We start from the raw sequence: 64,670 nt of genomic DNA, 5'->3' as shown, positions 1-64,670 counted from the left end.
AATCTGGCAAGATTCTTCACTCGGAATTTAGAGTTTGCCATTAAAATGTTCAAAGAGGCATAGTATCAAGGCAATGAGGTTTTTGTTTTTTTTTTTTAAGATTTTATTTATTTGTTTGACAGAGCACGCACAAGCAGGTAGAGCAGCAGAGAAGGAGAAATAGGTTCCCCGCTGTAGGCAGATTCCAGGACCCTGCAATCATGACCTGAGCTAAAGGCAGATGCCTAACCACCTTAATCAACTGAGCCACCCAGGTGCCCTAGCAATGAGAGTTTTACAAGTTGGGCTTGGTTGGGGAGAGTCCTTATCAGTAACGTGGCTGTACAAAGGGTGTGGGGAGATAATGACAGCTGGTGGCAGGGGAACCACCTAAATGAAGGCCCTATTGGGGAGATGGGTGTCTCCAGGTCATTAGAAAACAGGCAGGAGGTGTATGGCACACACAGTAGATTGTTCATTAGTGATTCACCTTGGAGCCTGATCTGCAAGGGAGACAGAATGGATTTAGGGCTGCTGGGGGATAAGGATGTGAGAGGTAAGAATATGGATAAAAAAGAATCAGAACACAATCTCATGGAACAAGCCTGGCCTGAAAAGGCATTGAAAGGAGACCTGAGGCCTGGACAGAATGAAGGATGTCAAATATTTCTAGGAGAGGGAGTTGGGGAGAACTGAACTATTCCTTAATGCCAGCAAGAGCTGCTGACTTGACCCAAAATCCAGATCAGTATTAGTTTTACCTTTTATTTTTTTCAAAATAGGCTCCACCCAACGTGGAGCCCAACACAGGGCTTAAACTCAAGACTCTGGGATCAGGAGATCAGGACCTGAGCTAAGATCAAAAGCCTAATGCTTAACTGAACGAACTACGCAGGGCCCACCCCTGGATCGGTATTAGGAACCCAGATAACTGCTACTGCTACTACTAAGGGCAGCGGTGTGGTGCCTGTACAACCAGAAAAAGGGAGAAATATCCCAGACTCTGCCTCTGACATGAAATCATTGTGAGAAGCATATTGTCATCGCCTGATCAATCTTGTATCTTACTGGTGATCTTGGGCTGTGAAACTTAAAAAGACAAAACGAGCTGAGCAATGGGTGGCCCTTTGGGCTGAGCTGAATTCTGGTATGGGATTCATTTGCTGCTCCAGAGAGAGAACTTGAGCATCGACAGGAGACAAACCTGGGGTTCTCACAGGAGGCTGTTGGTCCAGACATCTAAGAGCTGTTGAGATTAATTTAGAAAGAGATGAAGAACAAGAGGGAAAGGTGACATTTGGATGAGCAGAATTTAATATAATATGGCAAAGCAGGACCTCAGAGGGCCAGAGCACAGAGCCATTGCCCACAGAATTTTTCAATGTTTTCTTCGATATATCTTCCAATCTCGAGAAAGAGCAGGGCCACAGATCCCTGAATCTGTGTCACGGGCAACTGCAGTCTGTGGAAATGCAGGCCATCAGCACTGTGCGAATTACAAACATGCCAGAGTGGGTTTCACATGGGATGCACAGGTGCTTGGTGGATCGCACATGTGTCAGACCTCTCTGCAGGCTCCAGTCACTCAAGGCCTGGTGAGCACCTGCACAGCTTTATTCTAGTCCATAGGCTATTTGATAATTTTGAAAATTAATAAAGAGAAATCTTACTAAAATGGAGTCTGGAAATCAGAAAGGGGAACTCTTGTGCCTACTGCTCCTTGGAACCTTTTGCAGATCCAACAGGAAGAGACCTACCTTCCCTTCCCAACAGGAAAAAGAGGGTACCTTACTATGCTTTACTGCCCCAGCAGGAGAAAGGAAGATGCTCTCTACCCCTCACCCTCCAACAACCCAGCCAATGAGTGACAGTCCCAACTCAGCCAATGAAAAGCCATGATTCTTTAACTCCTAGTTTACTCCAATGGACTTTGTGTTTATAATAACCCTTTCCCAGCCCCCACCCCAGCTCTCCTCTAGGTCCTCAGCTTTGTTCTCCAGACTCACCTATGGTTTTGCCACAACCTCTTTGTCCTGAATAGCAGTTCTGTGCTATTCCTGAATAAACCCATTTCACTGGTACAATAATTGAGGGTTTTTTCTTTCTTTCTTTTTAACATTTTTCTGCTTTTCATTTTTTTATTGAAACATGTTGATGCATGTTATATTAGTTTCAAGTGTACAACATAGTGATTCAACAATTCTGTTATGCTGTGCTCATCACAAGTGTAGTTACCATCTGTCACCATATGCTGCTATTACAATACCAGTGACTATACTCCCTATGTTATACCTTTCATCCCCTGACTTATTCCTTCTTTAACTAGAGGCCTTACTTGCCATTCCCCTTTATCCACTTTCTCCATCCCTTCATCCTCCAATAACTGACATTTTTATTTCAAGGTTAACAATATCCAGTCATGCTTTGTTGAGATGGATCCATATTTTCTTCATTTTACTCCTAGGTGAAGAATCAGATGCTCCACTTGCTTCTTCCTTCCTTGTAGGTCAACTTGGCCAAAATTTTAGCTGAGGGATAGAGAAATGCTTCTAGACAATCCCTTAAAAGGGACAAAATGGAGCAGGACAGAGATGAAATCTGATTAAGGGATAACTGGTATTGCTTAACAAACCTTCCAACTCACTGAGCAAAGAGCCCATAATCCACAGCAGGGTGCCTGTTTTAGTTGGTGGGTGTGAACCCATAGGAAGTAGAAAGTTGGGTCAGGGATGAAATGTGTGCTGGTTTGCTCATTTATATAACAACAAATACTAGGCGGCTTATCAACCTTAGCCAAATAAACAGAAGCTTATTAACAATTTTTAATATACTAGGTTCTGTGCTAGGTACCAGGGGTACCTAGGATATAAAGTAATATGGTTGCCTCCTCTCTGGTCCTTGGAAGATCATAAGTGCCTCAGGAATGAATTAATGAGGCTGAAACATGGGATGTGACTCTGAGCCACCATAGGCTGGCCCCCCCACTTGAAGTTACCCCTCAAGCATTTCCATTTCCTGAGAGTGTGCTATGGCAACTCCTAGAAACACAACCTACACAGCAGGCCCAGTGGATTAAAAGAGAGTCTGGGATATTATCTCCCCTATTCCAGAACTTCTAATGTGGGGTAAGAGCTATGGCTTATTGAGCATAACTTCATTTAATCATAAGATCATTCCTTTTGAGTATACGTGATGTGATTTATAATAAATAAATAAATATCCAGAAATAAATATCCCAGAAATAAATATACGGGATGCCTGGGTGGCTCAGTGGTTGAATGTCTGCCTTCAGCTCAGGACATGATCCTGGGGTCTGGGATCAAGTTCTGCATCAGGCTTCTTGCAGGGAGTCGGCTTCTCCTTCTGCCTATGTCTCTGCCTCTCTATCTCTCTCTCTCTCTGTCATGAATAAATAAAATCTAAAAGAAAGAAGAAAGAGAAAAAAGAAAAAAGAAAAGAAAAAAAAGAAATATCCATGTTGTTCTCTCTGGTACAGAGCTCCTGAAACTTGATATATCTCAAGTGATGAAAGGGGGGTGGGGAGTGCCTTTTGTTATGTTAATGAGGTGACTGACTTCTGGAAAACACCTAAAGATGAAGCCTGGTTGCCAGTAAAGTCAACCATGTGGTTAGAAGGTTAGAACTTTCAATTTCATCCCTGACCTCTAGGGAAGAGAATGGGACTAGAGATTGATTCATTTACAAATAACCAATGATTTAATCATTCATGCATCTGTATGAAACTTCCATAAAAACTCAAAAAGGGAGAATTCAGAAAGCTTCCTGGTTGGTGAACATGTGGAGATTTGAGGATTGGTGTGCTCCTTAAGGGCTTGGAAGCTCTGTGTCCTTCCCCCATACCCTACCTTATACAGTTCTTCCATCTGGCTGTTCCTAAGTTATAGCCTTTTATAATAAACCAGTAAGCTAGTGAGTAAACTAGCTTCCTGAGTTCTCTGGGCCTCTTGCAAATAAAGCAAACTCAAGGAGGGGGTCTTGGGAACCTCTGATTCATAGTTAGCCAGTCAGAAGCACACGTGACAACCTGGACTTGAGATTGACATCTGAAATGGCAGCCTTGTGGGACCAGGCCCTTAACCTGTAGGATCTGATTCTATCTTCAGAGATAGCTTCAGAATTGAGTTGAATTACAGGACACCTAGCTAGCTTCACAGAAATGCTTGGTGGGAAGAAAAAAACCCCAAAAGTACCATTGTATTTGAAGTCCAGAATCTGAGTATTTCCACTATACTGATGAAGAATGAGACTCCAAGGACAAGGCTCCATTAGATAATTTTGCTATCCAAGTTCAATATGCCCCCTCTGGATGATCATAATATTAAATGTTCTCTCAGATACCAAGTCAATGAGTATAGTGTGTCTCAGGAGCTCAAAAACTGAGTATTCACCTTGGATGACAATGATCTCAACTGGAAGATAACTTTCCAGTTCATTCTTCAGCTGCATTCAGCACCATAAAGTATTTTTTCCTTATTCATTGCTGCATGGAGATTAGGTATAGAATATATTCAATAATTCACCATTGATTTCATTCTCTGAGAATGAGGAAAATCAAGTATTGGAAACTGCTGAATTCTGTTAACGAAGCTGGATGCTTCTTGACAGAACTCGGTTTATCATGATAAAAGAAGTGATTGGTCATGTAAGTGAAAAATTAGGCCAGTCTATAATAAAAATTACATTGCTGAGTTTTTCCAAGTTGAATATTCTACATGGAATATGTAACGTGCTGAATTGTGTCCCCTCAAAATTTGTGGTTCAGAGCTCTAACCCTACCTCTGAATGTACCTATTTTTGGAGATAGGGCCTTTAAAGAGGAAATTAATGTAAAATGATGTCATATATGTGGGCCTAATCCAATATAACTGGTGCTTTTATAAGAAGAAGAGAATAGGGCAGCCCCAGTGGCGCAGCAGGTTAGCACCGCCTGCAGCCTGGGGTGTGATCCTGGAGACGGGGGGATTGAGTCCCATGTCAGGCTCCCAGCATGGAGCCTGCTTCTCCCTCTGCCTGTGTCTCTGCCTCTCTCTCTGAATAAATAAGTAAAATAATATTTTAAAGAAAAAGAAGAAGAGAATAGGACCCAGACACCCTCAGATGAAAGACCACATTTGGACACAACCATCTGCAAGCCGAGGAGAGCGTCCTCAGGAGAGACCAACTCTGCTGACAGCTTGATCTTGGACTTCTGGAATTCAGAACTGCACAAAAAGAATTTCCTGTTGTTTAGTTCATCCAGTCTGTGATACTTTGTTATATCAGCCCTGGCAAACTAAGACATGATGTTTGCTGAAATGATTCCAATCATTTCAAAAACTCTAGTGGGCACTTTTCCCCTTGACCACCAGCTTAATTTAGCAGGGCAAAAAAACAGTTCATTGAATAGAATTTGTTTTCTACAACAAAGCACTGATGAGGTAGGTGGTGAATAATAATAGTAACAATATAGTAGTGATAATAATAATTGAGTACCAAACATAGCAAACATAGCTGTATTAGTAGTCTATTGCTACAAAATAAAGTATCCCAGAACTTAAGTAGCTTAAAACAACAATAAATATTTCTTATTTCACAGTTGCTGTGGCTTAGCTAGCTGTTTCTGTCTTAGAGTCTCTCATGAGGGTAAACTCAAAATATTGACTTATTCATCTGAAGACTTGAGGGCTGGAGAATTTTCTTCCAAGATGGCTCTTTTCCCTGGTTGTTGGCAGGAGACTTCAAATTCCTCACCTAGTAGACCTCTCCAAAGGTTCTGCTTGAGTGCCCTCATGACATGATAGCTGCCTGGCTTCTACCAAAGCAGGTGATGCGAGAAAGCAAAACAGAATGTCTCTTATTACCTAGTCTCAGAAATCACACACCATCATTCCACGATACCCTGTTGGTGCCCAGCTCATAGTGTCACTCTACAAGGGTGTGAATATTGGGACAGGGCTCCTTGAAGGTCGTCTTGAAAGTTGGCTCTCATAATAGCACAAAATCTTCTACTGAGGTGATGAATGTTTAACTAATTGTGATAATCATTTCTCAAAATAGACATGTATCAAATCATTATGTTGGGCACCTGAAATTTATACAATGTTATATGTCAGTTACATCTTAATAAAATTGGGAAAAATTAAAATTATGAAAAAAATTACAAAAAAACAAAACCCCAACCCTCTGTGCCCCAAAACTTGACATCATGTCTGACAGATCACAGGCACTTGAGAATTTGTTTTTTGTTTTTTAATTTTTTTTATTGGAGTTCAATTTGCCAACATATAGCATATCACCCAGTGCTCATCCCGTCAAGTGCCCCCAAGAATTTGTTGAAAGAAAGATGTACTGGAGGAATGCCTAGCTTTAAAGCTTGGGTACTATTTCTAGTGTGATCATGAGCAAATTTATTAACATTTCCATTTTAAAAAGTCTCTATATGGGTATGATAATAATACTTTCTTGGGATTTGGATTAAATGAAATAAAACGCATAGAGCTCCAATAACAATGTCTAGCTCATAGCCAGTGCTAAATAAATACTAATTGCTATTATTGATATTATCATCCCCAATGATGTCTCCTGCTCCTGGTGAGGTTTTTAGTAAGTCAGTCATTTTTGAGGGTTATATGTGGGAACTTATGGCATTAAGAGCCATCTTTGGAAGAGCCTTGGAACAGAAACTGTTCTAATAGAAACATACAAACAGCAAATACAGATATGTCCAAATAGCATCCTCTAATATTTATATGTAAGTTGCTTTGACTTTTGAGTTTGAGGCACTCAAGCCTTTGTTTTAACAAAGCACCTCATGCCTCCTTTTGTAACATCAAATAAATACCACAAACTCCTCAGAAGAGAAGGTGCACTCCTATTTGCTTCTGAATATTTGAAATTAAATGACAATAATCATCAAGCTCCCTGATGGATTTCTCCCTATCCAAGTTGAAATCATTTGGTAAAGTTATATTAATAAGACACAATTTCAATGCAAGGTATGCAAATTTATTAATATAGAACATCAGGGGAAGCAGGGATGTATGCTTCTAGAGGCAGAGAATATGCTTTGAAACACACATGAGAAATTTTTTTTTTTTTAAGATTTTATTTATTTATTCATGTGAGACACAGAGAGAGGCAGAGACACAGGCAGAGGTAGAAGCAGGCTCCATGCAGGGAGCCTGATGTGGAACTTGATCTGGAAACTCCAGGATCACCACCTGAGGCTGAGGCAGATGTTCAACTGCTGAGTCACCCAGGTGCCCCGACACATGAGAAATTCTTAACAGCAGTTTATTTTGGACTTGTAATTGAAAAGTAATTCTTAAGGCACATTATCCCTGAAGACATTGTTATAAGAAAAGTTATAAGAAAAGAAAGTTATAAGAAAAGAAAGTTATAAGAAAAGTAATTCTTAAGGCACATTATCCCTGAAGACATTGTTATAAACATGCTTTTATGCCACTAATATCCCCCCACATGTTTTGTTTTGTTTTTAAATTAATAAAAATGTGTACAACACAAAGTTATTTGTTCAAAGGCTGACTGAAATCCACCAAAGAGTCACATCCAATTTCAGGATTTCAGCCTTTGCTTTAACTTGGAGATTTTCTCCTTGGCATGATTTATCTGTAAGTTGGAGTTTTTGCCTTAATCCACCTGGTAAAGACAGCTGCTTCTCTGTAAACCTTGCAGTGCTAAGACTTTTAACGAATTCACTTGAATTCTAATGAATTCAGAGCACATTACTAGGACCAGTTATAGGCTCTCTTCCTTGGGGGTACCCATTAGAGTTGGGGGCTCCCTCTACCTCCCTCTTTCCTGTGACTGAAGGAGCGGGGGCTGACAGGGGCCACTGTGATTTATCATCTAGGAATGCTCTGGAAATTAATATCTCCCTACTGTTTTTGTAAGCAGGTGATATAAGCCATGATTTATTAAATTTTTTAGTGTGTCCCATTTCTGTGCATTTTGATCCCCTGTGCCTTATCGTTGCATATATGCTGGGAAACCATCCCTCTGTGATTTCTTACTCCAGGGATAAGACAAAATGAACTGAGAGCAAAAGCAGCAGGAAGCCAAAAGCACTGCTATTGGTTACAAAAGCCAAGTCTCTTCACATAAAGCTTTCCAAGGAAAAGGGGAGAGGAAAAAGCTTATGCGAACATTGGGAGAGTCAAGTCCTCCCCTGGAGATGGAGAAAGATAACAGAAGCTGACCATGCTGTTTGGCTCTTGTGAACAGTGGTGCCTCCCTGGGCCATGTCCAGGAGACCACTTTCTACATAGCTTTGGTCTGAATGTAAGGAAGCCCCTCATTCCTGTGGACTTTGCCTTCTAGGTACAAAGTCCATAGACTGTCTGAGAGGCCCAGCCCTCCCTGGTGGTGAATAATCAAAATGACTATGTATCACCCTCACTATCATGACCTTGGGTCCCACCCACAGACAACATTGAGGTCAAAGATCTGCCTTCTGGGTTGTCTGGATGGCTCAGTGGTTGGGCGTCTGCCTTTGGCTCAGAGTGTGACCCCTAGTCCCAGGATGGAGTCCCACATCGGGCTCTTTACATGGATCCTGCTTCTCCTCCCTCTGCCTATGTCTCTGCCTCTCTCTGTGTGTCTCTCATGAATAAATAAATAAAATCTTAAAAAAAAAATCTGCCTCCTTTGATCATAAGCTGGGCTCCTTTGACCACGGAACTACTTATGGAAGGAAAGGTGGGAACAGGCAATTTCCTGAGTCCTGCATGCTCCCCAGAAGTAGCCTGATGTTGGCTGGTGATAGGCAGCCCCTATGGTCACAGGCTTTGATGAAATCAAAACCAGACATTCCTTTTCCTGACTCCAGGGAATCTTTGTGCCCAAGGCTCATTTCATGGAGGCTCCTGGAGGTGGAGAGAACTGAGGAATAGCATACTCCCTCTGTCTGGCCCTGTCTCTACTCACATTCCTTTATTGGCTACAGGCCCGCATTCCTTCTGATAAGTTGGTCTTCTGTCAACCGAGTCTGCAGAAGTCATCCTGTCTTTCTCCATGGAAACTGCTTTGGATAAGTTATCACTTCCTTCGGCAGACTCTCCTAGTGTACACAGAGAAGGTTGGATTTAAGCTCTTTCCTTATTCATAGCTTAACATTTTAAATTTCTTTTGTATGTCAGGTGACTAGATTTCAGATCATTCTGCTATATGGCTTATAGTTTGTTTTTCTTCCTTTTCTTTGCTACAGTAGATGGCTAGAACACAGATATATACCCTTACATCGTGGAGTAGGATCAACAGAATCAACTAGGGCATCAGTACATTTTAAATGCTCTTTCATCTGAGCATCTTGGTGGCACAGTGATTGAGCATCTGTCTTTGGTTCAGGTTATGATCCCAGAGTCCTGGGATGAGGTCCTCCATTGGGCTCCTTGCAGGGAGCCTGCTTCTCCCTCTGCCTATGTCTCTGCCTCTTTCTGTGTGTCTTTCATGAATAAATAAAAATAAAATCTTAGAAAAATCTTTAAAAAGAGAAATAAAACTTCCTCATCCTTGCTTTTCAGTATTTGGTCTGTTTGGTCTGCAGCTGAGAGGCATGGGCATCATCTGAAAGCTTGTTAGAAATTCATATTCTCAGGCTGCACCCAGAACTACTGTACAAGAATCTACACTTTCACAAGACCTGTAGGTGATTCCTTAGATTCACTGTCATGTAAGAAGCACAGCCCAGGGGATTCAAAAGTGCTTCTAAAACTGAGAGGTTTGGATACAGATCTCTGGGCTTTGCTTACATATCCCAACATTCCTGAATATTGCAGGACATCCAGAAGACCCTGAAAAGGAGATGACAGTCCTTCCTGGAGACTCTGAAGGGGAGAGGAGGAGCCCCAGATCAAGCTCCAACTTCAGATTATCTATCGGGTCCACCCAAAAACATGTTTGTCCTGAAATAGATGCTCAGTGTGTTGGATCAATAAAGAAAAAAGAGATTCCTGACCCTCAACACACTCTTGGGCTTCCCTTGAAGGAGTGGGTGTATAAATATTTTAATTATGCTGGAGAGATCAAGGCTGCCCAATGTATTCTCACTTAAGAATCAAAAAAGGCAAAAAAAAAAAAAAAAAAAAAAGAATCAAAAGAGGCAAACCTTGAACATGCAGATTCTCAGACTCCTCCCCTGGCCATCTGAGTCTCCCTGGTGTGGGAGGCAGCCCTGAGATCTGTTTGACAGTGACCCAGGTAATTCTGAGGTCTGGGACATCTCTTAGAGACATGGATCTAAACCTGTAAGTATCAATTTTTTTTTCTTTTCCTCTAAACTATTTTCACAAATCTATATTCATCACCAAACATTTTTAAGTAGACATCTAAAATTTTTTCATCATAAGGATGAGATTTCTAGCCTAAAATAAAAATGGACATTTTAAGTAAGTAAAACTGTTAATATCACTCTTTTCAATACATCCAAAAGAATGTAAATAACAGGGGCACCTGGATGGCTCAGTGATTGAGTATCTGCCTTTGGCTCAGGTTGTGATCCTGGGGTCCTGGGATTGAGTCCCAGTTAGGCTCCCTGCTCAGTGGGGGCCTGCTTCTCCCTTTGCCTATGCCTCTGCCTCTCTCTCTATCTCTCATAAATAAATAAATTCTAAAAAGAATGTAAATAATATAGGGTTTCAATATGCACCATCATCCATTCTAAAAATATGAGAATGAGCTCTCAGTAATGGATAAAACATTTACACTGCTTTTTTTTTATTTTTTATTTTTCCCTCATTTGATCTTCCCTTCTAGTCTACTTCCCCCACAGGATTTTATAGAACATGATCTATTTTATGCTTGGAAGTCTTTTATTGTTTGCCCTCTCATATTCTATAGGCTCTCCTATTTCTCATATTTATAAATTGATACTGAAATTTAAGATATAATTTCCCAAAGGCCTAAGACCCAAAAAAATGTTTTAAGATCCAAATTTTTTGATTGATTTATCATCATAATGATTAATAATATAATATTGACAAAACCAGGTAAATATAAGTTTTTCCAGGTAACTTTCCGACATAATAAAATCTTACCGGAAAAAATAGCTCTTATTTCTACTGTTAAAATAAAAGAAAATGGGCAGCCTGGGTGACTCAGTGGTTAAGTGTCTGCCTTCAGCCCAGGGCGGGATCCCGGAGGCCGGGGATCAGGTCCCACATCGGGCTCCCTGCATGGAGCCTGCTTCTCCCTCTGCCTGTGTCTCTGCCTCTCTCTCACTCTGTGTCTCATGAAAAAATAAATAAAATCTTTAAGAAAAAAAAGAGAAAAATCTCAAGATAATTTAGTTATAACCACTTAAATTTCATTACAGTTTTGCAGCAGAGGGAAAGGTTTCAAGCAAGCCAAATCAAAGATTCACTCTTGTTAGGAACATTTTGTAGGAAAATAGAATAGTTAGTCATCACGATCGTTAACACCAAATCTAAAAGGAAAAAGTTAGATGTCAATAACTTCGCTGGCAGTCATCTCAGGGAAAGGATGACTAATTTTCAAAACTAAATTTTGGTCCTATTAAAGTTTATCAGATAACTGCCCAAGCATTTGGTCAGGAATGCTCACTTCTTCCCAGGAGGTTGTCAAGGACATTATGCAGAGAAGAAGTGGGGCAATTTCTTTCGCTGGGGACCAGGAGTTCTCAATCTAGGCACTACTGACATTTTGAGCTAGATAATTCTTTGTGGTGGGGGTAGTGGTGGCAAGCCTCTCATTCTGTGTATTGTAGGATGTTTTAACAATATCCTTGATTTCTATCCACTAGATACCAATAGTGACAATCAAAATACCATGACAGTCAAAAAATATTTCCAGGGGTGCCTGGGTGGCTCAGCCAGGCAGTCATCTGACTGTGGATTTCAGCTCAGGTCATGATTTCAGGATCATGAGATCGAGTCCCATGTTGGGCTCTGTGAGTAGTGGAGAGTCTGCTTAAGATTCTCTCTCCTTGAAAAAATAAGTGGGAAATATCAGAAAGGGAGACAGAACATGAAAAACTCCTAACTCTGAGAAACGAACTAGGGGTGGTGGAAGGGGAGGTGGGTAGGGGGTGGGGGTGACTGGGTGATGGGCACTGAGGGGGGCACTTGAGGGGATGAGCACTGGGTGTTATTCTATATGTTGGCAAATTGAACACCAATAAAAAATAAATTTATATATATAAAAAAAAGATTATCTCTCCTTTCCCCCTGCCCTTCCCCCCAAGTGCATGCTCTCTTTCTTAAATAAATAAAATCTTAAAAACAAGGGGCACCTGGAGAGCTGTGGTTGTGTCTGCCTTCAGCTCAAGTCATGATCCTAAAATCCTAGGATCAAGTTTCGCGTCAGGCTCCCTGCTAGGAGCCTGCTTCTCCCTCTGCCTGTGTCTCTGCCTTTCTCTGTATCTTATGAATAAATAAATAAAAGCTTAAAAACAAAACAAAACATCTCCAGATACTATCAAATGCCCCTTAAGAAGCAAAATTCCCCTTGCTGAAAATCACAACTCTAGAATGAGATAGGCTTCGACAGGGATTCTACCTTTAGTTTTTCTGGATGGAAATGTTGAAAAATATATAATAAATAAGTCCATGAGAACAGAAGGGTTTTTTTTGTTTGTTTGTTTTTTTCAGAAGGGGTTTTCTTATAGCAGCTTCACTTACTCCTTTGAATATCTTCTGGGTTTTATGCCCTAAATCAAAAGGATTATTATGTAGTCATTAGTGGTGGCATTCCTGTTGTTACCTCTATTTCAAATTATCACACTGATTCGCACCCATGGAGGTAGGTTTTTACACCCTGGCCCATGCACGCGAAAATGATTCTGAAAAAGTGAAGGGAAAGCCTTTCTCCTGTTAGAAGGAAGTGGGAAACAGAACTCCCAAAGCCACTGGTGCTTTCTCAGGTGGAGGGCACATGGCGGTTGAGAATTTGTAAAGGGACTTTCTTAAATTTTAATCTAATTAGCCAGCAGCGGGATTGGGCAAGTGTGTTTCTAAAAGTTCCCCGGGCAATTCTAAAGTGTAACAGGATGAAAATCACAGGCTTAAACCTCCAGAAATAGATTAAATTAAATTCCAGAAATATATTAAAATAAATTCCAGAAAATATATTAAATATTAAATTATTTAATATTAAATAAATATATTAAATTCCAGAAATATATTAAAATATCACTTTTAGGGGTTGAGATGGGAGATGGGATTTGGACTGATTCTGAGCTTGAGCTACTGCTAAAATCACTGGAAGGATCTCTATGGAAGAGTTCAGGATTCTATTATTCCATCATTCCACCTTATATGGTACCACCGACTGTATTACAAACCAGTGAATTATAAAGTTAACATGTCATGGAGCACCAGGCTGGTTCAGTTGCGGGGGAACATGACTCTTGATTTCAGGCTTGTAGCTTTGAGCCCCACGTTGGGTGTAGAGATTAGTAAAAAATAAAATCTTTAAAAAAAATTAAATTAAATTAAATTAAATTAAATTAAATTAAATTAAATTAAATTAACGTATCTTTAAATTTGCAGTTCCTGACTGATAATTCACAGGCCAAATAACCACACAGATGTGCTTTCTTTGGCTTCATCAAATTTTACAACTTTAAAAATGACTTTCCCACGTTTTAGAAATAAGGACACAACATAAAACTTTAAAATTTCAATGCTATGCTTGGAAAACAGATTGGCAACCACTAGCATTGCCACCAGGCAGAAATCATATAAAACTGAATACCTTCTAATTCTTTAGAATGGCTGAATCTGTTTCTCAATCCATCCACGTACATTTATTCAACAAATATTCTTGAATGTCTGCTGTAGTCCAGGTCTTTTTTTTTTAATTTTTATTTATTTATGATAATCACACACACACACAGAGAGAGAGAGAGGCAGAGACATAGGCAGAGGGAGAAGCAGGCTCCATGCACCGGGAGCCCGATGTGGGATTTGATCCCGGGTCTCCAGGATCACCCCCTGGGCCAAAGGCAGGCGCTAAACCACTGCACCACCCAGGGATCCCTGTAGTCCAGGTCTTTGATATATGTCAGTGAAGAAAACAGACAAAAAGTCACTCTCTATATGGGAATGAAATTCCAGCAAGAAAAATAAAATAAAATAAAATAAATAATAAAAAAATTACAGCAAGGGAGGCAGGCAATAAGCATTACAAATTAGTAATCACATAGTCTATTAGAAGAGGGTGAAAGCCATGGAAAAATGCATAGGACATATAGCAAGGCAAGGGATCAGGGGATTCTAGGTGGGGGGAAGTGGGCATTTTAAATACAGTGGTCAGGGTGGGCTCCATTGATAAACAGCTCTGCCACAAACCGTTGGATATGGGACAGGAGCCAAGAGGATGTCTGTATGAAAAATATTCCAGGGACGCCTGGGTGGCTCAGTGGTTGAGCATCTGCCTTCTGCTCAGGGCATGATCCCGGGGGCCTGGGATGGAGTCTTGCATCAGGCTCCTGCAGGGAGCTTGCTTCTCCCTCTGCCTATGTCTCTGCCTCTCTCTCTCTGTCTCTCATGAATAAATAAAATCTTTAAAAATAATTCCAGAAGTAAGGAATAAGTGCAGAGGTCCTAGTACAAGAAGGGCTGGAACAGAGTGGCATAGCACAAAGTACTAGGAACCCACGGGGGTCCAGGAGGACTTTCTCACCATTAGGACTTTCTACTGCGGAAACCTGTTACTTCATTTAGCCCTGCTTTCCTACAGGAAGGGCCCAAAGGCAGTTATTCCATAGGCAAGATTAAGGATCCTTTGTTACATATCACCTGGAGTTTCATTTGTCATATTTACACAGAACGACATTTTATTTATTTACTTATTTATTTATCCAGCTTTATTGACATATAATTCTTTTTTTTCCCCCCAAAGGTTTTATTTATTTATTCAGAGAGACAGAGAGAGAGAGAGAGAGAGACAGAGACATAGACATAGGAAGAGGGCTACCCTAGGAGAGTAGAACTCAATCCCAGGACCCTGGGATCACGACCTGAGCCAAAGGCAGATGCTCAAACACTGAGCCACCCAGGTGCCCCTATTGACATATAATTCTGTGTACGTTTAAGGTGTCCAATATGTTGGCTTGGTTAGAGAGGTATTTTTTTTTTTAAGAGAGGTATTTTTAGAGTCATATCAGGTTATGGCACTTTATTTTATTTTTTTAAGTTTATTATTTTTTTAACTTATTTGAGAGAGAGAGAGAGAGAGAGAGAGAGGCAGAGACACAGGCAGAGGGAGAAGCAGGCTCCATGCGGGGAGCCAGACGTGGCACTCGACCCTGGAACTCCAGGATCATACTCTGAGCCGAAGGCAGACACCCAACCACTGAGCCACCCAGGTGTCCCATGGGTTATGGCACTTTAGAACATTTTAATTAGCAAACTGGATTTCTGTTCTCATACTGTGACTTGGATGCAATGGAAATAGTGGAAATACAGATATTTTTTGCCTGTTAGGGGTACTTGAAGCCCTCCCTTCTCCCAAGAATCCATAAATAAAGAGAGCTGTAAGGTCAGAGAGAGAGATACCCTGAGATTCAGTTTATTTTTTTTTCTTTTTTAAATTTTTTTATGATAGTCACAGAGAGAGAGAGAGAGAGGCAGAGACACAGGCAGAGGGAGAAGAAGGCTCCATGCACCGGGAGCCCGACGTGGGACTCGATCCCGGGTCTCCAGGATCGCACCCTGGGCCAAAGGCAGGCGCCAAACCACTGCGCCACCCAGGGATCCCCTGAGATTCAGTTTAGAAGGTGCTGAGGGATGGGAGAGTGAAGGAGGGGAAAGGGAGAGGGTTAAAGCTGACTCAGCTAACTAATACATGACTTTGACCCTTGAAAATGGATTCAGAAAAGAGTAGGCTGATGTGTAGAAAGAGCTCTTGGTATTAGAGTGAGATTCCCCTGGGAATCCCCTGGGAGCGGACTTTTCCAGTTCACACCACCTTGACAAGTGGGAAGTGAGACCAGCCCCATTGCTGTCTGTGAGGACAGGGAGAGGACAGGTTTTTGTCCTCTGCAGCTGGGGTGAGAAAGTCCTAGCACCTGAAAGAAGATCTGTGCCCTTTTAGGTCCCTTACTTTAGCTTGAGCTCTGTTGGAACATCTGTGTGGACCTCCTTCTCTTACCCCTGCTGATCTCTGACAGCTCAAGATGCAGCAGAATTGGAGATACTGTGTGTTATACTATGTTGGCAAATCAAACTCCAATAAAAAAAAAAATACAAAAAAAAAAAAAAGAATTGGAGATAGGGTGGTGGGGCTCTGGAGGACAGAAAGAGGAAGGGGCACTCCCAGCATTGGTCCCAACCTGGCAGGCCACCCCAGAGCCAGGGCCTGAAGCCCCACCCACATTCTTTTCTTGGTGGGGGTGATTTGCATGGCAGGTTTCGGGCCTTCACTCTGGTCAACAGCCCAAAATCCAGTCAGGATAAACTCTTGGGAAAACTCAACCAGAGTTCCATTTGGGTATAATAGATCAGGTTATAATGGTCTTATAAAAGGGATGGGATCCCATGATGAGACCTCACTCAGAAAGGCATTTGGAGAGTAAGGTATGCACTCCATCGGAGCAGGACATGCCACAGCTGAACATGAGAGACATTTCTGTGGAAAGCAGAAACAAGGATGCTCCAGCCTTGCCCTTCCTTACAGCCAGAATGGGAAATATTGAGACCCACTGAATCATCTGGAACACTCCAGAAACTGGTAAGCTAATAAATTTGGTATCTTCCATTTTTGCTTCTCTTAAACCGTGGGTGAACAAACTTTTTCTGTAAAATAGTAAATATTTTAGGCTTTAGGAGACATGCAGCCTCTGTTTCAGGGCTCGACTCTGCCATAGTAGGGTCAAAGCAGCCACTGACTGCAGCCTTAAACCAGTGATCATTGATGTATCCCAATAAAACTTTATTTGTGTACGCTGAAATTTGAAAGTCATAATTTTCACATGTCTCAAAATATTCTTTTGGCTCTTCCCAGCCCATTTAAAAAAAATATATATAATATATACATAATAAGTGTAAAAAAAATTTTTATGTGAAAACAAAACTTAAAAATGTAACAAGCATTTTAACTCACTAGCTGTGCAAAAATAGGAGCGGGCCAATCCCTGTCTTAAACCATTTGAGAAAATGCAGCTAGCATCCCATTAGTGAATCACAAAATAAATTTAATGGGCTGCAATCAGCTTATGGGAAAAAACCAAGAATTTTTTCATTGAATCTAAGATACCATCGACTGTAAGACATATTATTTTTGCTATCACAATACAACACAAAGAATATATGCTGCCAAACAATGAAATGTTACTGATGTGATGCAGTCTTATTTCAGAAATGGAAACATGTAAACACTAACCTTTTCTTTGCTTTTAATACTGTTACTTAGCATAGATAAAATTTGTTAACAGGATAGAAGATTGCCTATTCATTGTAGGGAGGGTGTTCTTTCAGGAAACTTTTGTTTCAATTACACATACTCACCCCTACACACTGACTGGAATGTCTCCCTTGTATGATAATGTTAAATCATTTGGATTTCATTAAATGCTTGGAGATCCTGGAATTCCTGGGTTTGGGTCTGCCATTCACATAAATGATCACACTGATGATCAATAGCCACTATTTGTGTAGCAAAGATTTAACATTGACAATATGCTAGACATTGCTCTAGGAACCTAGGATACAGCAGTAAAGGAAACACAAGTCCTTTTCCTCCCTCATTTTACAATCTCGTGGGTGGAGATAGAAAAAAGCAAGATATGTTTATACAGAGTTAACCCTCAAGCATAACAGGGGTTAGGAGCACTGACCCCCTGTGAGGTAGAAAATCTGTATAATCTTTTGACTCCCCCAAAACCTAACTACTATTAGCCTACTGTTGACTGGATGCCTTTCTGATAATATAAACTGTCAACTCACACATATTTTGTATGTTTCATGTATTGTATATAGTACTCTTATAATACCGTAAGCTAGAAAAAAGAAAACATTATTAAGAAAATCATAAGGAGGGGCACCTGGCTAACTTGAGTCCATTGAGCATGCGACTCTTGATCTCGGGGTTATGAGTTCAAGCCACATTTTGGGTGTGTAGATTACTTAAAAATAATTAAAAAAAAAAAAAGAAAGAAAGAAAATTGTGAAAGAAAATACATTTATAGCACTGTACCATATTTACTGAAAAAAATTCTCATCGAAGTAGACCTCAGCAGTTCAAACCCATGTTGTTCAGGGTCAACCATATCGGTTATTAGGCAGGTGATAAATACTAAGTTGAAAAATAGCATTGGGGGTGAGTAGGGCATGTAAGTTGGGGGAGGTGGTGATTTTTGATAGCATGGTTAGTGAAGCCTTGCTGAGAAGCTGTGGGCCTGAAGCAGGCCAGGAGCCAAGATGGAGATAATCTGAGGAAAAGCATTCAAGGCAGGGGGAGCAACAAAAGTCCTGAGGAAGTGCAAGGTCTGGTGCCTTCCAGACTCACGGTATAGCTGCAGTGGAGGGAAGGAGAGGCAAAAAAAGATAAGGACTGTTGAGTATGCGCCAAAGGCCTGGAGTTTTTTAAACATTTTATGTTCATTGGCCTTTTTTCTGAGTGAGTTGGGAAGCCTTTCGAGTTCCATAAGCAAAGTACTGCCTGCGAGCTCTTTTACATATTTTAACAGGAGCACTGGGCACAACATGGATCAGAGATATGACAAAAGAGGTATGAGGTTGGAAACTTCTGTGGTGATCCAAGGAGAGAACATGGTGTCTTGGATCAGGGAGAGGGCAGCAGAGGTAGAAGAGAGTGGTCAGGTTCTGGATATTTTTAGAAAACAGCAGGCAGGGTTTGCTAATTGATTGGCTGTGAGGTATGGGGGAAAGACTGGCAAAAGATGTCCCCAAAGTTTGTGAACTGAGTGACTAGGAGTGCTTACTCAGAAAAGCAACACTGAAGGAGGAGCAAAGGTTTTTTGTTTTTGTTTGTTTATTTGTTTTTAGGGGACTGAAAAAAGCTCAGTTTTGGTAAGATTGGCTAGAAATCTTAGATATCCTAGAGGGTAAACCTGAGAGTAAGAGGAGGCTAGTGAGATGCCGAGGGTGCTAAAATGCGGGAGGCAGGTGCTCTGAGATGCTGAACCTTTGCCTCTGTAACTCTTGCCCTTAAATCTTGTGCCCTAATCCCTCACTTGCCTTACCCTAGTCATGGCCCTGCAAGAGGGCATGCTGAGCTTGCAATTGCTAGAGACCTGGGAGGCTGGAGAGGTAACTCTAGGACTATCTTGTCACCTACATAGTTGGAGCCTGCTTCCTCAGGTAGAAGATAAGAATGCTCATAGTTATCTCAGCATTTCAGAGGAGGATTAAGTAAGGCAATGATTTTGGTTTTTGAAATAAATACTAAAAACGTGGTTTTACTTATACGGTAATTTACGAAAAGAAAGAAGGGAAGAAGAAGTTGAAGGGACCTCTTCAAGCAAAAAGCAGTTGTAAAATGGTAGGTCTTTTTTTGTCATGTGAGAAAAAATAAGTGCCAGAACCACCAAAGAAGGACAGAGGAGAATCGAAACATGGGAATAAGGATAATGAAGATGCTGAGCTCATCTTAGTAAGAGTGAAACATGTAAATGAAGATGCAAAAATTCTCTTTATCGGAGTGATTTCAAATTCAAAACCAGTCATTTTGGACATTTTGAAGAGTAACCCTGGAATGATCTTCCAGGAGAAAGAAAGGCTACTTGAGTCAAGATCCCGCTTGTTCATTGCAGCGTGCAAACCATGTAATCCATGTGGCACTCACAGTGGCCACCTCAATCTGAATGGAGAGTTAATAGTCCTATGATTTTTGAGCTTTTGTTTCATCCGGATTATAAAACGAGCTCACCACAAATCACGCCTCACAATCCCTCAGATTTGCTCTCTCCATATCTTTGTGTCTACTTGGAGTTCTACTTTTGTAGGAGGCAAGGGTGGAAGTCCTCACAATTCAAAGCAATTATACCGTTTCCAGTATAAACAGTGGAAATCCCAAAAGACCTAAATTCAGTGATGGAATCCCAGGAGGACATTCCTCACTGTGGCCCTTTCAGATTTTTCTTCTACAGTGAGCATGAGCACAACCTCAAAAGGTGTCCCATCTTCATTAAACCATGTTCAGAATGGAGCATTATTTTCTTGGGCTTATGCAACTGACAGGACACATTTCAATCTTATGGATCTAGACACAAAATAGCTTGGAAATCCTGGAAAAACCAGACTTTTCGAGTCTGGCAAGTCAAAACCAGGCTGGATCCCAAGAAAGAAAATCTGATCATGTTACTTCGTGACTTTTACTATGGGCAACATGAAGGAGACAGTCAGCCAAAACAGAAGACTCATACAACCTTTAAATGCCTCAGCTGCTTGAAAGTTCTGAAGAATGTCAAGTTTCTGAGCCATGTGAGGAGCCATTTGGTACTTGAGAAGCAGAGGGGTGACAGCTGGGAAAACCACACCACCTGCCAGCACTGCCATCGACAGTTTCCCACTCCCTTCCAGCTTCAATGTCACATTGAAAGTGTACACACTACCCAGGAGCCCTCCGCTGTCTTTAAAATTTGCGAATTGTCATTCAAAACAGACCAGGTTCTCTTACAGCACATGAAGGACAATCATAAGCCTGGTGAAATGCCCTATGTGTGCCAGGTTTGCAATTACAGATCGTCAGCCTTTGCTGATGTGGAAATGCATTTCAGAACATGCCATGAAAACACTAAGAATTTGCTCTGTCCATCCTGTTTCAATATTTTCAGAGCTGTCATATTCTATGTGAATCATTGTTGGAGGCACTGGAACAAGAGTCTTTTAGGGTTCCAAATGCCAGCTACAGTTTTTGACTTCAAAGGAGAAAACAGAGCATCAAACTAAGAAGCATCAAACTTTTGGAAAAGCCAGAGCAATTGGAAGGGTTTCCTCTTGAAACAGAGGTTGTGATTCAAACTTCAGTTCAACCAGGATCAAGAAGTGCAGCATCCATTATTCTCAGCAACGTCCACCTGTTCTTCTCACTAGTAATATCTAAAAAGAGGATTGCCATGAGCTCTAGTTATTCCAGATGTTACCACAGCTAGCATTATAGTGAAAATTATGTTCTACTCACCTCCAGGAACTCTTTCAGATAGAATTGAGGCTAGGCCATCTATACATCATGGCTGTGGATAATAGTCACTGATAGATTTTATGGTGACAATTCTTCAGGTCCGTACTATCAAGAGGTAGCATAGAAGCCTTCTTTATGCTTCTTCCCAAACTCTCTCCCCAAAGTAACCACTATTCTGACCTCTACTACGAGAGATTCAGGTTTTGTTTTTTTGGGGGGTTTTTTTTTTTCAGTTTTTAAGCTTTAAGTAACTGAGATCACACAATAGATTTTGTCTTTGTTTTTCTTTAAAGAAGTGGGATGCAATGAGAAAGAATGTGTTCTTTTTCATTGCTGAGTAGAATCCCACTGAATGAATATGGTAGAGTTTTATATGCCCATTTTGCTCCCAATAGACCTTGAGGCTGATTCTTTTGCTATTTGGAATAAAGCTGACACAAGTCTGTGCATGTCTTTTGGTAAGACATATGTAGTCATTTCCCTAGGATATATGTGTACTTATGAGAAGTTCCGGAGCTACACTGATTTAACGTTTTAGTGCAGATTCTCCTAAACACTTTATCACAGTGATTGAAATACTTTACACTGGCACCAACAACACTGAGAATTCCAATGCTACAGATACAATGCTTGGTACTGTCAGTCCTTTCTATTAGTGCTGTTCTCCTGAAGTTGAGGTGGTACCACATTGTTTTCATCTTCATTTCCCTGATGATTAATGATCTGGAGAATTTTTTAATATGTTTTTTGGTCACTTGAATACCATCTTCTTCTTTTTTTTTATTTTACCATCTTGTTTTATTAAGTGCCTATTCAAGTCTTGCAGCCTTATTTATTTATTTATTTATTTATTTATTTATTTATTATTTTAGAGAGAGGGAGAGAGAGCAGGAGAGAGAAGGAGAGAGAATCTCAAGCAGACAGCAATGAGCATGGAGCCTGACTCAGGGCTCGATCCCAGGACCCTGAGATCATGACCTGAACCAAAACCAAGAGTCAGATGCCCAACCAGCTGTGCCACCCCAGTGTCCCAAATATATATTTAAACTAGACTGTCAATTAGGAAGGTATGAGGGAACTGCTAGGGTTCTGGAAATATCCCATGGCTTTATCTGGATGGTGGTTTCCTAGGTGTATATATATGAATTAGGGTTGGTACTTCACAGTGCATCATATTTAAGAAATTATTATCTACCAAGGACATAAATATATTCCTCCTTTGTTTTCTTCTAGAAGCTTTATTGTTTAGTTTTGTTGCATTTAGGTCCAAGATCCATCTCAAATCTATTTATTTTTTGTTGTTTATTGTGTGACAAGTCCGAGTATCCAGGTTTGTTTTTTCATATGCATATTCAAATCAACCAGCACCATTTACTAAAAAGACCACTCTTTTCCCACTGTATTTCAGAGGAACCTTTGTGTAAGTCTAGCAGGAGACTGTAATGTATTTCTGGACTCCATTCCGTTCCATTTTTTCAATTCTCTATCCTTATGGTAACACCACACTGTCTTAAACATTGTACTTCTGCCTAAGCTTATGTGATGATTAATTTTATGTGTCAACTTTACTGAGATAAGGGATGCCCAGGTAGCTAGTAAAACATTATTTCTGGGGGTGTCTGTGAGGGTGTTTTTGGAAGAGATTAGTATTTAAATCAACAGACTGAGTAAGCAAGATAAACCCTCAGCAACGTGGGTGAGCATTATCTAATTCAATCCATTAAGAGCCCTAAGAGAACAAAAGTGAAGGGAGAGAAATTTTCCCCTTTTTGGGGAAAAAGGGGATATGAGACATCCCATCTCTCCTGCCTTTGGACATCATAACTCCTGGTTCTAAGGCCTTCAGACTCAGACTGAATTATACCACTAGCATTCCTGATTCTCTAGCTTGCAGACAGCATAATGATCAGACTTCTGGGTCTCCATAATTGCATAAACCCCTTTTCTTTTTGTCTTTATCCTACTGGTTCTGTCTTTCTGGAGAATGATGACTAATACAGATATCTGGGAGTTTAAGTTCTCCAGTGTTGTTGTTCAAAGCTGTCTTGGCTGTTCAAGTGCTTTGTTGAATTGAAGTGGTTATAATGGACATCCTTGTCTTGTTCTCAGACTCATGCAATAGCTCATCATTAATTATGGTGTTAGCTCTAGGGTTTTTTGTAACTGCCCACTGACTTTGGGGGAATCGAGCTAGAAATCAAAACCAGAAAGATAATTGAGAAAAAAAACCCCAAAGCTCAGAAATTAAGCAATATATTTAAACAGGGCTAGGACCAGAGCAGAGGAAGCCAGGAGCCTAAAGTACAAAGTGCCATTCCTGCACTTCTACAAACCTCTTGAATGTGTGCTCTATGCTCACCCTAGTTCTGGTTCTGCTTCTAAATAACTCAGAGTAAAAAATAAAAAATAAAAAAATAAACAACTCAGAGTTCCTGTAAGAAGATGATGTGGAAAAGGAAAATAATTGCAACTGAATTATATTGAAACAGCAAAATTTATAAGATGGAGGTAAAGCAGTTGTTAGAAGAAATTAATATTTAAACTGCATATATTTGAAAAGAAGAAGGGGTAGGGTGGGCAGTGGGTGAAGGGGATCCAGAGGTTCAAACTTCTAGTTATAAAATAAGTCATAAGGAGGTAATGTACAGCATGGTGACTATAGTTAATAATTCCATATTGTTCGAAATGTTGCTCAGAGGGAGACAGAACATGAGAGACTCCTAGCTCTGGGAAACGAACTGGGGGTGGTGGAAGGGGAGGTGGGTGGGGGGTGGAGGTGACTGGGTGATGGGCACTGAGGGGGGCACTTGATGGGATGAACACTGGGTGTTATTCTATATGTTGGCAAATTGAACACCAATAAAAAATAAATTTATAAAAAAAATGTTGCTCAGAGAGTAAATCTTAAAAGTTCTCATCACAAGAAAAGGAATTTGTATCCATGTTTGGTGATGGATGGATTTTCACTAGGCTTATTGTGATCATTTCACAATATAAACAAATATTGGATCACTATGTTGTACTCCTGAAACTAATATAATGTTGTATGTCAATTGTACCTCAACGAAGAAGAGGAGGGAAAAGAAAAAAGGTTGGAAAAATAATGATCTAAATCAGTGCTGTTGATAGAAGTTTCTGCAGTGATTGAAATGTTCTATATCTGTTGTGTACAATATGCTACATGTGACTACTGAGCCATTGAAATGTAGCTAGTATGACTTAGGTGCTGAATTTTTAATTTTATTTAATTTTGATTAATTTAAAATTAAATTTATTTATTTTTTTTTAAATTAAATTTAAAGGTAAGGTAAACAAATCTTCCTTACAAATGAAGTCCAGATAATTTCAGTTCTCTCAATAATTTGTGTATTTCATAGGCATTCTCCTCTCAATGAGACTAGATGTGTTTTCCTGAGGGTAGGCTGGATTTAGTGACTTGCTTCCAAAGAGTAGACTATGGAAAGGAGAGAAAAGTAACTTTACAGTAGAGAGGTTAGTGGTAAATCATAGTGATAACATGTATCCCCCCCTGGAAGTGATGAGGACATATCACCTCTGTGGTATAATTTAAAACCCTACATCCCCAGTGTAACCATGAGGAAAACATCCAACCCATATTGAGAAATATTCTGCAAAATATCTGACCCTTAAGGACTCCTTAAAATTGTCAAGGTCATGATGAGTAGACTAAGGAGACACTATGACTAAGGTCCATGCAGTATCCTGCATGTGAATCTGGAATAGAAAAAGGACATTAGTAGAAAAACTAGTGAAATTTGAATAAAGTCTGGAGCATAGTTAATAGTAACTTAATGAAGGATGATGGAGTAATTTTGAGGCCTAAAGGAGAGGATTTCCCAAATACACATTTTAGACATCGAAAATACTTCCTCTGTATCAACATCCTCTTAATTTTGACTATGGTATATTTGACTGAACAGAAATCCTCAAATGCAAAGGATCAATACTATTTAGACTGTGTGATCTGACCATAATGCAACAAGACAAGAAATTCATAAAGGAACAGCTTTTTAAGATCCTAAAGATTTGTAAATAAATACCATATAACTCTTTTTTTTTTTTCCATATAACTCTTGTATTAAAAAGAGAATCACTAGGGAATTTAAGACATCCTTGGAGGGGCATCTCAGTGGCTCAGTTAGTTAGGCATCTGCCTTCTGCTCAGGTTGTGATCTTGGGGTCCTGGAATCAATCCCTGCATCAGGCACCCTGCAGCAGGGAGTCCTCAGAGGGAGACAGTCCCCCTCTCCCTCTGACCCTCTCCCCTACTCATGCTTTCTCTCTCTCTCAAATAAACAAATAAAAACATTTTTTTTAAAGGATAAAAAAAGACATACTTGGAATTAAATGACAATGAACATATTAATGAAGCAAAAATTGTAGGATATAGTTAAACTGGTACTTAAGTAAATGAAGGTAACTTTATAGCATTACATACAAATGAAATAACAGAGCTTACAAACAGAATACCTAGGCATTTGTCTCAAAAAATTGTAAAGAGGATATCTTTGTATGGTGACAAATGGTAAGTAGACTTATGGTGATAGCTATGTATAGAATGTCAAATTGCTACAATGTACAACTGAACTAATATAACCTTGTATCCCAACTACATTACAATTTAAAAAGACTTAAAAATATTGTAAAGAGGAACAATAGAACCTACAGAGATAACAAGAAAGTAGATCTAGTGACGAAAATAGTGTTATATATTAAAAAACCCAAAATCTGCCTTTGTTTTTTTTTTAAACTTAATTTATTTTTTCATGAGAGGCACAGAGAGTGAGGCAGAGACACAGGCAGAGGGAGAAGCAGGCTCCATACAGGGAGCCCAATGTGGGACTTGATCTTGGGTCTCCAGGATCACGCTCTGGGCCAAAGGCAGACGCTTAACTGCTAAGCATCCTAGGGATCCCAAGTCTTTTCTTTCTTTCTTTCTTTCTTTCTTTTTAATTTCTTTTTTTTTTTTTTTTTAATTTTTTTTATTTTTTTATTTATTTATGATAGGCACACAGTGAGAGAGACAGGCAGAGACACAGGCAGAGGAAGAAGCAGGCTCCGTGCACCAGGAGCCCGACGTGGGATTCCATCCCGGGTCTCCAGGATCACGCCCTGGGCCAAAGGCAGGCGCTAAACCACTGCGCCACCCAGGGATCCCTCTTTTTAATTTCAACACATTACTAAACTAGACAGACTTCTATCAGAAATGGCAATTTAAAAAAAATCTGTAAAAGGCCAGATAGTAAATATTTTAGGCTTTTGAATATGATTTCTGACAACGAATCAACTGCTGTTTTAACGGGAAAGCAACCATAGATAAATATCTAAAGGAATGGGTATATCTGTGTTCCAATAAAACTTTATGGACACTGAAATTTGAATTTTATCTATTTTTCAGGTGTTGCAAAATCATATTCCCCTTGTGTTTTGTTTTCCCAGACAGGAACAGATATAAAGTTCCTTCTTAGGTCGCTGCAAGCCATACAAAAATAGGTGCCAGTCTATTTTTGTATAGCTTGACCAGATGCAACGTCAAGAGCATGGGCGTCAAGACCCAGTTGCATGGTCAAGTTACCTCAAACACGAGGAGCGCTTTTATGACAAACGGATGACACCTGAGGATTATGAGAGCTAAACGCTAGGTGGGCAGAAGCACCCCACGACGGATGGATTGGGGGCCCTCCCTTGTCCTTGGAGCCCGGTCAGCTCTGCGACCTTGACCTCCCAAGACTCTCCTTCCCCGGGACTTGGTGCTGCCCCTGCCCTCACGCCCTCAGCCTGACCCCGCCCCCAGCGATCGCCTCCAGGGGCGCCAGAGCGCGCGCAGGCGCCGCCCGGCCTCTCCGCCAATCAGATCGCGGCGCCCTGAGCCGCGCCGGCCTCGGCCCGCACCTGGCAGCCAATCACAGGTCGCAGCGGGCGCGCGTGCGGAGGCGGCGGCGTCAGCGGTGCCTGGGGCCTGAGGAGGCGTCGTCCCCTCAGGCTTCGCCTGGGGAGCGCGTCGGGGCGGTGCGCCGCCGGCAGCTCCGGGACCGCTTCGGGGACGCGGCGGACCCGGGCTGGTAAGGGGGGGCGTGGCGCGGCCCCCGGGATCCCGGCGGGGAGGGGGAGGGGGGAGGGGGAGGGCGGCCGCGGCCGCGGCCGCAGCCCAGCCGGCCGCCGCGCTCCGGGTCTGGCCGCGCGGGAGCGGCCTGTGCCTGTTGCCGCGGCCTCCGAAGGGCCCCTCCACGCTCACCCCTGCGTCCGCCTCGGCGGGGGCCTTTCGGGCAGCCTCCCCTCCCCCACCGGCGGCGGGCCGCCCCCTCCCCCAGGCCCGGGCCCGGCCGGCGCCTCCCGCAGGAGAGGCCTGCCCGGGCCCCTCCCGCTCTGCCCGCCCCCGGCCTGCGGGGTCTCCGGTGGGATTCACGTCGTTTCATCCTGGCCGTTCTGGACGCGCTCCCGACGCCGGCGGGCCCAGACCCTTTAAGGACGTTCAAGTATCTGTAAATTCATTATTGCTCCCTCTCCTGCCTCCCGAAGCGCCCCGCACCTCTTCCTTGTTCGCTGTATTTCTGCCGGGACACTGTTTGAGACCCTCCCGCCCTAAGGAGGTCCCCCGCAACCCCCCCCCCCCCCGCCCCCCGACGGCCAGGACACCAGGGTGGTTTCCAAGGCTTTGGATTGGGGGCCGTTGGCAGGCGTAGTGTTTTCTTTGCTAAGATGTGGGGGAGGGGAGTGGGGGAGGAACAGGTGCCCGGGAGAGGATCCGGTTCTCTTCCCTGGTTCCTCGCGCGAGGTGCTTGATCAACATCCAGAAGGCGATCTCAGGTGGGCAGTGGAATAGAAAACATGCCTGCAACGTGCAAGTGACCCACATCCTCCTCTCTGCTTGCCTCAAGGATGTGACCTTCTCCTGCCTGGAGTAGCTCAAACTCTTAGAAGTTTCAGTGCACACCTGAGGTAAGATGAGAGATCTTTATTTATTTATCTTTTTTTTTTTTTTTTTGAAGATTTTATTTATTCATGAGAGACACACAGAGCGCGCGAGAGAGGCACAAGCAGGGTCCACGCAGGGAGCCTGACGTGGGACTGGATCCCAGGTCTCCAGGATCTCTACCTGAGCTGAAGGCAGACACTCAACCACTGGGCCACCCAGGTGCCCGGGAGAGATCTTTATAAGGACGAAGATTGTATCTTTTTTCCCTTATTTTCTCCTGTGTTAAAAGACTACTGGGCAGCCTGGGTGGCTCAGCAGTTTAGTGCCTGCCTTTGGCCCAGGGCGTGATCCTGGAGTCTTGGGATCGAGTCCCACACTGAGCTTCCTGCGTGGAGCCTGCTTCTCCCTCTGCCTGTGTCTCTGCCTTTCTTGCTCTCTGTGTGTGTCTCTCATGAATAAATAAATAAAATCTTTAAAAAAAAAAAAAAGACTACTGTTTAGACAGTGTTTCCTGAGTGTGTCTGACCTGAGTATGTCTGGTAAATGCAAGCCAATTCTGGAGCTCTGTTTATTGCTCCCTTAAAAACAAGGAGGGCAGCATTCTTTCACCTGTTCTCTCGAAAGGAAAAAGAAAGTAAGAGGGTCATACGTTTTAAGCTGCATGAAACTGACTTCTTGTACAATGGTGTGAGGCCAAGATGGGCTGATACACATACCAGAGGTTTCAGCTCATGTGTTAAAGTGGTTAAATCAGGGTAAATGTGTGTTGATTAAGAGTGATTACACGAGGTTAGTTTGCACATTTGTATAACCCTTTCCTTAAGGGCTTTACTTGGTGAAGTGATTGAATATGGGTGGACGAGGCCACATGAAATCATTTCATGCCAGTTGGCAAACAATAAGTAAGTTGTATGCCCAGTAACTTGTGTATATAGCTCAGTGAGACCCATTATATAGTTATCTATTGCTGTGGGACACGTCTCAAACTTAATGACCTAAGGAATGTTTGTCTCAACATTTGTCATGCTCTAGGATCTAGGACTGGCTTAGCTGGTGATTCTGGCTCAGGGTGTCTTAGGAGGTCATACTGAAGGTCTTGACTGGGTTGGCAGTCTCGGAGGACTTTTTTGTTGGATGACCAGTGTCCAAGCTTGCTCACTTGACTGTCAGTTCTTCACTCTGTGGGCCTCTCCATGGGGCTGCGCCTGTCATGGCAACTGGCTTCCCTTAGATAGAGTGATTCAGGAGATTCAAGAGCGAGTTTGCCCCCAAGATGAAGTGCAGTCTTTTTCAGAAGTTCGATACCATCCCATCTGTATTTGCTTAGTCACATAGGCTAACCCTGTGATAGTGTGGGAGAGGACTAACACAAGAGTGTGAATACCAGGAGGTAAGATTTATTTGGGGCCATCTTGGAGGCTGGCTACCACACCCGTTACGCACCATTCCAACTCTTCTCCAGATTGTTCTGTTATTATGAATGAATTATTTGGCTCCAGGCTAAGGGGAAAAACCTCCCCTTATGTACTAAATCCAAGCAGTTTTTGTTTATTTAGGAATACTCTTCCAGCAAGTCTCTTCTTTGTCCTGGATTAAGTTTTTGGTTTCTCTGGATGATTATCATCAGCAAACAGACTGTAATGTCACCTCTCATTAAAAAAATCCATCTTTTAATTGCATATCCACCTTCTGCTTATTTTATTTCATATTTGCTTTTCATTATAGGAAAACTCCAGAGTTGTGCTTATTTGCTTCCTCCAGTTCTCCCATGCTCCTTTAAGTCCACTCTTGTCAAGATCATCAATGAATTCTACAGTGCTTAATCCAGTAATCAATTGTTAGTTATTAATTATGTGATCTATTGGCAGCATTTATCAGAGTCATTCATTTCCTCTTCCCTGAAAATAATTTTTCATTTGGATTACAACATGTTTCTTTTTCTCAATTTCCTTTTACTGCCCCCACCCCCACCCCCCACCCCTACCTCCACCCCAGTTGGCTCTAAGTAAGTGTTCCCTTTTCATATCCTTTCCTGGTTTCTTCTTATGTCCCTGACCTCTAACTGATGGAATGCCCCAGGGCTTGGATATCAACCCTCTTTCCCTAGATGACCTCATCTAGTCTTGTGTTTTATGTAACATTACATGCCAAAGACTCCAAAATTTGTGTACTTAGCCTAGGTCTTTCTCTGAGCTCTGGTCTCATATTTACCTGCTCAGTATTACCTCTTGTAGGTGTCATCCTCTTCATATCCCAGATCCAATCTATCAACAAATCTTGTGAACATTTAACCTTAAAGGTTTGATCAGGAATTTGACCCTTTCTCAGTATCCCTGTCTTGTACTACTATCATCTCCTGTCTGTATTATTTCAGTGTTCTCTTAACTTGCCTTCCTGCTCCCAAGTATTACCCTCTAAAGTCTAATTTCTTCATATAGCAAGCCAGAGTGATCCTTTTGAAATGAAAGATCGAATCACTCCTCACTCAAAACCTCCCAGTGACCCATTACACTCAGAGTAAAAACCAAAGAACTTAGAATGGCCTACATTAACATACTACAATGAACTCATTCTTTGATCTCATCTCCAGTTTCTCTCCCTTTCCATTGGCTTGCCTATGTTAGCCTCTTGAGCAGTCCTTAAATTTGGTAAGCAGGCTCCTCGCAGAGCCTTTGTGTTTACCCTTCCTTCTGCTGGCGAATTCTTCCCCAGATCCCCATAACCATGCCATACAAATATCAACCTGCCTCCATGCTACCTGGCTCATTTCCTCCTTTATTTCCTCTGTAGCATTTATAACCATTTGAAATTTTATTTATATGTATACACATATATAATAATATATTTTGTATGTTTTACATTACATTAGGAATTGAAATATGTATCCTGTGCTATTATAACATTGCATACAGCAACTTCATATGTGTCTATTTTTTAAAATGTATTTTCTAGTTATCTCTATTGCAGTGTCAAGTCCCTGAAGAAAGAGTCTTTGTTTCAATCACTACTGTATCACCAGTACCTAGACAAGTACCTGGCACTTGGTAGGCTCACTAGATACTTCCTGATACTCAGATTCCTCACAAACACCATCTTGATGCTCTTCCCTCCTCTTTTCTCTGTTAGGAGTTAGGGTTAGGAGTAGGAGACTGTCAGAACTAAGCAGTTCCTTTTTTTTTTTTATTTTTTTATTTATGATAGTCACACACACACACAGAGAGAGAGAGGCAGAGACACAGGCAGAGGGAGAAGCAGGCTCCATGCACCGGGAGCCCGATGTGGGATTCGATCCTGGGTCTCCAGGATCGCGCCCTGGGCCAAAGGCAGGCGCCAAACCGCTGCGCCACCCAGGGATCCCATGCAGTTCTTTATCATTCTGCTCCTGTGTCATTTCTTTGTTTCTCAGCCTTTTGTGCATAGGGATATGTTCTAATTCTACTGGTTTAAATTTTTTTTTTTAATATTTTTTATTTATTTATGGTAGTCACAGAGAGAGAGAGAGAGAGAGAGAGGCAGAGACATAGGCAGAGGGAGAAGCAGGCTCCATGCACCAGGAGCCCGACGTGGGATTCGATCCCGGGTCTCCAGGATCGCGCCCTGGGCCAAAGGCAGGCGCTAAACCGCTGCGCCACCCAGGGATCCCAATTCTACTGGTTTAATTTGTTTTATAGTTGTACTTCATCCAAAATAGTGAACATCAGAACATTACCTACCTTATATGTATGACCACCCATAGAACTTATGATCTTTCCATGGAGTAATAATTTCTTTTAAAAAATGAGAAAGAAAGAAAGAAAGAAAAAAATTCCCCCCTCCTCCTTTTTTTGCACCCAGGAATTCTAACATAGCATTATTATGTTAGGGTCAATTTGATATGAAAAAAATAATAGTGACTTTCATCTTTTGGTTTCATAACAGTTAAAAAAATTTGGATACAAGTTATTTTAAGCCATCCTTTGTAAGTTTCTTATACTTGTCAACTACAAGTATTACTTATACTTTCCTTTAAATGTATAAATTAGTCATTTGAGTAACACCAAATAATAGAGTTCCGAGAGTTCTGCTTAATCATTAGTATTGTATACATTTTAAAACAAAATATGGATGCTCTGTGGGAGTCCTATCAGGAATTTTTTCCTTGGGAGCTTTCCAGTAGCAAGGAGATATATGTTATATAGAGATGCATGACAGGGCCCATCTGGCCTGTATAGAATATGCTCTCACCACTTTCCTAACTTCCAGATTCCTTATAATTAGGTAGACTAATTTATCACCGAAATCAGTTTTTTTGTTTTGTTTTTTGTTTTGTTTTGTTTTGTTTTTTGGAGGAAGGTGAAGAAGAGAGAGAAAATAAGCAGACTCCCCACCAAGCACAGAGCCCAACACAGGTCTTGATCTCATGACCCTGAGATCATGACCTAAGCTGAAATCCACAGTCAGATACTTAAATGATTGAGCCACTCAGGCAGCCTGAAATCAAGATATTTTTAAGACTGAAAAATGGCACTATTAAAAAATACATAGGGACAGCAGGTCAAACTGGATTGTCCTGGTCAAATCAAGATATTTAGCAATCCTAATGTTAATTAAGTTGGTGTTTCAAGTCCTTGGTATCAGAGTAGTGTCCACTCTACCAGATGATATCTATCTATCCCTGGGGATGTATGCCTCCCACTACAAATTTGTAGATTGACCATATGATATAAGTTTAACTCTCTGTTGGCTGGATTAGTTTGCATTGTTACCATAATCCTAATTACTTAATTTTTGTTACATGAATGGAGTCTGTTTAGGGACTTTGAAAATTTAGTATCAGTTGTTGGGATGTGGGGGTCACACCAGCCTATTGCTAGGCATTGTTTTCTTTAATTGAGATATAATTCACATATTATACATTCACTCTGTAGAATGCAAAATTGAATGATTTTTAGTATATTCACAAATTGTGCAGTCTTTGCTACTATCTTAATTCCCAAACATTTCATCAATCCTAAAACCCTGTATTAGTTTCCTGTGGCTACTATAACAAATTACCACACTCTTGGTGGATTAAAACAACAAAAGTTTATTATCTCTGTGTTCTCGAGGTAAATTAGAAATCACTATCCCTGGACCTAAGTGTGTTGGCAGGGCCATGCTACCCTGGATACTCTAGGGGAGAATCCATTCCTTGCCTCTTCCAGCCGGCATTCTTTGGCTGTGTCCGTATTACTCCAATATTGTTACAATGCTTTCTCCTACTGTATGTGTGAAATCTTCTGTCTCTCTTACGGAGGATACTTGTGGTGATATTTTGGGTCCATTTGTATGTATAATTCAGCATAATTTTCCCATCTCAAGATTCTTAATTACATCTGCATAGACCCTTTTCTCAAATCAGATAATACTTTTCAGGGATTAGGATCTAGTATTTTTCAAGGCCATTATTAAAACTACTATATTCCTTATTCTTCCCCCTACCCCAGCCCATGGCAACCACTAGTCTATTTCTGTGTCATGGATTTGCCTAATATAGGCATTTTATATTAGAGGAATCGTACAATATTTGGCCTTTTTGTGTCTGGCTTTATTTACTTAGCATGTTTCCAAGGTTCATCCATGTTATACATGTATAGTAGTACTCTGTTTTCCTGGCTGAATAACATTCCATTGTATAGCTATGCCACAATGTATCCATTCATCAGTTAATGGACATTTGGGTTGTTTGCACTTTGCAGCTATTGTGAATAATGCTGCTCTGAACATTGTTGAGCAAATTTTTGTGTGGACTTATATTTTCAACTCTTTGGGATATATACCTGGGAGGGAAATTGCTGGATCATATACCTCTATATTTAATTTTTGAGATGCTACCAAATTGCTTTCCGAAGTGGCAATTGTACTAGCAATATAAGGATTCTGATTTTTCCACATTCTTTGTAACATTTTTACTGTTCTTATTTTTTGATTATAGTCAATCCAGTGGATATAAAGTGGTATCTAATTGCGATTTTGATTCACATTTCCCTTAATAACTAATTGTATTGAGGAGCATTTTTTGTGCTTATTGTATTGTATTATTTGTGTACTTCCTTGGGAAAATGTTTATTCAAATTTTTTGCTCATTTTTTATTTTGGTAAAAACATAACATAAATTTTACCATCTTAACCATTTAATTGTTAAATATATTCACATTGTTGTTGTTTTTAAGATTTTTATTTGTGAGCGACACAGAGAGGCAGAGACATAGGAGAGGGAGAAGCAGGCTGCCTGCAGGGAGCTTGATGTGGGACTCAATCCCAGGACCCCGGGATCACAAGTGAGCCAATGGCAGATGCTCAACCACTGAGTCACCCAGGTGCCCCTATTCAAGTTGTTTTAAAACACATCTCTAGAACTTTTCATCTTGCAAAATTGAAACTTTGTATCCATCCCATTAAACAACAGACTCCCTTTTTCTCTCTCTCCCTAGAGTGAGGTATCCACCTTTCTACTTTTTGTTTCTTTTCTGTTGCTTTGACTACTTTAGATACTTCATATAAGTGGAATTAACATAGTATTTGTTTCTTTGTGATTGGCTTTTAAATTTGGCATAAGTGTCCTCAAGGTTCATAGGTGTTGCTGTATGTGGCGGGACTTCCTTCTTATGGCTGGATAATACCTGATTGTATGTATATACCACATTTTAAGAATTCATTCATCAGTTAATGAACATTTGGGCTGCTTCCACCTCTTAATTATCATGAACAGTGCTGCTGTTATCATGAATATAAGTGTGCAAATATCTCTTTGAAATCCTGCTTTCATTTCTTTTGGATGTATGTATATCCAGAAGTGGGATTGCTGGATCATATGGTAGTTCAATTTTTAATGTTTTGAGGAACCTCTTTTGCTTTCCATAGCAATTGCACCATTTTACATTCCAACCACAGCATATGAGGATTCTAATTTCTTCACATCCCTTGCAACAGTTGTTATTTTCTAGTGTGTTTATTTATTTTTATATTTTTTGATAGTAGCTATCCTAAGGGGTATAAGGTAATATATCATTGTGATTTTGATTCACATTCCTCTGATTAGCATGTTGAACATCTTTATACTTGGCCATTTGTATATCATTTTTGGAGAAATTTCTATTTCATTGCCTCCTTTTTTAAAAGTTTTTATTTAAGTAATCTCTCCAGCCAACATATGGCTCGAACTCATGACCCTGAGATCAAAAGTCATTTTCTTCAGACTGAGCCAGTCAGGCACCACCCTTGCCCATTTTTAAATTGAGTTGTCTTCTGATGTAAGAGGTCTTTATATATTGTGGATATAAATCCCTTATCACATATATGATTTATAGATATTTTCTCCCATTCTTTGGGTTGTCTTTTTTACTTTCATCATGGTATCCTTTAAAGGACAAAAGTTTTTAATTTGATGAAATCCAGAGCACCCGGATGCCTCAGCGTCTGAGCATCTGCCTTTGGCTCATCCTGGGGTCCTGGAATTGAGTTCCACATCAGTCTCCCCTCAGGGAGGCTGCTTCTCCCTCTGCCTATGTCTCTGCCTCTCTCTCGGTGTTTCCCATGAATAAGTAAATAAAAATAATAAAAAATAATAATTTTATGAAATGCTGTTTTTTAAAATTTATTTAAATTAAATTAATTAGCAAATAGTGTACTATTAGTTTCAGATGTAGAGTTCAGTGATTCATCAGTCTTATATAACACCCAGTGCTCATTATGTCTCTCATTATAGCCCTCCTTAATGAACTAACCAGCTACTCCATCCCCCCACATCCTCCCCTCCAGTAACCCTCAGTTTGTTTTCTGTGGTTAAGAGTCTCTTATGGTTTTTCTCCCTCTGATTTTGTCTTATTTTATTTTTTGCTCTCTTTGCCTATGATCCTCTGTTTTGTTATTTAAATTCCACATATGAGTGAAATCACGGTAATTTTCTTTATCTGACTTATTTCACTTAGCATAATATCCTCCAATTCCATCCATGTAATTACAAATGGCAAGATTTCATTTTTTTGATGACTGATTAATATTCCATTGTGTACATATATTACTGCATCTTTTTTATCCATTCATCTGTGGATGGACATCTGGGTTCTTTTTATAGTTTAGCTGTTGTGGACATTGCTGCTATAAACATTGTGGTACGGGTGCCCCTTCAGATCATTACTACTTTTGTATCTTTGGGGTAAATACTTAGGAGTGCAATTGCTGAGTTGTAGGGTAGCTCTATTTTTAGCTTCTTGAGGACTCTGTTTTCAGAGTGACTGTACCAGCTTGCATTCCCACAACAGTATGAGAAGGTTCCCCTTGATGAAATCCTGTTTATTTTTCTTTTGTTATTATTCTTTTGTTATCTTGTTGAAAAAAAACCATTTACCTCTATTTTTTTTAAAAAAACTTACAGTTAGCTCTTATATTTAGTTCTACAGTCTATTTTGAGGGGTTTTGTTTTGTTGTTTTAGTATATGGTGTTAGCAGGGGTCCAACCTCATTCTTTTGATGTGGATGGAGGTTCAGTTGTTCGAACATTTGTTGAAAAATCTTAATCTGTTCCCCACTTAATTATTTTGGTATTCTTGCTGAAAATCAATTGGCCATTAGTGTATGGGTTTATTTCTGGACTCTGAATTGTATCCTATTGATCTATGTTTCTATCTTTATGCTACCACACTTTTCATTACTGTAACTTTGTAATAAGTTTTGAAATCAATGTGAAATTTTCATTTCTTTTTTAAGATTATTTTGGCTGTTCTAAGTCTTTTGCATTTCCACATGAATTTTAATTTCTGTGAAAAAGCAAGCTGGGATTTTGATAAATCAGTATCTGGAGTCTTGTTGTCTGAACAATATTAGATTTTATCCATTAATATGAGATGTATGCATTTACTTCGTTCTTTTTAATTGCCTCAGCAGTGTATTCAGTATAATTGAGTGTTTTCAGTATGAATTTCTTACATTTTTTGGGGGGTAAATTTGTTCTTAACTATTTTATTTTTTGTAATGCTTGTGTACACAGAACTGCTTACTTCATTTTCAGTGTTTATTGCTAATGTATAGAAATATAATTGATGTTTTATATTGATCTTACATTGTTTACTAGGTCTAATACTAAGTTCTCAAAATTTTCTATGTACAGAAATCATGTCTTCTGCATGTAGTTTTACTTCTTTTTTTCCAGTCTGAATACTTTTTTACTTTTTTTTCCTTGCCTGATTATCCTGGTTAAACAACCTCCAGTATAATGTTGAATCAGAATGTTAGAAGTGGACATCTTTGTCTTGTTCCTGATCTTAGAAGAGAAGCTTTCAGTCTTTTTACCATGAAGTATAATGCTAGCTGTGGGTCTTTTACAAATGCCCTTTGTCTGATTGAAAAAGTTCCCTTCTCCCAATTGTTGAGTGGGGTTTTTTTTTCAACTCACAAAAGGGTGCTAAATTTTGTTTAATGCTTTTATTTGCTGGCAGATGTGGGTTTTTGGTCTTTTATTCTATTGAAATTGTATAATATTGATTGATTTTTATATAATGAACCAACTTTGCATTTCTTACGTAAATCTCACTTGGTCATGGTGTATAGTCCTTTTATATGTTATTAAATTTGTTAGTATTTTGTTAAGGATTTTTTACCTCCATTCTTAAGAGATATTAGTATTTAGGAGGCTTTTTTTGTTTTTGTTTTTGATGTGTGAGGTCTTTAATTTTGGTATAAATAGTACTGGCCTCAGAATGAGCTGGAAAGTTTTCTCTCCTAATTTTTGGACGAGTTGATGGAGGATTAGTGCTAATTCTTCTTGAATTGTTTTAGTAGAATTTATAAGGATAGTCATTTGATCTTTGATTTTTCTTTGGGTAATTTTTTTTTATTACTAACTTAATCTCTTATTTTGGATATATTTTTATTTTCTAGGTTTGTTTTCGGAGTCAGTTTGGTAGTTTGTGTCTTTCTAGAATTTATCCGTTTCATCAAGGTTATCTTATTCCTTGGAGTAAAATTGTTTATAGCGTCCCCTTAATATATTTTTTAAATTTCAGGGGAGCCTAGTTGGCTCAATTGGCTCAGGTCATGACCTCAGTTGGCTCAGATCATGATCTTGGGGTCCTGGGATCAAGCCCCATTGGGCTTCCTGCTCAGCTGGGAGCTGGCTTCTCCTTCTGCCCCTCCCCCTGTCTCTCCCTTACACCTCCTGCTCCCCCCGTTTGTGCTTACTCTCTCTCTCTCTCTCTCTCTCTCTCTCAGATAAAGAAGTAAAATCTTGAAAAAAAATTTTTTTAAAATTTCCGTATGGTTGGTAGTAATATCCCCTCTTTATTTAAAAAATAATATATTGAGGGTGAAATTCACATAACATAAAATCAGTCATTTTAAAGTGAAAGATTCCGTGGTATTTAGAGCACTCACAGTGTTGTACATCTGCTGCCCTTATCTAGTTCCATAACATCTCAAACATTCCAAAGTAAAACTTTACCATTAAGCAGTTTCTCTCCATTTCTCCTCTCCCATCCCCTGGCAACTACCATTGTTTAGATTCTATGGCTTTATCTATTCTGGATATTTCCTATAGATAAAATCATATAATATATGAACTTTTCTGTCTGACTTCTTTCACTTTGCATGTTTTTAGGTTTTATTCAGGTTGTAGTATCAATACTTCATTCCATTTTTTAAAAATTAATTATTTTATTGGTATAATTAACATATTATATTAATTTCAGGTGTATAGCATGATTTGGTATTTGTATAAATTGTGATATGATGCCCACAATAAGTACTTAACATTTGTCACCATATGTAATTTTTTTTTATCTTGTGATGAGAACATTTAAGATCTACTCTCCTAGCAACTTTCAAATATGCAATACAATATTATTAAGTATAGGAACTATGTTGTACATTAATTACATCTCCATGACTTACTTATAATTGGAAGTTTGTACCTTTTGATCCCCTTTATCCCCCTCCCTTGCCTCTGGCAGTCACCAGTCTATTCTCTGTTTCTAGGAGTTTATTATTCTTAAAGATTCCACATATTGGGATGCCTGAGTGGCTCAGTGGTTGAGCTCTGCCTTCAGCTCAGGTCGTGATCCTGGGGTCCTGGGATTGAGTCCCACATTGGGCTCCCTGCAGGGAGCCTGCTTTTCCCTCTGCCTATGTCTCTGCCTCTCTCTCTGTGTCTCTCACAAATGGATAGATAAAATCTTAAAAAAAAAAAAAAAAAAGATTCCACATATTAGTGAGATCATACAGTAATTGTCTTTATTTGCCTTATTTCACTTAGCATAATGCCTTCAGGTCCATTGTATCACAAATGGCAATATTTCATTTTTTTATGGCTGAATATTATTTCATTATTTGTATATACCACATTTTCTTTATCTATCAGTTGATACTTCAGTTATTTCTATATCTTGGCTGTTGTAAATTATACAGCAATGAACATGAAAGTGCCTTTATTCTCTTTATGGTTGAATAATATTTCAGTGTTTTATATACCACAATTTGTCCATTCATCCATTGATGGATATTTGTAGTATTTTCACCATTAAGTTCTTAGGCTACTATAGTGAATTAGGCTACTATAATCATGATGTACTTTACATGTAATTTGAGTGCTGGTTTTCAATTCTTGGGCATATACCTAGAAGTGAACTTGTGGGGTCATATGATAACTTCAGTGTTTAACTTTTTGAGGAACTGCCAAACTATTTCCCACAGAAATCCTGTTTTTTGCAAACCTTTGGTTAATTTCCGGGATCAAAAATCTTGATTATTTTTATAAATTTATTTTTTATTGGTGTTCAATTTATCAACATACAGAATAACACCCAGTGTTCATCCCATCAAGTGCCCTCCTCAGTGCCCGTCACCCAGTCACACCTACCCCCTGCCCACCTCCCTTTCTACCACCTTGTTCGTTTCCCAGAGTTAGGAGTCTCTCATGTTCTGTCTTCCTTTCTGATATTTCCCCACTCATTTTTTCTCCTTTCCCCTTTATTCCCTTTCACTTTATTCCCTTTCATATTTTTTATATTCCCCAAATGAATGAGACCATATAATGTTTGTCCTTCTCCGATTAACTTATTTCACTCAGCGTAATACCCCCCAGTTCCATCCATTTTGAAGCAAATGGTAGGTATTTGTCGTTTCTAATGGCTGAGTAATATTCCATTGTATACATAGACCACATCTTCTTTATCCTTTCATCTTTCGATGGACACCGAGGCTCCTTCCACAGTTTGGCTATTGTGGACATTGCTGTTATAAACATCGGGGTGCAAGTGTCTGGCAAAAAACTTGATTTTGACCATTTTGACTGTTCTCTTTGCTTTTATGAAGGAGGGAATATTTGTTTTTTTCTTATTTCACCATTCCTTATGACCTTTACCTTGTTGCTCACATTTAACAAATTAACATGGTCATTTTTTTTTTTTTTTAGTCATCTTTTTTTGTGGTTCTTTTCAACCTCTCTTTTAAATCATTTACCATTCATCTGATACTTCCAAACCTTTCTAAACATGCAGTCTTAGAAAAAGAACTTGCTTCTGAACTAATAGGCCACTTTTAGGTTGAACTGCTCATTTTTACTTTGTAGATTCTTCTAAGATGCTGCTCTTGGGAGGAAAGGAAAGAAAAGGGAAAAATGGCTAAGAGTGGCTGACCATAGTCATCCTCCTGAGTCTGAGGATTACAGGTTCTCACATTTGTTGTAACAGTACACTTCAGTGGCTCCCAGACTTGAAGAAAATTGGTTATTCTTTAGGTTTAATTTCCTACTTGTTCCCTCAATCCACCTGCCTTTTTTGAATTTATTTCTAACTCCCAGGTAATCGTTTTTCTTTAACAAATATTGAAGACTTATGTGCCGGGACTGCTCTAGGAATTTGGGAGAAATCAATGAGCAAAACAGACAAAAACAAAACAAGCTAAAGAAACAGAACTTCTCCAGTGGAGAACTGATAGTCTAGTGAAGAAATAAATATATATATATATATAAAATGCAACAATACATTCTTGGTGTTACAAAAGGTGAGGTTATAAAATTAGGAAGAAAATAATAGAGCAGGGTCATAGGATCAAATGTTGGGTAGGTAGGAGTGTTGTAATATTAGATTGGGTGATCAGAGCAAGTCTTACAGTAAAGGTGAGTTTGGATAGGGACTGGAAATATTAGCCATGGGATTTTTGGGATACAGGAGTTTCAGGCGGATACTAAAGGGAGTAGCAGGGAAGCCACTGTGATTGGACTGTAGTGAATGAGTGTTAGAATAATGGAAAAAGAGGTCAGAGAGGTAGCAAGAGTGAAAATTGGTAGTGAGGGTCTATGAATTGTTGATTTCTTTTTAGTCCAATCTACAGAAATAATCATGTCTTTTTGACAAAGAACAACTTGGTTTAATAGTTTCCCTTTTTAGACTCCCAGGTCAGAGTAGACCCCATTTTTTTTCATAGCTACTGCCCTAAGCTTATTTATAAACCAATATTTATTTAAAAATACTTATGAAGAGGATCCCTGGGTGGCGCATCGGTTTGGCGCCTGCCTTTGGCCCAGGGCACGATCCTGGAGACCCAATATCAAATCCCACGTCAGGCTCCCGGTGCATGGAGCCTGCTTCTCCCTCTGCCTGTGTCTCTGCCTCTCTCTCTCTGTGTGACTATCATAAATAAAAAATAAAATAAAAATAAAATAAATAAAAATAAAAATACTTATGAAAACATTATTTTTGTTTTCCTTAGTTGCCCTAAAGTGGAATATAAATGTTTACTATAGTTTTAAGGATCCTGTGAGGCTCTCCTTTCCACCAAGGATATGTTTAATGGGCATTACATTCTAAGGCAGCAGATGGTTGGGGTTAATGGAAGAAAAGTGAAGAAGAGTAGTGGGGAAGAGACATGAGTGCTATGGATGGGAAAAGAGTGAAAGGGTAGGGATAGGGATCTGGTGGAGCGGTAATGGGGTGAAAAGAGGGACAAGGGAGGTTGGTGAGGATAGGTATCAGAGGAGTCCTATTAGCCTAATCTTAGGAAGCTATTCAAGAAGGACTAATGCCTGAAAAAAAACTGTTGTGTGGCTATAACAAAGACCCATGAAGAGGGCCATTGTTTAAATACACAGGAATAACCTGGGAGATGAGTTTTACTACTGTTCTCTCAGGTATCTTTGGCGTGAAATCTTCTCATTAACTCCTTCCACAGCCCTTGGCAGCTTTGTTGATAGGGGATATAAAGTGATTTTGAGGATTAGTTCCTTAGATCTAGTAGATCTTTGGCATGTCCAACCTCCTGACTCCCGGTATCTTAAGATTCTGGTAAATTGTAGAAAATAAAGATACCAGAGGAGAAGTGACAAGGAAATTCCCATAGTCTAAGGTTATTCTTGTTCTAAATGAACTCATTCACTAACTTACTCACTTTAGGTTTGATTTTTTTCCCTACTCTTTTCATCTTGAATGATTGGTTGGATGGAAAGTTAATCAGTATGGTCAACAGCTAAAAATCCTACCAAGATCAATTGAGTGAAAAGTCCAGCAATGTCCCTGGAACGCAGTTTATGTTTATTTATTTTTTTTAAACAACAGAATTTGATTTCTCATAGATTTGGAGGCTGGAAAATTCTAGATCAAGGTGCTAGCTGATTTGCTTCCTTTCTTCTGGCTTGTAGACAGCTACCTTGTCACTGTGTCTTCACATCATAGATGGAAGACAAAGAAAGAAGCAAGCTTTCTGATATCTCTTGTTGGCACTATTCCCATCAGGAGGCCTCACCCCATGACCTTATCTACACCTAATTAGATGGGAACCCAAAGTTCCCATCTCCAAATACCATCACCCTGGGAGTTAGGGCTTCAACATATGAGTTTTGGAGGTACATATTTCAGTCCATAGCATAACTGAAAGTCTATTCTCTAAAATTGCAGGAGTCGTTTAAATGGAGGAATAGTGGAGTGATATAATTACAGAAGTGTTTTAAGATTCATCTAGTGGTGGTATGCAGTTGGTGATAATTGGAAGGACAGAGAGACAAGACAATTTGGAGCCTAGTATAGATGTACAAACATGAAGTAACCAGTGGACTTAAAGCTAGATTTTGAGGGGAGGAGCTTTAATAGGAATGGAAATGAAAGGCATTTAGAGTGACTAATGCTTCAAAAAGTTATTTAGAACTACACTTACAAGTTTCTGTGAGTAATTTGATGGAAGTTGGGGAAGGTTTGAACAGTTTTTATAAAATATAGGGAGAGTGAAAATGAATCCAGTGAGACTCTTTGATCCTTAGAAACTAAGCAATTAACAGCATCATCACCAGAAATTTAGACATGCATTAAGTTAGAGTTCTAGTGGGAAGAATGAGGAACTAGAATTGAGGAATCATGAATTTTAGTGCTAGCTCTCTGCAGACTTTATATGTAACTTTAGGTGAATCATAACTTTTTCTGGGTTTTAAAAGTATATACTCAGGGCATCCCCGGTGGCTCAGTGGTTTAGTGCCGCCTTCAGTCCAGGGCATGATCCTGGAGACCTGGAATCCAGTCCCATGTTGGGCTCCCTGCTTGGAGCCTGCTTCTCCCTCTACCTGTGTCTCTGCCTCTCTCTCTCTCTCTCTCCCTCTCTCTCTCTCTCTCTGTGTCTCTCATGAATAAATAAATAAAATCTTAAAAAAGTCTATCCTCAGATAATTCTGATGGTTATTTTAATTGTCAAATTAGATTTTTATTCTATTTTTTATTTAAAATTTTTATTTTTAAGTGTAAATTTTATTCTGATTTTTATGATATCGAGGAGAATAATAATTTCAATTTAGAATTATTTCTTGACAGAGGATATTAGAGTATCTTGTAGAATTACCTAGCAGACAGTTACTAGAAGTGTGGAAGTGATTCTCAGGAGAAGGTTAGATGAGGGCATAAGTTCTCCCATAGAACATTTTTGATTGCATATGTAGGGGATTGCTGCTAGCATCTAGTAAGTAGAGGTCAGGGATATTGCTAAACATCCTAAATGTACCCAACAACCCCCACAACAGAATTTTCTGGCTCAGAAGTGTTACGGTGCTTATGTTGGGAAACAGTAGACTAGGTGGCATTAGCATGGAATTAGATGATTGAAATTGTATATAGACAGACAAAACCAATTGTTGGTGCAGTGTTTTCAGATGTGCCTTAAATGTTTTCTTGCATTACATATCACCTAATTATGTACTTAATCTTAATTTTAAGAAGGCTGTAAATCGCTATTCATAACACTAGATTATAAGCTTCATGCTCACCACTTTCTACTTAGTATTTGGTAGTGTCAAACCAGTGTTGGGCAAGCAAGATACAGTTGTGGAACAAGTGACGAAAAGAGTAAGTTTTCTGCTTAATATTCTATTTATTTTTTTAACTTACTTTGAAATTGGTACACAAATCTCAGGGTTAAATATGTGTTCCAAAATTATATGCTGATGTGCTAATTAAATTAATGGGAGGTACATAGCACATATTAGATGCCAGTTTAATTTTTATAGATGGGATTTGAAGGGTCTGTCTAATTGGGCTACAATGAACTGTTACATTAGGTTTGCAGAAACTGGTGAGTTATGAACCATAGTTTAAAGTACCTACATCATGGTCAATTTAAGAAAAATGAAATAGAAAATATTAGAATAAGCATCCGATGTAGTAAAGCAATTGTTATTTATGTGTTTGGGTAGTGAGACTCCATATACATTGTTTTTTTGTTGGTTTTACTATAGGTTGTGATAAAAAATGTTTGTAAAAAACTAGAAGCTTTCAGTCCTTCATAGGCCTACAGAATATCTGGCATGGACAAGATTCTAAGAGTAAATCATAGAAAATGTGGCATTACAGATGCCTGGGTAGCTCAGTGGTTGAGCATCTCCCGGGATCTGGGATTGTCCTGCATGGGTTCCCCGCATGGAGCCTGCTTCCCCTTCTGCCTGTGTCTCTGCCTCTCTCTCTCTGTCTCTCTCTGTCTCATGAATAAATAAAATCTTAAAAAAAGAAAACAGTCTATTCTACAAATAGATGTTCTTATTAATGAAAGTTACTATTAATGCATTTAACAAATTCTGTATTTGTTGAGCTCCCATGTTGTGCCAAGCACTGTTCTTTGCTCTGGATATAAAACAGTCAACAAAAAAGTAATCTGTGTGCTTTGGAGTTTACATTTTACGGGATAGACAGTAGAAAAAGAATTAAGATACATAAAGTTTATAATGTGTTAGGTGGTGATAAGGACTTGAAGATGAGGGGAAGGGAAGAGATTGGGAATGTGAATTAGCAGTTGGTTGGAGTATTTGAGAACCTCTTTGAGGAGACTTGGAACAGAGGTCTGAAGATGGTAAGGAGTCAGCCATACAGGTAACTGGATGATGAGCATTCATATTAGAAGGACAGAAAATACAGGGCCCTAAGCAAGTAAAGTGTTTAATGTGTTCAAGAAATAGCAAGGCGGGTACTGTGGTTACAGTGAGTTGGATAGGGAAGAAGAGTAGGACATAACTGTGGGGTAGTATGTAGGCTTGGAAGCATGGTCTTACAGGCATTGGAAATATTGGAAGCACTTGACTTTTTACTGAGTGAAGCAAAAAGCTATTGGAGGGTTTTGAGCTGAGCAGTAATATAATGTGATGTGACAATCGCTTTTTCTGCCATGTGGAGAAGAGACTGAAGTGGGTGGAGGGAGGAAGTTCTGGGATTGAAGTTCAGTGGGAAAGTCAGGATTGGAGGGAGAAATTTAGGAGACATCAGTGAATGGACTATAATTAAGGCCTTGAATTGGGATGAGATTATCAAGAGTTTCAATCTGCTGGGCATGTGCTAAGCACTTGACATTGAATTATGCTGTTGACTGTGGGTAGGTATTGTTACTCTGTTCTTTGAATTTGAAACTTCTTTTTTATGTTAATATTTATGAAATTAGTATGTTTGAATCAATTGAGATATGTATATTTACTATAAAATTTTCTTCAATTCTACTACAAAATAAGGTACCCTTGAATTGTTGGTGCTTTTTAAAAAGAGCTGTTACCTTAAGTCTAAGAAATAAGAACTTTTGCCTTTAAGATACAGAACCACATTTAAAAGTTTTGAACTTGCCAAGGGAAATGCAGCTGGTGTGTGGCTGACTTAGAATTCCAGCTTAATCTTCTCTGACTCCAAAGCCCATATTTCTAAACCATGCACAATGGTGCCTTTGTAAAATAGCATACTCTTTACGTATGATTTCACCTAGTGATTAGTTACTAGGTTTTTTCCTTTTTTTTTTTTTAATAGAAGAAACCACGATCAGCATAGGGCAAAGCTATGATGCCAGAGTTGCACAGACTTATAATAATAGTAGGCTTTAAACTATCATTTATCCTGTGAGTTTTATTGTCCTTATCTTATAAAATAAGGATATTAGTTTTGAAGAGAAATAAGACAATGCATTTTTCTGTACTTACTGATGTGTATTGTGTTTGTACTTAGGTGGCAGTTTACATAAAGAAAGCACTGGGACTGTGGCCACACCTTCAAGAATAAAAAAAAAAATTAGAAAATGGAACAACCATGTATGTTATGTGAGGAAGAACAGGTGCCAGAACCACAGCAGAATGTAGAAGATACCAAACAAGTAGATGAAGATGCTGAGCTGATCTTTGTTGGAGTGGAACATGTAAATGACGATGCTGAGCTGATCTTTGTTGGAGTGACTTCAAATTCAAAACCAGTTGTTTCAAACATTTTGAACAGAGTTACCCCAGGTTCATGTTCAAGGAGAAAAAAGTATGGTCACCTCAGAAAAGGTACTACTCACAAATTGCAGCCAGTAAGTTATGTGACCCCTGTATCAGAAGCAGTGACCGACTTGCCAGTTTCTGAATCTGAATCAAGATCAACAGATAGTCCTATTATTATTGAGCCTTTGTCTAAACCTGATTATAAAAATAATTCACCACAAGTCGTGCCTGATAGCTCTTCAGAGTTATGTTCTCCTTTGATTACATTCACAAGTTCATTACAGCATCCAGGAGGAGCAGCACTTTCTGTAGGAGGTATGAATCAAAGTACTTGCATATCAAAGCGACTTTCCACTGCTGAAGTAAATGATATAAATCCCAAAAGGCCTAAGCTCAGTGATGGAATCATAGGGGGACATGCTTCAGCTTTGTCCCCTTCAGGTAACTTTCATACAATGACTACACAGCAAAGCACACTCTCAAACAATGTTCATACCTCATTAAGCCATGTTCAGAATGGAGCACCTTTTCCAACAGCTTTTCCAAAGGACAGTGTCCATTTCAAGCCTATAAGCCCCGTTAAGGAAAACAAACTGACAGAAACAGACCTTTTGAGTCTAGCAAGTCAAAACCAAATTGTTGATTCCAAGAAAGGAAGTCTGGTCATATTACTTCATGACTTTTATTATGGGCAGTATAAAGGAGACAGTCAGCCAGAACAGAAGACTCACACAACCTTTAAATGCCTCAGCTGCTTGAAAGTTCTAAAAAACGTCAAGTTTATGAATCACATGAAGCACCATTTGGAACTTGAGAAGCAGAGGGCTGACAGCTGGGAAAACCACACCACCTGCCAGCACTGCCACCGACAGTTTCCCACTCCCTTCCAGCTTCAATGTCACATTGAAAGTGTACACACTACCCAGGAGCCCTCTGCTGTCTGTAAAATTTGTGAATTGTCATTCAAAACAGACCAGGTTCTCTTACAGCACATGAAGGACAATCATAAGCCTGGTGAAATGCCCTATGTGTGCCAGGTTTGCAATTACAGATCGTCAGCCTTTGCTGATGTGGAAATGCATTTTAGAACATGTCATGAAAACACTAAGAATTTGCTCTGTCCATTCTGTCTTAAGATTTTCAAAACTGCAACACCATACATGTGTCATTATAGGGGACACTGGGAAAAGAGTGTTCACCAGTGTTCCAAATGCCGGCTACAGTTTTTAACTTTCAAGGAGAAAATGGAGCATAAGACCCAGTGTCATCAAATGTTTAAGAAACCTAAGCAACTAGAGGGATTGCCCCCCGAAACAAAGGTTGTTATTCAAGTGTCACTGGGACCTCTTCAACCAGGATCAGTGGAATTAGCATCTGTTACTGTGAGCACGTCTGATTCTGAACCATCACCCCCCAGGTCTAAAAGTAGAATTCCAAAAAAACCTCGTTAATTCTAGTTTCAGTAATTCTAAAGCAGGTCAAAAGTCAAAAACTCCATAGGAAACAAAAAAATACAACCCATACATTATTCAGTATCATCAAAAATAGTGAAACCAATGAGTCATTTATGAGTTTCTTTTTAAATTTATGAAATACAGTATTGTCTGATCTGAATTTTGATGTTATTTAAAAATTTGTTACCTGTTTTTCATGTAATTGTATCTGGCTTAATACATCAAAGGTGTTTTGTGTATATATGTATGTAAGAGAGAAAAAAGTGGAAACCTATTTATTTTGATAGTTCATGTTTCTTGTATGTTTGAAAGCTCTTAAGTTCTGTATATAGAATCTGTAGAGTTTTTTAAGTACTTAATATGCTCTTCAACTTTGTCCATGCCTTGAAGATTTCAATATTAACTACAGTCAGACTGGAATGGCTTTGTTACATCACCATCCCATTTGAGCTGAGCTGCTGAACTCAGAAGTGTCTTGTGATGGTCTAAAGTAATCTGACTCTGAGAGCCTGAGTGTGGAGAAGTTGAGGGACAAAGTGTGGCATGAATGGGCACCAGAAACTGGGAGGTTAATCAGTAGAGAGCAGTGGCTTCTTATCTTGGTTTAAGGTGCACACGCACAAATACACACACATACACACGTTCACTCTAGTCTCGGAGCCAAGGCAGAGGGAACAGTGTCTCAAAGTGTCTTTTCCTAGCACAAGAACATCCAAAGAAGCAAAACCATTAAAATAAAATGCCTGTATTTGGCAAGGGACCCTTGCAGACATGAAACAATCACTGTATCATTGGCTTCAGCTGGAAAGGCAGGGGTAATGACTAGAATGGGGCTTAGTGCCAGTGGACCTCCTGTTGAGTGATCCAAAGAGGAATTCAGCTTGTTCACTTCCCTCTCCCTTCTGGCTGGCTTTTGGTCAGAATGAACTAGCCATATACCTCTCAGCCACAGTAGTAAGGCAAGTAAAATTTCTCAAGAGAAAGAAGCTTTGACATCCATACTTTGAACTGCACTAGACCCATAGTTTAAACTGAAAAGGGCCAAACAAATGGTATCTATCCAGTTCAAGGACTGGGCTAAATTTAGCTCTCTTATTGCTAAGCTGGAATGGGGGTTGTCCAAAAATAGTAGGTACAGTGTATAAAAGCAGCCCATGGTGACTGAGTAAAATTAAGCCCATTATAGGGCTTTTCCTTATATTTTTCCATGTACAGTTAGCGCAGTTGAACATGTGAAATTTTCAATTTCATATCTTGCTTTGGACATGAAAGTATTACAGTTAACAGTTATGTTAACTCTCTGTTGTGTGTATAGTTTCCCTCATCAAACTAGTTGAGTTTAGGTTTTCCTTGACACACTCTGATGTGAAAGAAACGCCCCATTTATTTCATTAGGTATTAGGTCTTAGAGTTATCTAATTTATCCAGCTGTCTAATTCTTAGCTATACGTGGGGGCATCTTTTCCCCTTGCTATTTCCAAGAACTCACATTACTAGAGTGCCCTCTGAGTATTGGTTCCTGAACATCACCCTTGGCTGCCTCTGTGGATTCCCAGGATTGAATCTCCCTGGGTATTTTCTAGTGCCATCCCTTCTTTCTCCACCTTGATTCAAGTATCTAGAAGCCTCTGTACATAAGGAACCTGGGATGCTACCTATAGACCTGAGCAAGGAGAGATGTCTACTATTTTCCCTCGCTTTCTCCTCCTCTTTAAAGGCATCTTCTGTCTCCCCACTTCTTTCTTCCGTCTTCGATTTTGTTCAATTCCCTGAGCTTTCACAGAAAACTGGGAAGTGATAGTCATCAGCAGCTTAGCATCCCTTCTAGAATTGGGAAGGACAGATAACAAAGTAGTTGTGAGTGTATTGTTCATACTTTAAAGAATTTCTTGAGTGTAGATTCTGTTGTATTTATTTGCTCAATGCTTGACTGATTTGCACTTTGAACATTTTACTAGGCTTTTTTATTTAATTTGCTTGGGCCAAGGCACTTTGTTAATATTTTAATATTTTAGCCTGAACCTATTTCTTTAGGTGGAGAGAGAGTGTGTGTGTGCATTTGTGTGAATCAGTGTGTGTGTGTGTGTGTGTGTGTGTGTATGTGTATGTGCACACTTGTTTTAGTCTCAGGTGGAAATCTGTGTATAGATAGATGTGCAGACTTTTGCATACTTATCTCCCTTACTTTGTTCCTATAACAGAAATTCTGTTTTACAAAACAGTAAAAATATGAAGTATTTTAGTTCTTTTTGTGGTTGCTTGCTATTATCAACACTGTTAACTGTTATTTGCTATTTAACTATAGTATGACCCTAAGGAATACAAATTATTTATTGCCAACTACAGATTCTGGTGATAAGGTCCCTATCTACCTCCTCTTGCTTTTCCATTCTCTGCCATGCTACTCTACCATTTTCCCAACTGGTGCACTATTTTTGACACATTGGCCTTGCTTTTCTTTAAGCAAATCACATTTCCTGTTCCAAAGACTCTGTAACTGCTCTTCTCTTAGAATGCTTTTCTCCTAGGCCTGCATGGCTTGCTACCTCGCTTAATTGTTTGACACTTCCTTTGGTTTATTGAGCTTCACCAATGTTCTTAAAAGATACTGACAATGAATCTCCCCCACTTTTTTACTCCTCCCCCTTTTAAAGGCACTTTAAGCCTCCCCACTCCTTTTTTCCTCTCCAATCCGGTTAAATTTCCTAGGTTTTCACAAAAAGCTAGGAAGAGATAATCATTAAAAGCTTTGCTTCTCTTAGAATTGGGCTAGCTTGAGTCAATTTCTGTGCCTGTAACCAAAAGAAACTGAGTATAGTGAGTTGAGTTCTTTCAGGAGCTTTCTCTGTTTTTCTATTGATACCTCTATATTTTTTTAAGGCAATGTCACTTTGTTTTGTTTACAAATATATTGAATATCTGTCAAGATTACTATTTTGTTATTGCCCTTTGTGAATTTCCATGTCTATTTTGCTTGCTTGTTTTCAGATAAAATTTATTATTTTGTTAATGTTGCCAAAAAGTGTAAGTAAAATAGCAATTGTAGTAATAAAATGTTTTTTGGAAAAAAATGTTTTCATTTTATTATCTTTTAACCAGTAAAGTTTAAGTTAATTTTTATTTGGTACCACTGTGCAGACTCCTTGCCTTCCTGCCAGTTGTGTTTATTTTTAATCATATTGCATTGGCCAGAACTTCAAAAACAGTGAGATGTAAATGAGTTTTGCTGTTCTTGGTTTTAGTGGGAAATGCTTTACCGTTAAAGGTAATGCTCATATTGCTTAATGATTTCTGCCTTTAGGATTTTTTTTAAAAAAAATTGCTTAGTTTTATTGGATAATTTACAACATCTGTTGAGACAATCATTTATATTTTCTTTAGGTTTCTAAGGTTATGCTCAGCCTGATTCATAACTTTTCTATTAGAAACCTTCCTTTCCTGAAATAATATTTCCAGTTGGGGTTGAATATTATCCTCTACTCAGAATCTCATTCCTTTTCTCATTTCTAATTTTGAAATGTATTTCTTTTTCCTTTCATTGGATTTGCCAGGTTTATCAATTTTCCTGATTTCCTTTTTTCAGGGAGCAACCTTTGATTTATTGTCCCAACTAATTTTGTTTTCTCTATTTTTGCCTTGATTCATTTTATGCCTCTACTTTCTTTAGGATTGTTTTTTTTCATAAAGACCTTTTATTTTAAAGGCTTTACTTTTTTTCTTGATAAAGGATTTAAACGTTGCCTACCCTTGTTTACAGCTTTGAATCCAAAATGTTTTGATGCATATTTTCATTTTCATTGAAGTTTTCATTCTACATACTTTTTTGGTAAGTTAATCCCAAAGGAAGGAAAATTTGCAGGCTGAATGTTTTAGTCTGACTTTATTGTGATTAAATTTTCCTTGGAGCCTTGAGGGTATACACTGTGTGTGGGTATATCCAAATGGTGTCTTTATATACACACGTCCTTTTCAAATTACTGCATGGGTTATTAGAAAATTCTCTGATAAAAAATATAAACTTTTAATTCTAGAAATATGACCCCCCAACATGGGAACAGTATAAAAGGTAAAAGTATGAGAATACTCATTTGAAAGAAATTCCTAATAACAACAAAATGTTAAAAATTATTCATGACATCAAAGGTAGAGAATAAGGAATTTGATCAGATATCAAGGGTGGTTAGATATCAAGGGTGGGGAGTTTTCTCTAAACTGACCCAGCAGGATTCTTGTTGAAACTGGACTAAATAGGCAGAGCCACTGTACTAAAGGCAGAGCCCAAGGTGGGAGTATGTTATCTTTTGCTGTATAACAAATTACTGCAAAATTTAACAGCTTAAAAAAAATATTATCTCCCATTGGGGATAATTCTCTCCTGGAATTGGGAATCCAGTTGTGTTGCACTGTTGTGTCTGAGTTCCATGTGGTACAGTCATCTGAAAGCCTGACAGGCTGAAGGATTTGCTTCCAGGAAGGCTCACTCACGTGGCTATTGACAGGAAACTCTGGTTCCTTGCTCTCTGTTGGGAGAAAGCCTCAGTTCCTCCATATGAGCTTCTCTACTTGGTTACCTAAGTGTTCTCAGGACATGCCTAGCGGGCTTCTAGGCAACAAGTATTCCAGGGAGTAAGCAAGGAGGCTGCACTGTCATTTATGACCTAACCTCAGATGCTTTACTTTACTCGTTTTTTCTACAATATTCTATTCATTAGAAGTGAGCCACAACTCCAACCCAAATACCAAGGGGTGGGTAATTAGGTTCCACCTTTGAAGGGAAAAATTTATGGGCATAAATTTAAATTACCAGGTTTTATACTTGGGCCACATTATTTATTACATACCTCCTATATGCAAAATACATTCACCTCCTGAATCTCATCATCTAAATCAGGTCTAGATGTAGATTGGGTCCTAGAATGGTATTCCTTATGTGCAGTATCTCAAGTACAGTTCTTCTAGATCTTAAGACCTGTGAACAAAAGAGATGTGTTATCTGCCCACCTACATCCCCACCCAACACCGGTGGGACAGGCATAGGACAACCTTCATAGACACAGCCATGTTCAAAAAGGGGAAGGGGAGAGGGGAATCACTTGTCAGTAGCAATTCTGAAATCCCACTAGGTACATGTTGGCAGTTCATTGATTAGGACTCAAGGCCTTGGTCTCGGCTTTGATCTCAGTACTCTTGATTCCCCACAGTGACATACTTCTCTTTATATGAAAGGCAGTACTTGGTTTAACTGAATCGTTTGCTCAGCCCCCTTCCTGCTCATAGCAGGTAGAAGTCCAAAGTTCTCTTTTCACTCTCTGGCCCTTCCAGTGCAAGCTAGAGACATTTCTTCAAATATATTCTCTTAAAAACTTCGTGTGTCTCCTGTTCATCTTATTGGTGTTCAAACCAAAGGAGTCCACTCTGAAGCTACAACCACACAGTGTTCAAGGTAAGACCTACTCCATCTTGGTTGGTTTCATGCTGAGATAGCTGCGGGACAACACCCTTAAGGTTAATAGAAGCCTTATTGTGTGATTGACATGATCTTTAGATGCCCTGGCCTCACCGGATGCATCACCTTTTAGCTTTCTGGGCCTTAGAGAATTTTACAGTCATACTCTCATCTTTAGACCTCATTTATTCAGTGCCCTGGGTAGGCTACTTGCTTGGTAGCCATTAATTTCAGTATCTTTTGCCATCTAAGAGACTGAAAATTGACAAAACCTGCAAATTCTGGCTCCTGTTTTAGTAGCCCTTCCCTTAACTTTTTAATTTCCCTTCATATTGTACTATATACAACAAGAAGGCACCAAGCCGTACATTAAGCTCTCTGGCTGGAAATGTCCTTAGCTAGGTGACACAGTTAGGTACATTTTCCACATTTCATATAAGTGACAGTGATGGTGTTACCAACTTTCTGCCACTACATAACCTCTTTCTCAAATTTTTAATAGCATGTTCTTCACTTTTAAACCATACTAGAGTGTTCTCAAGGTTCAGTTTTGTTTTTTTTTTAACACTAAGTCTTGTACTAATACTCTCCTCAAAGTCCTTCCAGCTTCTGCGCACTGCCCAGTTTCAAAGCCATATTTCATATATTTGTTATGGCAGCATTCCCCTTCCAGGTGCCAAAATCTCCATTAATTATCTATGGTTATATTATATAAAATATCAGTGCAAACTTACCAGTTTAAAATATTTTTTCAAGAGTCAAGAATTTGAAATCTGCTTAGCAGAGTGGCTCTGGCTCAGCTTCTTTTCTTACGTTGCAGTTAAGATGTTGGCTGGAGCTCCAGCATCTGAAGGCTTAACTGGAGCTAGGTCTGAATATTTTGGTCCCTCCAAATTCATGTTGAAATCCTAAGCCCCCAAAGTGTTGGTATTAGTAGATGGGGCCTTTGGGAAGTAATTAGGTCATGAGGGTACAACCTTTTTGAGTGAGATTAGTGTTTTTATAAAAAAGATCCCACAAAGCTCCCTAGCCCTTTCCACCATGTGAAGATACAAGAATCTGTGACCTGGAAGAGGTCCCTCGCCTTTCTGTGTTGACACTCTGTTCTTGAACTTCCAGCCTCCAGAACTGTGAGCAGTAAATTTCTCTTTTTAAAAAAATTTCAGAGACCAGCAGAGGCAGCGGCAGGAGCAGCCGCAGCCTGCGCCCTCTCCCGCCTGCCCGCCCTCCGCCGCCCTCCACCCGCCCCGGGGTCTCTTCCCCCTTCCTCCTCCTCCTCCTCCACCCCCCCCCTTCCTCCTCCGCCCGCCCGCGGGGCCCCCCTCGCCTTCCCGCCCGCCCCTATTGTTCCGCCCCCGGCCTCCCGCCCTTCCCCTTCCCGCCCGCTCCCCTTTTCCCCTCAGTCGCCTCGCGCCTGCAGTTTTTGGCTTTCACCCCCACCAGTGACCAAAGACTTGACCACTCAAAGTCCAGCTCCCCGGAACACTGCTCGACATGGACACCGGTGTGATTGAAGGTGGATTAAATGTCACTCTCACCATCCGGCTACTTATGCATGGAAAGGAAGTTGGCAGTATCATCGGAAAGAAAGGAGAATCAGTTAAGAAGATGCGTGAGGAGAGTGGTGCAGGTATCAACATCTCAGAAGGGAATTGTCCTGAGAGAATTATCACTTTGGCTGGACCCACTAACGCCATCTTCAAAGCCTTCGCTATGATCATTGACAAACTGGAAGAGGTCATCAGCAGCTCTATGACCAATAGCACAGCTGCCAGTAGACCCCCAGTTACCCTGAGGCTGGTGGTCCCTGCTAGTCAGTGCGGCTCTCTCATTGGGAAAGGTGGTTGCAAGATCAAGGAAATACGAGAGAGTACAGGGGCTCAGGTCCAGGTGGCAGGGGATATGCTCCCCAACTCAACTGAGCGGGCCATCACTATTGCTGGCATTCCGCAATCCATCATTGAGTGTGTGAAACAGATCTGCGTGGTCATGTTGGAGACTCTCTCCCAGTCCCCCCTCGAAGGGCGTGACCATCCCGTACCGGCCCAAGCCGTCCAGTTCTCCAGTCATCTTTGCAGGTGGTCAGGACAGGTACAGCACAGGCAGCGACAGTGCGAGCTTTCCCCACACCACCCCGTCCATGTGCCTCAACCCTGACCTGGAGGGACCACCTCTAGAGGCCTGTACCATTCAAGGACAGTATGCCATTCCACAGCCAGATTTGACCAAGCTGCACCAGTTGGCAATGCAACAGTCTCATTTTCCCATGACGCATGGCAACACCGGATTCAGTGGCATTGAATCCAGCTCTCCAGAGGTGAAAGGCTATTGGGCAGGTTTGGATGCATCTGCTCAGACTACTTCTCATGAACTCACCATTCCAAACGATTTGATTGGCTGCATAATCGGGCGTCAAGGCGCCAAAATCAATGAGATCCGTCAGATGTCTGGGGCGCAGATCAAAATTGCGAACCCAGTGGAAGGATCTACTGATAGGCAGGTTACCATCACTGGATCTGCTGCCAGCATTAGCCTGGCTCAGTATCTAATCAATGTCAGGCTTTCCTCGGAGACGGGTGGCATGGGGAGCAGCTAGAACAATGCAGATTCATCCATAATCCCTTTCTGCTGTTCACCACCACCCATGATCCATCTGTGTAGTTTCTGAACAGTCAGCGATTCCAGGTTTTAAATAGTTTGTAAATTTTCAGTTTCTACACACTTTATCATCCACTCGTGATTTTTTAATTAAAGCGTTTTAATTTCTTTCTCTGTTCAGCTGTTAATGCTGAGATCCATATTTAGTTTTATAAGCTTCTCCCCCCTTTTTTTTTGGCTCATGAATTTTTCTGTTTGTCATGGAAATATAAGAGTGGAATATTAATACATTTCAGTTTAGTTCTGTAATGTCAGGAATTTTTCAAAAAAATTAAAAGATGGACTGGAGCTTTTTCTTTGTGAATAGAAACTGGATGCCACAGTGAAAAAAAAAAAAAATTTCATCTGGGACGCCTGAGTGGCTCAGTGGTTGAGCATCTGCCTTTGGCTCAGGGCGTGATCCCCGAGTCCTGGGATCAAGTCCCACATCGGGCTCCCCGCAGGAAGCCCACTTCTCCTTCTGCCTATGTCTTTGCCTCTCTCTCTGTGTCGCTCATGAATAAATAAATAAAATCTTTAATAAATAAATAAAAATAAATTTTATTTTATTTTATTTTTAATTTTTATTTAAGTTCAATTAATTGAATAAATTCAATTAATTAATTCATTTAATGTATTATTGGTTTCAGAGATAGAGGTCAGTGATTCATCACTGACCCAGTGATTAATGTTCATCACCCAGTTACCCCATCCCCCAACCCCCTCCACAAATTTCTCTTGTTTATAAGCTACCCAGTCTGTGTATTTTGTTTCATTCAATAGACTAAGACAGTCAACCTCTAAACCTTACATGGCTGTTAGCAGGAGGCCTCAGTTCCTTGTTACATGCTCCTCCTGTCATGTCAGTTGGCTTCTGGCAGGAGAAGTGATCCAAGAAAGCAAGGAAGAAGCTGCAGCCTAGCTGGAGTCTTGTATACTATTCATCACACAGACCAATCTTGATATAATATGGAAGTTGACCACATATGGGCAGGAGTACCAGGGCACAGGGAATCCTTGGGGGTAGTCTTGGAATTACCTCAGGGAAAAGGAAACGTTAGACTTTTTTGTGACATTCCACAGGGAATGTAGATAAAACCAAGTTAATGGCCCTGGTGTTACCTTCCCACTCTCCAGTTTGCTGTCATGGCTGACACTGGTCAGCCTGAGAGGAGATTCTTGTAGGAGTAAGTACATTAGTTTAAAAACTTTGAATATATAATACATTCATTTTGTTCAAACATCAAAAAGTATAACAATTCTTCTCAGATTCTTTTTTAGTCTTCTAGATAGTTTCCTATTTTTTCTCCTACTTTTTAAAGATAAGTGATTTATATTGTATATTTTTCCTCACCTTGCTTTTTTGTTTTTGAAAATGTAACATTTTTACAATGTCTTATGGCATATAAATTGGCAAAATCATTGCCTAAAATTATGAAAGAACTAATTAAAAACTTTTTTTTAAAGTATTTCTTTTTTTAAAAGATTTTATTTATTAGAAAGACAGAGAGCCTGAGTAGGGGTGGAGCAGAGACAGAGGGACAAGCAGACTCTGCACTGAGTGCAGAGCCTGAAGCAGGGCTCAGTGCGGGGCTTCATGTGGGGCTCCATGTGGGGCTTGATCTCATGACCCTGCCATCATGACCTGAGCAGAAATCAAGAATCAGCCACTCAACCAGCTGAGGCACCGTGCCCCTTTTTAAAAAGTGTTTCTAAAGATTATTAAGAGAAATCTCTAGTGCATTAATATGAAATTACTATAAAGAAGAAAACATGGCTATTTCACAAAGAAAAAATATAGCTAGTTAATAAATAAATGCAAAATACTCAATAGTAAACATAGAAATGGAAATTAAACAATGGTATCTTATTGACAAATATTCTAGAAATTATAATTTCTATTGCCAATGAGAATATGATGAAAAGAGTGTCAATTGGCATAAACCATTCTGGAAGTTATTTTAAAATGTGAATAGAAAGCAATAATGTCATATTCTTTCATAGATAGCTTTTACAAATTCAGTAAAAATTCACAGAATAATGTTTATATATAAAAAATGTAGTGTAGCAGAGGCTTCAAGATTTTAGTTTATACTTATAGGAGGTAGAATAATTGCTCAAAAATGGGATGCTTTGGTATTTCTGTTATAGCTGTGTATACACACATATACACATATTTTTTTAAAAGTTTTTATTTGGGATCCCTGGGTGGCGCAGTGGTTTAGCACCTGCCTTTGGCCCAGGGTGCAATCCTGGAGACCCCGGATCGAATCCCACGTCGGGCTCCCGGTGCATGGAGCCTGCTTCTCCCTCTGCCTGTGTCTCTGCCTCTCTTTCTCTCTGTGTGTGACTATCATAAATAAATAAAAAATTTAAAAAAAAAATAAAAATAAAAGTTTTTATTTATTTATTTATTTATTATTATTTTTTTTTCTTAATTTATGATAGTCAGAGAGAGAGAGAGGCAGAGACATAGGCAGAGGGAGAAGCAGGCCCCATGCACCGGGAGCCCGACGTGGGATTCGATCCTGGGTCTCCAGGATCGCGCCCTGGGCCAAAGGCAGGCGCCAAACCGCTGCGCCACCCAGGGATCCCAAAAGTTTTTATTTATTTTTTCGAGACACAGAGCGAGAGAGAGGCAGAGACACAGGCAGAAGGAGAAGCGGGCTCTATGCAGGGAGCCCGACAGAGGACATGATCCCGGGTCTCCAGGATCACACTGTGGGCCGAAGTCAGTTGCTAAACCACTGAGCCACCCAGGGACCCATATATACACATATTTATTAAAGAGATTGCAGTAGTATGAAGTAAACCTAGAAGATACAAAATTGTGTATACATTGTGATTTGAACTATGGAGAAGATACATGAAGGGAAAAAGACTAAAAGAGTAACTTTCATAGTAATCCATCTTCTGAACTATTTGGTCTTTACAGGGTAGGAAACAGCACTCCTTAATATTTCCAGATTTTATGAAGTGAACTTGCATTGTTTTGAGAATTTTACTTACATAAAACGAGGAACTTATTTTCTTTGCTCCTACTAACAGTTGGAAGTGTATCTTACATGCTTTTTTGGAGGCATGGTGTGGGGTGGGACTTGATCATAAATTCTTCAACTAATATAGCTTCTATTGTGCCCTATAGGTTGTCAAAATAATTGGGCTCTGGTTTTCCTAGACCTACCATGTCCCAAAACATTGAATCATTTTGGCCCCCTTCCCTTGACTTTTTTCTCCTATAAATGGCCAACATTTAGGTTTCCTGGAGAACTTAAATGTCTATCAATTTGATAGTCAAGTCAGGTTGATAATATGTAGATCCAGGCTCAGCCAAGTGGCAGGTTCATGCCATCATTCTTCATCTGGGTCTTTCATTGTTCCAAGAACCAAGATAGACCAGCATATGGTAGTACTCACCTTCTTTCTCAGGCTGGGACCCCAAAAAGGTGAGGGCAGTTTTGAGCCTGGAGGGAGCCTGAGAACTGGGTGGGAGTCCGTGAGTGTTTGTTGTGTGTGTGGTGCGAGTTTGTCTAGGCTTCTGCTGGAACTAACGTGGATAGTCACTATTAATGACTCTCCAGTGCTGGAGTCACAGGTAAAAGTGACTGTCACTCCTGGGGATGGTCAGAAGGGCTCTGGAGTCACCACAGCCTGAGAACTAGTCTCTCAAACTGGAAACAGACACGGAATAGGAATGAGGAACAAGAGCAGAGGGATCGGCTCCAAAGACCAGTCTCTAAAATCACCATGAACTTGGACAGTGAATGAGTAGAGGGAGGGCAAGTAGAGGGGCCCAGGCCATGGTGCAGACATCCCAAGGATCTGCTGGCTTCTTAGCTGATGCTGAGCTCTCTGTTGGGTCTTTTATTCCTTCCTGAATGCCCTAGGTGAAGGATATGTGTGGTGCATGGTGCCAATCTGTTTCCTTTACTAGTTCCTCAACTGTCCTCAGCTCAAAAAGCAGCTCCCTTGCCAAGAGACAAATTTACCTAATGAAGCAACATTTTATGTGGGCCATTGAGTCCAGAACCCTTTCAATTTGGAGCTCTGAGTTTATTTCAGACTGTGCTTACTTCTGGGGGAATATATAGTGTCATGTGAGGGCTTCATCAGGAGAATGTGAACAGTGAGGTGATGGAAAATAGGGAGAATGAAAGGTCATCTGTTCATTTATTCAACTAACAAATATTGTTTTAATTTCTTTGATTTTTTTTTCTTCTTAAAACTTGTAGCTTGCCGTTCACTTTCTTCCTGGTATCTTTGGAGGAGCAGAATCTTTTACTGTATTTTTTAAGTAAGCTTTATCCCCAATGTGGGGCTCAAATCATGACCCTGAGATCAAGAGTTACATGTTCTACTGAGTAAGCCAGCCAGGTGCCCCACAAGCTTTTTATCATTTATCATTTTATAATCTTTTTTTGTATCCTTGGTATCTGTGTGCCTTGTCTATGACAAACTTATAAAAATATTCTCTCTTTTTTTCCTCTAAAGTTTTTATTGTTTTGGTTTTCACATTTGGGTCCATAATCCATACTGAATTGGGATCCCTGGGTGGCTCAGCGTCTGCCTTTGGCTCAGGGTGTGATCCTGGAGTCCCAGGATTGATCCCACATCGGGCTTCCTGCATGGAGCCTGCTTCTCCCTCTGTCTATGTCTCTGTCTCTCTTTCTGTGTCTCTCATTAATAAATAGATAAAATCTTTTTTAAAAGATCCATATTGAAAAAAAAAAATCCATATTGAGTTAATTTTGTGTGTGGTGTGAGGTAGGGAGTCAAAGTTCCTTTTTTCCTTTTCTTTTCCATTTTCCTTTTCTAATACAAATATCTAGTTGTTCTAGTTTTATTTATTTATTTATTTAAAAATTTTATTTATTTATTGGGAACCCGATGCGATACTCAATCCCTATTCTCCAGGACCACACCCCAGGCCGAAGGCAGGCGCTAAACCATAGCCACCCAGGGTGCCCTAGTATAATTTATTAAAAGCACTTTTGCTTGATTTTCATGGGTAGCTTTGTTGAAAAATCAAGTAACCACACTTGTAACACTTGTAAATGTGTGTGTTTATTTATTTTTCCAACTTTATTAATGTATAACTGACAAATAAAATTGTATATATTTAAGGTGTATGGTATGATGATTTGATATAGGTATACATTGTGAAAAGATGTCCACAATTAAGTTCATTAATTCATCTATCATCTCACATAATTATCTTTTTGTGTGTATGTGGTGAGGACACTTAAGATATATCTTAGCAAATTTAAAGTATACAATACAGTATAAAGTGTTGGTTTATTTTTGAAACACTCATATCACACAGTTTTCATTATTATACCTTTATAGAAAGTTTCAAGATTACTAGGGCTATCCTAGTTCCTTTAGATTTCTATGTTACTTTAAAATCATTTAATAATTTCTGCCAACCCACTGGAATTTTGGAATTGGTTTGAATGTCTATTCCAACTTGGAGATATTTATTATCTTTAAAATATTGAGACAGTTTTTACTTCTTCCTTTCCAATTTTTAGGTCCTCCCCCCCCTTTTTTTTTGGAAACAAAATTAAATCTCTGACTTAATTCAAGATTCACCTCGATGAGGAACATTAGGAGAAATTGGCCCTTTCCATAAAAATGTCTCACAGACTTTCATTGGTAACATTTTAATGGCTTTTTAAAAAGGAAGTTTCTAGGTATGTCTGGGTGGCTCAGCGGTTGAGCATCTGCCTTTGGCTCAGGGTGTGATCCTGGAGACCTGGAATTGAGTCTCACATTGGGCTTCTTGCATGGAGCCTGCTTCTCCCTCTGCCCGTGTCTCTGTCTCTCTCTTTCTGTGTCTTCTCATGAATAAATAAATAAAATCTTAAAAAAAAAAGGAAGTTTCCAGTAACACATATTTTACTTTTTATGTAATAATAAGCCATTTAAATATAACAGCAGAAGCTCCACTTTCTGGGAGAGGGTGTGTATATGTCTGTATGTACAGTTGACATGTTAGTGCATCAGGCTTTGGCATATACAAGCTCTGAAAATGCATATTATTTTCTATGTATCATTTAAAACTTCATGAATTGCGAAGTTCAGGGAAACATAAAGGATCTTGAAAGCATGCTTGTCTTGTTTCTTGATATAGGCCCTATCCCAGTGATTTTTCATGAGGTAAACACATTTCAGTGGTAACTTCAAGTACTGTGAAAGCATACTTTTCATATTACTGAAAACATATCATATAAACAGTGAGCACATGCCTGATTTAAGTATGAATGAAGGAGCAAACAGAATGGCAAAGTTGATTCAATTAGGACATACAGAAGTAGGATTTATATAGTCAGTGGGGAAAGTGTTGAAATAAGATAGCTAAAGTCAATGTTCTAAATTAAATACAAAGCTGGTTAAAAATTCTAAGACTATAACCCTTGGGATTGTCTTTCCTATTTCTAATCTGTTTTCTATATGCTAATGTAAACTTAACCAGTTATAAAATATCTGGTCCCTAATCAATTCTTAGACAAGTAAAATTAAACATTTTTTTAAGGTCAGATGAGACCATTTAAAAAAAAATCTCTAGTGTGACATTCTAGGATTATACAATTACATTTTGGTTGTATTTCAAATTTTGGATTATATTTTCTTGAAAAACTAATTTAAAAAAATTATTTAAAAATAATCATATAATCGTAGCAAGTTGCAAAAACAGTGCATGGAGTCCAAGTACCTTTTATTCAGCTTCCCACACTGGTGACATTTGATATACATGAAACATCAAAATCAGGAACTTGATATTGGTATAGTATTTACTGTTAACTAGACTACAGACCTTGTCTGCTTTTCACCATATTTTACATGCATTCATTTTTGTGTGTGTGGTATGTGTATGTGTAGTTCTACACAATTTTATCTTAAGTTTACATTTGTGTAACCACCACACAATCAATATATAGACTTGTTCCAGCATGACAAAGGAATCACCTCATGCTACCCCTTTATATTTGCACATCTCTCCTGACTTTGTTCCATGGAACCCTAATGTGGTCTTCATCTCTATCGTTTTGTCAAAAATTTTTTAGCATGGAAGGAATACATGTTAATTGCTGACAGTGATGGGAATACATAAAGATTAAAGGAATGAAATAAACACTTGGTCAGAGGCTCCGACCACTCTGTCACTTTTGATGAGGCCTTTTAAAGACTTCAGTGTTAAATTATTTTGAGGATGGCCCAAAATAAATGTTTTTCTCCTAGGTCCAGGATTCACACCCCTGTCCTGGACTCTTTCTTCACCCTTGTAGGCAGAGTATCCTGCTAAAACAATTGATGGGTATATCCTGAGGGTGGCCTTCCATTCAAGAATACATTCATGCCTAAATTCACTCATTGGATGAAAACTCATCAGCTCCTATGCTGGAGATATCCTTTCAGGTACTAAGAAGAATAAATTGGAGAGCAGCATGCCAACAGATCCTGTCATGAAGGGGTTTACAGTCTAGGAGCACAGCCACCTCTGACTGTCTCTGAAATTAGAGATTATGATTATTTGGATTTTCCTGGGATACATCAGGATGATTCCAGTCATGGATGTGCTGATGTGATAGAGCCTTTGGAAACTAAAGGATTTAAATATTCATTCATCTATTCATTCAACTTCATAAAATTTTTATTCCAAACAGAAGAATCAAAAACAAACTGTACCTTTTCTGATTTAGAGTCTATTTGAGAAGGGACTGGGAAAAATATATAATTCAGAAAATATGTTATCATAACACATGAGTAAGTGAGGTAAGTCTGTCTGGAGAAGTCAAGGAACACTTCCCAGAAGAGGGAAAAGTCCGAATGAAATTCAACCTTTGAGAAAGACGAGCATGGAGACTGACATAATGGGGGGTTCTGGGCAGAGGAGGGGTTGGTTAGATGGTACATTCTGAATGAGAGATCATCCTATATAAAAGATTAGGGACAAGAAAGAATCAGGGTGTTTACATCTAGAAAGCACCATCGTGGGGCATAGGACTTAGAGGACTAGGCTTCTTCGTAAGAGCAAGAGTTGGCAAAATGGGTTTTGGGTTAGGCTTTTTTCTTTCCCGCCTTGCTGTCCTGGCTGGATTGCTGTTTGTACTTCAGCAGTGACAGATAAGAAAGAAAACAAAAAACCCAGCTCAGGCCAAACTGGATTTGCAGCCTAACAATGGCGCAGCAGGGATCAACAGCACAGCAGGCAGTGTTTAAGTATTTCTTCTTTCATTTATCCTCCTCTAGGCCCTCAATTTATAAGGAAAAAAAAAAAAAAAAGATAAGCAGGTTGTAAAAATCAATCTCAGGGGGAGAGAAAGGGATATATGGTTGGGATGTACAGTCACCTAGATGGGGCAAAACCTACATAAGAAGGTG

The 64,670-nt window shown here is 39.7% G+C and overlaps 1 protein-coding gene and 2 pseudogenes across 2 annotated transcripts; all 3 read left to right on the top strand.

The window, feature by feature from the left end:
* Positions 1 to 18,662: 18,662 nt before the first annotated feature.
* On the top strand, positions 18,663 to 21,073 carry LOC140619838 (zinc finger protein 280A-like; annotated as a pseudogene).
* A 5,981-nt stretch (positions 21,074 to 27,054) lies between these two features.
* Positions 27,055 to 51,273, top strand: ZNF280B (zinc finger protein 280B). Of its 2 annotated transcripts, XM_072803373.1 has the most exons (3): positions 27,055 to 27,185; positions 28,002 to 28,062; positions 46,498 to 51,273. In XM_072803373.1, exon 3 carries the CDS (start codon positions 46,568 to 46,570, stop codon positions 48,197 to 48,199), a length of 1,632 nt encoding a protein of 543 aa, XP_072659474.1. In that variant the 5' UTR covers positions 27,055 to 27,185; positions 28,002 to 28,062; positions 46,498 to 46,567; the 3' UTR covers positions 48,200 to 51,273. The 2 variants fall into 2 exon arrangements, with proteins under 2 accessions (XP_072659474.1, XP_072659475.1); XM_072803374.1 differs by lacking the exon at positions 28,002 to 28,062 and having other exon boundaries at positions 27,064 to 27,185.
* Positions 51,274 to 54,981: 3,708 nt separating this feature from the next.
* LOC140619631 (poly(rC)-binding protein 2 pseudogene) lies at positions 54,982 to 56,416 on the top strand (annotated as a pseudogene).
* Positions 56,417 to 64,670: the final 8,254 nt, after the last annotated feature.

The sequence above is a fragment of the Canis lupus genome, chromosome 27 (genome assembly GCF_048164855.1).
Source record: "Canis lupus baileyi chromosome 27, mCanLup2.hap1, whole genome shotgun sequence".
Lineage (NCBI taxonomy): Eukaryota > Metazoa > Chordata > Mammalia > Carnivora > Canidae > Canis > Canis lupus.
Note: the sequence above shows the minus strand (reverse complement) of the source record. Positions and strands in the feature narration are given on the sequence as shown.

Excerpts from the sequence above, each read along its gene's own strand:
- ZNF280B (XM_072803373.1), top strand. The coding sequence starts at position 46,568 with ATGGAACAACCATGTATGTTATGTGAGGAAGAACAGGTGCCAGAACCA.